The following is a 59,793-nucleotide window of genomic DNA, read 5'->3' on the forward strand; positions in this document are numbered from 1 at the left end:
CTATGTGGATGTAGAAATGTTCTTTTTAATATTATTATTGTTTTAGGATTTAAAAAAATTGAATTATTTATTATATTTTGTGTGAAAATTTAAAAAAATTATAATGATTAGATGATATGAGATAAGTTGAGATGAACTCTTAATCCAAATGGAAATTTTTTGAATCGTTCATTGAACCGCTTCAATCAATCAATTCTAACCGATTTGAACAAATTCCAACCGATTCAAAACTGTATTTATTTTTATATTATCTAACAAGTGCTTTTTGTTTTAATTTCTTATACAAAAATATAATAGAACTGAATATATATTAAGTTTCTCACCATTATATTTAATAAGAATCACAAAAAAATTTAAAAGATAAAGCATGCATATCTTTATTTTCTTTAACTTAAACAAAAAGATTAAGAGACGGATGAGTGTTTTGTATTAAATTTGTGGTTGTGGATAAAATACTGTATTTTTCATGTGCTTATATTAATTTAATTGTCTGTCTTCTTCGTATATGAGACAAAAATATAACAACAATTGAAGTTAAATAAATAAATTACATATTTATTAAAACTATTTCGATTGATATCATATTTTTATACATAATATTAAATGTTTAAATTACATTATATATGATTTTTTATATTTTTTATTAATATTAAAATAACCGATTCAAAATTATCATGAACTATCCGATTTAATTTATTAGAGTAATTCTACTCATCTGCCGTCTACTTCACATACACCACACACCCTGTTGACGTGGCTTTTATTCATTTATTTATCTTGTAAAACGCACGCGTTTTTTATTACACTATGTTCGCCATCAGTTGAACGCGGGTGAAGGTGATTAAGTCACCCTATTCATTAAATCGGTCCCTACCCAATTCCCAACTAGATTCTGATTTTTCAAGCTTTGTGGCAAGGTAATGATAAAGGTACAAATTTATTTAGTGATATCCAACAAATTCATTAATACTTGGTGCACGGAACTCGATCATAAATATTTGTAAAAAGATTTATAAATTTTATAAAAATATTTTCGAATATAAAATCATTATAATATCTTATTTTTACTATAAATCTTACATTTTTTTAAGAGATTTGAACAAAATTTATGCATTATAAGAATACAATAATGTTACATACAGTCATAAAATTTGTAAATATAATATAATTATTTTAAAAAATAATAAAATTAATTATTAAAAAGTTATTATTTTATATAGATCTTATATATAATTATTTTTTTTTTTCACTACTGTAAAAATTTTACATAATATATATAAGAAGTGTATTGCATTAATGACAATAATGTAACTTTGATCTATATTCTGTGAATTACTCGGAACAGAATCCGAAATAAAAGGAGAGGCAGGTAGAAGGGGACACGGCATGGAGTTTCCGACAGAGCTTAAAATCAGGAAAAATATATTAAGGATTATCCAATACAAGTAGAGGGATGAGTCATCGTGGGTTGCCGCATCGTCACAATCACTAGGAAACGTGGCCACCAGCTACCCTCCCTCTCTCACTCGCCCACGTGTCGCCCTCCCCAAACCCTTAATTCTGATTCTTCTACTTCCAATAGGACACCGCCACACAAAGCAAAAACATCAACGACAACCGCGTACACAATCCTCCACTGCCGCACCAACTCCAACAGCAGCTGCTTCAGTTGTAGCACAGAGACAGTAGACAACATCATCCTGAAAATCAAAAGCAGGAGCCTTTCTAGGCCCTGCGTACGAACTTAAGTACTGGTTCTCTGGCCCGAAACTTCTCAGCCGTTATTCTCTCGAACATTTTGTGCTTCAAAAAAGGAAAGTATTTACAATAAAGAAGGGGACTGTGTGTGTGTATATCCCGGTTGGAAATCCACTTCACCCTTCTCCAACCGCCATTAACTCAGGTCTCTCTCTCTCTCTCTCTCGCTGCCAACGTATTGCTGCCTACCAATATTTCTGCCTATTTTTCCTCCTTTTTTTTTTTTTAATTTGATTTAATTTCTTAGAATTAAGCTCTGGATCTCCAATTTCTTACATGTGGTTTCGACTGCGGATCCCCATTTTTCTGTTGCTAATGATGCCAATTTATGCTCCTCTAATCTGGTTTTATTTGAATATTCAGCTTGGCAACAACTTGAAATAGTAACGGAAGAAGTTTCCTCAATTCTATGATACTATTTTTGGAATTAGTTACTGTGCTTAGGTTGTGTATCTGTGAATAAACTTTAGGCTTATAAGTTATAATTGCGAGAGAAAAAAAAGATTAGACGTGCATAGATTTCTAGATTTATACATGTTAATCTTAATGCTTGATGATCGAAAAAGAGGGAGTGAATACATATTCTTTGGAGGAGCCTATAGGAAGAAGAGTAACCCGATATGTAGTTGCGTTTTGGATTAGTTGGCTTTAGTACAAGGGGGTTACTTCAAATTGATAATATCTCATTCAGTGGTCGGAAGCTTGCATGTTTATGGAAGAGAAGCACTTACAAGTGCATGTAATTATGGGACGAATTAATTTCCTTATACAACATGGTAAAAGATGGGAGACTAGTTTGGAACGACCTTCATTCATTTTGTCATTTTGCTTACGTAAAAGTGTTTTTGGTTCATTTCAATCTCGGGATGAGCTGAATCAAGGACTTCATATAGTGTGTGGTGTCATTGCTGAGTATATAACCAGGCTAGTACCTGTAATCTCTGCTCATAATAACTAGATGTTAACTAGTTCTATGCATGGGCCCCTGAGAGTGTCACATAATGCTAACTGCCCCGAGGACAGGGATACCATGGTCCATATGACTGGTATTGCTTCATTCGGGGTGCCTATCAAGACTTTGAGAACCCAAGCCCCCCAACACCCCCAAACCATACCACACCCCCCCCCCCCCCCCCTTCCCCTTCCCAAAAAAAAAAAAAAAAAGGAATGGACTCCCTTGGAGAATGAAGTTTGTGGGTAAAGTGATGTCTCTCACACGACTTCCAGAGATGGCAGCCTAGGGGTTCCCCGAGAATAGTCAAAACAAGGATGAATAATCCAATGCATTCTGAGTAACAAACAGGGGAGTTTAACATTACTGAGGAAATGAGGATCATCTGACGAACATTCTGGTCCTGTCTTTTGAAACTGTCATGCCAGGGAGCTATTGTATGATTAGCCTTTACCAAATTCATCCAATCCACATGCTCTTATGGTGTTGGTAAGGAGTCAGAGCCTTGAACATGAACCAAGCTCCTAGTATATCAAGCCTAGGCGTTTACATCAGATATAAACATATGTTGTAATCATTTATGGTAACACTGTGTTTTGTGGTCTGAAATGAGTGCAGAACTGAATAAGAGATACGGTACAAGTTAAAGGCACTTAGATGTTAATGCTTAATGGCAATAAGCAGTGAGTCTGTAGGCAAATATCCAGATGACAGTCTATGACTTGAAAGAGGACATGGGATTAATTTAGGTAACCGTGGCTAGCTGGAACTTAAGGCTTTTGTGTTTCAATTATTTGAAGGTTAAACCATTATGAAGTTCTTTAGGTTCTTATAATAGCCATCTTCCATGAATCAGACTTCCAGTCATATAACATTTTGATAAATGTAAAACGGCATCAGATGTATGTGTTATATCAAAAGTGGCGTATGTAGAAACTCTGATCGTTTTTAGCTTTGAGATAAAAGAGATATTTATTTTTCATTTACTTTCTTATCAGAAGGAAAGGGTGGAAAAGAAAATAGAGAGAAGACATGCATTCTAACAGAAAAAGGAAAATATACATAGCCAATTTATTAAACTGGAATTTGTTGTGTGCTTGCTGAACGCTTGCTCTGTTACAACTTATTTGAGATGCAATCACCACCTTTCCACTTGAACAGAATACCTTCAGTCTCTTGTTTATTGTGGATGTGAGATAACTTCATTAATAAGTACTTTTACTACAACTCATTTTCCTGTGAATCTAGAGAAATTGCTTTTGTTTATTTGAAAAAAGTATCAATGTCAAGTATATTAATCACCTCTGAAAATTCTTCCACTCACATATATGGCTATCATATGGTGTTTTTCAGGTGCTTCATAGATATCACTTAGGATACAAGTGATCTGGTCATAAACTAAAGCACTTGAAGGTGACTTTCTGAAATAACCTCGATGGGGACAGGGGAAGAGGGCACACCCACTAAGCCTTCCAAAACAGCTTCTTCAACTCAGGTCCCCCATCCTCCTCTCTCTCTCTCTCTCTCTCTCTCTCTCTCTCTCTGTGTGCGTGTGTTAAAGCATTAAATGTATTTGTAGGAAATACCAACAACACATTATTATCCTGATTGGTCGAGCTCAATGCAGGTTCATTATGAAAATATGTTTAATATTTTCGATTGATTTTTGCAGCTTTGTTACATGATTTTTTTTCATTGTTTATCAAGATTACTTTGAAGTATGATGATCAGTGTTATTAGCTTATAAATGAGCTTCTTGTTTAGGCTTATTATGGTCCTGGAGCCACTCCACCTCCCTTTTTTGCCTCAACTGTTGCTTCCCCAACACCCCATCCCTATATGTGGGGAAGCCAGGTGAATATCTCCCTTTTTTGGATAATGTAGAAGTGTACATTCTACTAGATTGGAGATTCTTATTTTTCTTTTGTGTCGGCATTTCAGCACCCTCTGATCCCACCCTATGGAACCCCAGTTCCATACCCAGCTCTATATCCTCCAGGGGGAGTTTATGCTCATCCTAATATGACCATGGTAATCCTAGTGTTTTTTCACTTTCATTCTAAATTAGGTTTCTATATTCTTTTTCCTTTTTTAACAAATAATTCATGTGCCTACATGTGTGATGCACGCACACATACTAAGAATTATTTTTTTTGATAAGTAAACAGATGAAAATGGCAAAACACACATACTAAGAATTATTTAAATTGGTCATTTTAATTTCTTCTTACCATTTCTTGTGTAGACCCCAAACTCTGTACAGACGAATGCAGAGCTGGAAGGGAAGGGCCCTGATGGGAAGGACAAAGCTTCAGCTAAAAAATCCAAAGTAACTTCTGGAAATTCAAGCAAGGCTGGAGAGAGTGCAAAGGCAGCTTCAGGTTCAGGAAATGATGGCGCTTCACAAAGGTGCAGTAACCTAAAGTGTAACTTTGTATCTTCTTCTGACTTGCTTCGGAGAACTTTTTCCTTAGCATTGAATTTCCATCAAAATTTGCGCTATAACTAGTATATGCTGATCAGAATATGCTCCCCCCCCCCCCCCCCCTTCCTTCTCTCTTCTGGTTAACAGTGCTGAAAGTTGTACTGAGGGTTCATCAGATGGAAGCGATGAGAATAATGACCAACAGGTACAATATATTAAAACCAATAGGCTTGCCCTTTTCTTATCCATGTCGGTTGGTTTGGCATACCTCTGTCATTTTTCAGATATTTATGGTGGAGTTTTATATATCCTTATTAATCTGGCCTGTGGATATAGTGGATTCTTTTTCTTCCAATTAACAAGTGCAATTCTGTAGGATTTTGCTGCAGGTAAGAAGGGAAGCTTTCATCAGATGCTGGCAGATGGTATATTTTTCGTCTTCAACCTAAATGCTTCCTGCCTGTTCCTTTAGCTGTGAAAATTTTGTACTCACTATAACTCCCTCAGGAGCCAATGCACAAAATACCACTGTTGGGGGCATTGTCCAAGGTTCAGTTCCTGGGAAGCCTGTGGCCTCAATGCCTGCAACTAACTTGAATATTGGAATGGACTTATGGAATGCATCCCCTGGTGGGGCCGGAGCTGCAAAAGTGAGACCAAATCCATCTGGCACCTCATCAACACTTGAAGGCGTAATGCCTGAGCAGTGGGGACAGGTATAAGCCTTGAAGGGCTCTTCATTTTTCTTATTTTTATGCCCGTATTCCATTCCATTTTTTATGTAAAAATTACCTTAGAATGAAAATTCTTGTTGAATTGCTGCTTTTGAGTCATTGCCCACAAACATGGCTGCACTTGTGCACACATGCTCTCGCAGCTATGACACTGTTGCAGTTCCAAATATGCTATTTTCTGTTTTTGTATGCCAGTGTTATCTTTAGTTTATCACTTGATACGCTTCTCATGGGGAGGCTGTTAGTTTTGAACTCATTGTGACTGACTTGCCTTTGAACTAGTTCCGTAACAAGATTTGGTTCATTACCATAGTTTACCATTTACCTTTATATTTTAACAATTAAGCTTTCTATTAATTCCTTCGTACTGAGTTTTAGCTCTTGATTTCGACAGGATGAACGTGAACTTAAAAGACAGAAGAGGAAGCAATCTAATAGGGAGTCGGCTCGGAGGTCAAGATTACGAAAACAGGTAAAGATGTACTTGTTTACTGGGAGCAACTTTTTTTCTGTTTCACTTAGGTCCCACTGCTCAGCCATGTTCTCGAACCCCCAGATTTGTGCCTTCAAATTTTTAACCATCTTAAGTTATGAAAAAAATGTTTTGATATCTTTCATCAAGTAACTTTGTGTTTCTCCTCTCTTTATGATGTTGAAGAATGATGTGAAGCTGAGGGAACATCATTTCTTTGATTGAATCTTACGGCCCTTGATGTTATTATAATCAAAGGAAGAAATAGGTTGGATTTTCATTGATTTCTGGGTAGTCTTTATATGTGCAGCTGTGCTTGAAGTCTGGTAGGGACCATTAATTATCTTGTGCATATTTTTAAATCAATCTTGCATTTCTTGTTCCAACCAGCAAGAGTGTGAAGAACTACAGGCAAGGGTGGAAAACTTGAACAATGAGAATCGCACTCTCAGAGATGAGCTGCAGAGACTTTCCAAGGAGTGTGAAAAGCTTACATCCGAAAATGGTTCTATCATGGTTTAATTTTAAACCCTTGTCTTTTAGTATAACTCTTTCTGTTGTTTTTTTCTTTGGTGATCACTGCAGTAAAGATTTTCCTTCTGATTGTCAATTGATTACCCAAAATGTCAAAAGCATTCCAATCAATTCTCTCCCGAGGATTTCAACAGTTTGATGGGAAAGTTTTGCCCCTTTTTTGCTTCTATAACAGGAAGAATTGACGAGTATATGCGGACCAGATGCAATTGCTAAACTCGAACAGAACATCCCCACATCAGTTCTTCAGTCTCATGGTGGTGATGGCAACAGTTAGAAACCCGGCAACAACAAGAAGACTCTAGTCTGAGAAACATAAATTAATTCAACTCCCGGAAGTAATGACATTTGCACTCATCGAGCCTAGAACATCTATTTTTGTTACTAATCTATAGCTTAACCTCTTATAACTGTAACTTTTATGAACCTTAACCGAGTGGGTACGTTGATAAATCCATCTGTATTGTATTGGACGATTAGGGGAAAAAATATTGCATATAAGAGAGTGCTACACAATACTAATACGGCAACAACATTTATGTGTGTATGCATATTGTCGTCAATACCACATTTTCTCTGTTAAGGCAACATTTTCTCGCTGCGGACTCATGACCTGGCCATTGCCCATGCAATCATAAAGAGAGATGCCAATCCTGTCCCCATTTATGAAGACGTAGGCGGCAGGCTTGCGTTTTTCAAGCATTAAAACCATGCAGAGTCGTGAACCAATTCGGTGATGGGGGCATTAATTAATATATGAATATCACTTACTCATTATTAGACAGGAAGGAGATGAATGACGAACTTTAACTTTAGTTCCTTCACTCTAGTATTCAAAGACGAAAATCACAACATAATATTCTTGAGCGTTGGCCCGTTTCTTCTTGCCACGTTTCCGGACCCACTGTTATGATGGGGCAAGTATCCATGGCTGAGACCTCTAGTTCATTATTATGCCTTTAACAAGGGAAAGCTTACACACCTTCAAAAAGATGTTCGTGCAGTGTTTTCAATTTTCATTTGGTCTGACTGCTACATCAAAAGTGACTGAGCAGTGATCTGCCGGAGGAGGGGGCCATCCTGGATTGATGTTTTGAAGTTCCCAGTTTCATGCATTACAATGGTCTTTATAGTTTCTAAGGATCTTTGAGATAAATTGATCAATGGTAGGATTGGAGGATTCATGAATCATCTCATTTCGAGAGAACCAAAGGTCGTCCATAGCAAGAATGGCAAACAATTAGAATTGATGGGTTTCTTCATTTTAGATATTTAGGGTAGCAACAAGATTTAGGTCACATTTGGATATATGTTTTATGAGATTTTGAAAAATGAGAGAAAAAAAGTTGAATAAAAACAAGTTAAAATATTATTATAATATAATTGTTTAATATAATTTTTTATTTTGGATATGAAAAAGTTAAATTGTTTTTTGTATTTTGTTTGGAAGTTTGGAAAAGTTGTAATGATTAGGAAATAATTAGATGAAAAAGTTAAATATTTAAAATTGAAAAGCGTTTGTATTTGTAGTATTTAGATATTGAGATGAGATAAGATGAAATGAGAGTAATTAGGAGGATTTTGCTATTTAAACTAGGAATTAAAACCAGGTATATCCAACTAATGATATCTTGATATGCTAAGAATGAGATGTTTAAAGGTCAGGATGATTGTCTTCTCAGGATTCGGGTGAAATGGAAATTCAAGAAAAGATGTGTTGTGGTCTCTTCCTCCACATGACAGACTGGGCAAAGGGCCTGCCTGGTCATCATTAATGGAAATGCAGTTTTATAGGTGAGACCTCGTTGGCAGGATGTTACTAAAAACTTTCCAAATGAAGAATTTCAAACGATCTTGCATTTTTAAAGCCCAAAGCTTTTTCCAAGTTGGAGGATGATGAGAAGGACCATGCGTACTGGAGTGTAAGGAGATTGTTGCATAAGCATATTTGACTGAGAGATTTTCTGAAGTATGATAAGACCATTTGGGGATATCCCTGATATAATGGAAATGGTACTGGGCTAGAGGAATTCTTAAAATTTCATTGACTATGTCCTATGAGAAGATGGTATGAAGGATTTGTTCTTCTAGAGTCAATTCCAAGACTTTCAAATGGAGGTCTTGATATGTATAGGAAGATTGAGGAGTTGATTTAAATGAAGCCAAGGTGGGAATCCAGGGGCCAAACCAAACTTTTGCATTGGTGCCATTATTGATATGGTAGCAAAAGCTAGATGCTCTGAATTATGCTTTTGATCATAACTGTCTAATTCAGCTCTAGGTGAGTTTAAGTTGAATAAAGCTGATTAGCCTTGTTTTTGCATGTATAAATAGCTTGTTATGTCTAGTTTACTTTTCTACTAGTTAAGAGATAATTGTACATGTTTTTGCTTTTTTGTTTCTTGCACTATGATTGTAACTAGTATTTTTTGCTCTTTATTGGTTACTTCCTTTTTTAAGCTTGGGATTTAGAATTTTGTATTCTAAAGGCTACTCTTTTTCATATAACATTCCTCGACCATAAATAATGGTTATTTTATAAAATGTAAAGTCCTGTCCTCTTTTTATTTCTGTGAAATGGATATTGTAAGTATTTTTGTAAGTTAAAAACCTGATGCCCAGAAGAGTAGAAAAATTAAAGAAACTCCCTAAAGCAGCCTTTATCTTTTCTATGAGCTCCTGCGATCTGAACCAATCAAAATCAAGACACCTCTACCCACCCTGGTTCAAGGACAGAGTAAAAGTTACATCAGTTCTACATTGGGCAGATTTCAGCCCAAAGTAAACCACTAATCCAAACAGGGTTCGATCCTATCTCAGACTTCAGTTCCCGTTGAGAAATTACAAGATAAGCCATACAAACAAACCTTCTCTCAAAAACTCCTTTTAACAGTTCTAGAAGAGGAGCAAGGGAAGAAAGGTAGTGGTGAAGGGAGTAGAAGAGCTCGGAGGTGTGGAGAATTCAAAGCCTAGCAATCGGTTTGGGCGATGTTCTAGGAATCTAATAAGCATGCATATCCAACTCTTATGGAGTAACTTAAGTCTTCATGTTGTGATGTTGTTTGGTATGATAAGCTTTCGCAACGTTAGATGAGCTCTGTTTCACAAGGTGTCATGAGACTTCCGATAATTGCGTACGAAAATTGAGGATGAATTTTAAGATGGCTAGAGGCAAATTTTCTTTTCTTTTTTCAACTTTTGCAGTGCTCTCAAACCTTGAATTGGTTCAGATGCAAAACAAGCAGAAGAACGCTATATATAAACCACAAGGGAGGAAACATTGAACATAAATCCTTAAATTTCTACAGAGTGCATCTTCCTGCTAGATATTGGAAATGATATATGCATACTGTCATGTTCTCTGATACTTGGCTGTCTCACGCCACTTATTTGAATGTCTCAAGGCCAGAAAATTGAAGTAAAGAAATTGGAATGTTTTCACGGCCAACAATTGTTAACAGGGCTTATTAGTTGACATAACTGAATATACGAAACCGTACAAGCAGATTAGTGTAGCTATACTGGGGATGAGAAACTCAAACACCAGCAGAACTAGTAATGTATGACACCACAACTGTAATGTCATCGAGCTTGCCTCCATAATAGCAGAACCCAGCCTCTTGAGCAGCCATAGAAAAAGGTGTAGGCCAATTTCTATCCTGTGCTCGCTGGCATGCCAGAGCTGCTATCTTTTGAGCAGTTATTTTGAGGTTCCAATCCAGCCCTAACCGCGTGAACGACAACAGCTGTAACCTCGTTATTATAGAGGTTGTCAAATAATCCATCCGTTCTAGCAATAATAACATCCCCAGCGGTGACAGGAATTGTGATAGCATGAATACATTGATCCCAAGAAGATGCTCAAGTATGCACTATGATTCTCTTGATTAAGCTACTGATTTAATAGATAAATATACTACCGGGTGGGAAATATTCAAGACACTCCTTTCTAATCTACTTCTAGAAAACAATATTTTCTCATCATATCCTAAGCTGATTTAGTTAACAGTATCTTAGCTCTCAAGGGTCCAAAACTATGGAAGCCTGAAACAGATCTTCAATACTCATGACCAATTCACTTCCATAAATTTGATAGGTTTGGATGGTGAGATGAGAATATTTAGTTTTAGATTAAAGTTGAAAGTTGAATAGAATATTATTTTTTAATATTATTATTGTTTTGGGATTTGAAAAAGTTTAATTAGAATTTGAAAAAGTTGAATTGTTTATTATATTTTATGTGGGAATTTGAAAAAGTTATAATAATGAGACATCAGTAACATGTCAGCTATCTGTGTAACCCTAATGCACACATGCACAACACACCCGCACACACACACTTGTGCACATATATATAACTGTCACTGTGTGGTTAATTTATGAATTCATTACAACATACCACAAGTTTCTATTCCATCAAATAAAACACAGAAGTAAGCCAAAACTCTTTCCATTTCCAAAGACCAATATATGATTCAGATATATCCTGATGACATCTCACAAAGAATATATGATTCGAGGTATTAAAGTGTTAACTGGCCTGACCAGAGCTAGGTAGATCACCCCCACTACCACTCTCCAGCTGATATGTAAAATTGAAGCCATGTTGTTGCACTGGGGATCGGAAGACAGTACATTCTGTTGTGCCTCCGGCCTGTCCAAAAAATCACACAAAACAATTTTAAAGTGGTTCAGCAAATTGCTTACGTCCACTGGAGCCTCTTTTATAGAATTTGTACGAGATTTACAAAATATTCTACAAAATTCTATTTCTCTCTCTCACGTCCCTCTTTCTCCCTTCACCCACTGCTCTTCATTTCATCTGAGCTCTCTCCTATTTATAGAAGAGAGCAGCCCACCTGTTGCAGCTTCTTCTGACTTGGGAGAGGGTAAGTGGCCTAACAATGGTAGGTGGTGGTGGGTGGTCATGGGGTTGGTGCCTGCAAACCCAAACCCATTTCATACTTGGGGGGTTTATTCAACAATCACCCCCTCCACCCAAGTGTGTCATACCGAGATGCTTACAAATTGATTCATTCTTCAAATGAATGTACCCCATTCTTTGACATGAGAGACTTCCGTTGTTGAATGCGCTCCAATGCACCCGAGGGTGCTCAGCAGTGTTCAATACTGATCAAGTCCAAACAGTGTTGGAACTTGATCCCTGTGACGACCTTCGTCAACATATCTGCTGGATTATCATCAGTGCCAATCTTCTGAAGTTTGATGTCATCTTCTTCTAATATTTCACGTACAAAGTGAAATCTGACATCTATATGTTTTGTTCGAGAGTGATATACTTGATTCTTGGCCAAATGAATTGCACTCTGACTGTCACAGTAAATGGTAACCTCTTGCTGTTTAAAGCCCAAATCTGTTACCAATCCTTGTAACCAAATAGCTTCTTTCACGGCTTCTGTTACAGCCATGTATTCAGCCTCAGTTGATGATAGTGCAATTATTGACTGCAAAGTTGATCACCAACTAACTGGTCCTCCAGCCATAGTGAACACATAACCAGTTGTCGATCGGCGTTTGTCAAGATCACCTGCATAGTCTGAGTCAACATATCCAGTTACTAGACTATCTTCACTCTTCTCGAACCTCAAACCAACATCTACGGTCCCCGCAATATACCGTAGAATCCACTTAGCCGCATGCCAATGAACCTTTCCAGGATTATGCATATAGCGACTCACTAAGCTAACGGCCTGGGAGATATCAGGTCGTGTACACACCATGGCATACATTAAGCTTCCAACAACACTTGCATATGGGACATTCTTCATGTAGTCCCGCTCTTCATCGGTTTTAGGAGACTGCAATGCACTGAGCTTGAAATATGGGGCCATAGGAGTACTCACCGACTTCGTCTTCGAGTCGATGTTGAATCGTTGCAGTATTCTCTTCAGATACTGTTTCTGAGTAAGGTGAACTGTACCTTTCACCCTATCTCTGCTGATCTCCATCCCCAGTATTCTTCGTGCTTCTCCTAGATCTTTCATTTCAAACTCATTACTTAATTGAGTTTTTAAGTGATCTATCTCCCCCTTGCTTTTACATGCAATTAACATATCATCTACATATAAAAGCAAATAAATAAAAGATCCATTTGCAAGTTTTCTGAAATATACACAATGATCGTATTGGCAACGAGTGTATTTCAGATCCAACATAAAGCGGTCGAAACGCTTGTACCATTGCCGAGGTGACTGCTTCAAGCCATAGAGAGACTTCTTCAGACTGCATACCCAATTCTCTTTGCCAGCTTCTTTGAATCCTTCTGGTTGAGATAGATAAATCTCCTCTTCCAGATTACCATGTAAGAAAGTTGTCTTTACATCAAGCTGTGCTAACTCAAAATCATATTGTGCAACCAAAGCTAACAATATCCGAATGGATAAATGCTTCACAACAGGAGAGAATACTTCATTGTAGTCAATTCCCTCTGTCTGAGCGTAGCCCTTGGCTACCAACCTAGCTTTGTATCGCACTCCATTTTTAGCAGCTTGATCATCTTTCTGATTGAATACTCACTTACAACCAATTGTCTTCTTTCCTTTTGGAAGCGGCACAAGCTCCCAAGTCTGGTTCTAGTGAAAAGACTGCATCTCTTCATTCATCGCCTTTGTCCATTCAACTTGTTCACTGGACTGTACGGCTTCTCTGTAAGTGGTTGGGATCTCACCCCCTTCAGCTGGTAATGCATATGTCACATAGTCTGCATAACGTGTCGGTACACGTTTCTCTCGTCTCGGTCTGTTGGTTGCTATTGACTCAGGTTGACTTGGAGGTACTGTGACTGGATTATCAACCTCATCTTGTCCATGCTTTCCCAACTTCTTTGAAATAAACTTCACACTCTGTGAATCATCTGATGTTTCGCCATCACTGCTGCCTTCACTGGAATCTTTATGCTTATGTGACTTAAGCATCTCAGATTCGTTGAATGTAACATCTCTACTGATGATTACCTTTTTAGACTCTATACACCAGAGTCTATACCCTTTTACACCAGTACTAAAGCCCAAGAATTTTGCTTTCTTGGCTCTAGGATCAAGCTTACTTTCTTTAGCATGATAGTAAGCAGGACATCCGAAAATGTGTAAAAAGTCATAATCAGTAGCATGTTTACCTCTCCACATTTCAATAGGTGTCTTCCCATTATTGGCAGCTGCTGGTAGTCGGTTGATGAGGTGGCAGGCATAGGTCACAGCTTCAGCCCAAAATTGTTTACTAAATCCAGCATTCAGCAACATACATCGCACTTTCTCTAATAAAGTACGATTCATTCGTTCTGCCACACCGTTCTGCTGCGGTGTACCTCGTACCGTGAAGTGTCTGACAATTCTCTCTCTCTGGCATACTTCCATGAAGGGGTCTGAAGTGTACTCACCTCCATTATCAGATCTGAGCCGCTTGATCTTCCTGCCGGTCTGAGTCTCAACCATTTTCTTCCAATCAAGGAAGATTTTCAGCACTTCATCTTTATTCTTCATCGTATATACCCACACACGACGAGAATAATCATCAACAAAAGTTACAAACCAATGTTTACCTCCCAAAGATGCATTTTGGGTAGGTCCCCAAACATCGAAATGCACATAGTCAAGAATTCCCTGTGTATTGTGTACTGCGGTTCCAAACTTGATCCGCTTCTGCTTCCCCAATACACAGTGCTCACAGAAAGACAGTTTACCTGTCTTGGCACCTTTAAGTAAGCCTTACTTCACCAGTGTTTGCAAAGCTTTTTCTCCTGCGTGTCTCATACGCATATGCCAAAGACTGGTGGTGTCGGCATCAGTCTCATCTAACTTCTCACAGCCTGTGGAAGCTCTTCCATCAACAGTACTTCCTTGCAAGAAGTACAAGTTTCCTCGCCTCAAGCCCTTCATTGCCACCTGAACTCCCATTAGTACTTTGAGAGTTCCGTCTTCAATGGAGATTCTGAATCCCTTTGAATCTAGAGATCCCAGTGAGATGAGATTCTTCCGCAAGTCCGGAACGTACCGAACTTCTGTCAGAGTCTTGACGCTGTCATCATGCAGCTTTAACCGGATGCTACCTTTTCCCTGAGTCTTACAGGCACTATCATTGCCCATAAGTACTGCTCCACCATCAATTTTTGTGAAGTCAGTAAACCAGTCCCGATTGGGACACATATGATAGGTACATCCGGAATCCATAATCCATTCATCGGAACGACAAATGGATAATGAACTTGCCAAGGCAAAATCTGACTCGTCATCTCTGTCCACGACATTGGCTGTGTTGGGTTGATTCTGCTGTTGTCCCTTCCGGTTGGGACAATTCTTCCTCCAGTGTCCTTTGTTGTGACAAAAGGAACACTCGTCTCTGGCGAGTTTTCTGCCGACTGATGAACTACGTGATGTGGCCCGGGTTTTCGAATGAAAACCTTTCCTCCTTCCGGGATACCTTGACTGTGGTCTCCCTCTTGCTGTTAGCGCTTCACTTGATGTATCTTGGTGTACCTGTTTATCTTTTCTCCGGTACTCATTGCTAATTAAGGAGCTAGATACATCTTCAAAACTAATCTTTTCCTTCCCATACAATAGAGTAGTAATTAAATGCTCATATGTATCACGCAAGGAATTTAATAGTAGTAAAGCCTTATCTTCATCTTCGATTTTAACATCCAAGTTTAACAAATCAGCAAGAATTTAATTATAATTATTCAGATGTTCAGACATTGAAATACCTTCACGAAATTGGAATCTGAAGAACTTCTTCTTCAAGTGCAAACGGCTCTCAATGCTCTTCTTCATGAATTTATCTTCCAATTTCTGCCAAAGTACCCTAGCATCTATCTCTCTCATGACAAAATACTTTTGTTCTTTGGTAAGGCATAATCGGATTGTACTACAAGCTTGAGTATTAAGTTTCTCCCAATCCTGATCAGTCATATCATCTGACTTTCCTCCCAACGCAATATCTAACTCTTGTTGGATCAACACGTTCATGACTTCACACTGCCACATGCCGAAGTTGCTTGTTCCATCGAACTTCTCAACTTCAAACTTGGCATTTGACACAGTGGACCGACGTCCTGAGCTACTGGCATGTTCAGAGCTCCTGTCTCTTCCAGATCCTTCCATTTAAATTTTAAAAATTTAGACTCAAAATTTCAAAATTCTAACCGTACGGATGAGTCCGAAACGATCCAAATAGTAGGAAAGCACTATTTGATTGCTGAAATCGGACTCTGAATGGCTTAGATCAAGCCGAAAATGGATCTGAAAAATGGACGATTCTGATATGTCTGGCGTGTGGGACGCACGCGCTGCACAGTGCGAGTGGGCGCGAGTTGCACATGGATTACACGCACTTCAGCACTGTGTGCGCGTGGGGGAGAGTGAGGCACGTGTACTACACGCGCTGAACCTCTGTAGGGCGCGTGGGGGCGCGTGGATGACAGCAGATGCACGCGCTGACCTTCTAGGGGCACGTGTGGGCTACTCCGACCTCCGTTTTCGATTTCGTTTACGGCAACGGATTCGTCTCGATGCGAGGAACACTCTGGAGTTGTCAAAAATTGATTTTGAGCAACTTGAATTTTTGGACAGCTCGAACCAGAGCTCTGATACCAATTGTTGTGCCTCCGGCCTGTCCAAAAAATCACACAAAATAATTTTAAAGTGGTTCAGCAAATTGCTTACGTCCACTGGAGCCTCTTTTATAGAATTTGTACGAGATTTACAAAACACTCCACAAAATTCTATTTCTATCTCTCACGTCCCTCTTTCTCCCTTCACCCACTGCTCTTCATTTCATCTTAGCTCTCTCCTATTTATAGAAGAGAGCAGCCCACCTGTTGCAACTTCTTCTGACTTGGGAGAGGGTGGGTGGCCTAACAATGGTAGGTGGTGGTGGGTGGTCATGGAGTTGGTGCCTGCAAACCCAAACCCATTTCATACTTGGGGGGTTTATTCAACACATTCATCTCTAACCACTACAAATCCACTGTCTCCTAGATTAATAGCATGTAGTCCCTGCTAAAAGAAGAAAATGTATGAAACCATATAACACGATATGACAAAGTTTGTTGTCTTTTTAATATCTAGTAAGTAAATTATTCAAAAGGGACATAAAAATAATCAAACATGAAGGACAAGAATGTGCTAAAAGTTTCTGTGACCAGAAACCTTCATTTATTCCATTGAGGTTTCAATTGCGTCAACTACCCATGCCTGTAGTCTTGAACCCAAGTGCGATTCTCCAATACACCAAACACATTAACAGTGATTTCATACTACTAAAAGTTGCAACTTAGAAAACCTTTTGCCTTAAGAGGCTTGCAATTTTTAGAAAGACAACAAAGAGCGATTGGGAGTTTCCAATAATCCCAATTGTAGAAAGTAAGAAGGTGACCACCGTAAACAAAGATAAACTTCTAATACATCTAAGAGAAAGGGCTGTCACTTTTTGGAAATTCCACTTTGTTGAAGGCCTAGAATAGAAACAACACTCCAGTAAATCAAAGGCATAAAATCTGCTAATCTAGAAAGAGAAGCAATATGAGAGCCTTTATTCAGCCAACACTCCAAGCCTTCATTTATGTTCATAAAATTGTACTTGTACATATCAAAATATTGCTAGTACTTAGGTTGAGATAAAAATTACGTGTTGAATGTTTACATGCAGAAAGCTAAAGATACATTTTTTATGACGTGGAACCTCATCAAATCAAGCCCCTTTGGACCCACCTCCATGGAGTAAACTCTGGATACACGACCCCATCCACATTAACTGTGTATCAAGTGATCTAGGGAAACTTCTAGTGAGGAATTGAACCCATGATGCCCAAGCCTACAGCCCATCCCAAGCTTGCTCTTTGACCACTAGACTGCATCCTCACGGGTCAGAATCCAAATGCACATATTCCCAATGCTAGTAAAAGTCTAGAGAAAGTTATATCTTCCATCAACTAGAGCATGTATCCTAACAACAATGTTTAGCATAAAACATTCCAAGTTCCATGGCTACCAAAATATACAAAAAGCAACAGGCATGAGGGATTTGTGAATATAAGGGGCAAAAAAGAAAGAGAAACCTTGTCTGTGAGAGCAATGATGCATGCTGCCGAGGAACCCTTGGCCTTTGTGCTTGAGTGGGCCTTCTCTAAAACCCTGGCTGGCTCTATAGAATCCTTAGGCTCCTGTTGGATTGCAGTCACCGAATAGGACATAAGTTCACGGGCAAATTGCCCTCCATTAACACCAACATCTGCCCAGCCACCTACACCACCCGCAACAACCAATTGCGTGTTCATCTATGCAAATAAAATGAGCATCCTCTCCACCTATCTCTTCCTTGTCAAGATGTAGCAGGTAACATGATCCTGAAATTAGCTTCAGGGTTCTGTCACCCAAAAACGTTTTGAACACCAAACAAGATATACAAGAATAAAGAGTGAGAAACAATGAAAAGCAAAATTCTTTTTAGAGCTACAGAAACCCTCCTCTCTCAGGCTACTAAGCCCATTTGATAAATTGCAGACACGAGCAATGTTTCTTTACCCTCTTGGTGTAGGGAGGGGAGATCGAGGTGAGGGATACACACACAAGCACCATAAAGAGTCCAAACTCATGGGCATAGTGGAAGGGGAAAATTGGGACTCAGATCGTGGGCCAAGAGTCCCTGGGAGGCCCAGAGCTGGGGGACAACCGGCCCATCTTTCTAGCCGGCAAGGAAGGCCCACATAACGGGAGAGAAAGGGATCATTATTTTGAATACCGTATCGGATATCGTACCGGTCAAACTACTGGAATGAAATATTTCGGTACCGGTACCGTTTCAGAATAGTCGATATATATATATAATAGTCTATATATGAATAAATTATACATAAATACATATGTATATATAAATTATAAATAATCTAGTCTAAATTTGGGTCAAAAAATAAGATTACAATTTGAAAAAATAAAAAAAATAAAAAATAAAAAAGCTAAAGACCGAAATATCAACCGGTATAGGCTGGTACCCGCCGGTATTTCAGCCGGTACGAAACAGATACCATATTTGTACCGGACCAGTGACCTGTACGGAATATACCGGTCAGTACGGTACGGTACCAAAAATAATGAAAGGGATCCCTCACCCCTTTCTCCCACTAGTAGGTACCAAGCAACGGTTGCAAAAGGCAGCTACAAAACACGCCTTAACACATGGTTTGCTCTAGACCAACCATACTTATTTCTAATTGGAAATAGCAAGTACATACCATAGAGGACAACGTGAAATTGCAGCATCAACAAGTCAACTACACTACCCAAGAAGTACTAAGCACATGGTAGGCACTAAGGTTAACCGATTAAGATAACAAATAAAAATATAGAGTGAAGAATATGAGACCACATACTGGCAGGACAAAATGCTGGAATCCACAAGCTGTTCATGACGAGAATTGTTGTCAAAAGAAACATCATGAGCAGCCCCAGTAGAATGGCATTCATAAGATCAAGCATGGATTTTCTTCAACCATGGTTCAACTCCGGTATGAAGGGTCATGTGGGCCGAAGCCCCAGTATCCAAGTACCAATCACTTGGTTCAGGCCCATTAAGCCCACAAGAGGCATTGAAGGCCTCGGCAAGGTGAGCTGCAGTCTCACCCCGTGCAGTGTCATCCCGAGCATAACGTTGATGGCACCGATCGGCATAGTGGCCCTCCTGCCGGCAGATTTGACACCGTGGTGGACGGCGTGGCTGATCGGAGCGATGGCGTTGATTCGGCTGCCCGTTACCACGATGGGAGGAAAAATTTCCAGATCCAGTCCGAGTGCTCTGTTGCGGACGGGATGAGGAATTTCTTTGGTTTGGCCGATTGTGGCCACCATGGATGGTGGTGGCGAAGGCAGCAGAGGAAGGAGGAGCCGATTGTTCAAGGGACTTTTGGAAGAGTTCAAAACTCTCAGCTTTGGAGACAAGATCGGCAAAACAGGGCAGGGGTGTTTGGGCCATTTGAGCGGTGGAAAAGCTAGTGAAATCGGACCCAAGACCCCGGAGAAACCAGTGGGATTTATCAGTGCCATCAACAGGCCGTCCGATGGCATGCAGCTGATCACAAAGGGATTTGAAGGTCCGGGCATACTCAGAAACCGTACGGGTGCCGCGTTTCATCAACTGTAAATCATCTTTGAGACGAAGTTCTCTTGCTTTGGAGCGATGGCTGAAGGAATTTTCCAGTGCAAGCCAAGCGGCACGTGAGGTAGAAAGTCCCACAACCTCAGCCATAGCTTCTTCGGTGAGGGAGGAGAGCAGGAGGCTCAAGAGGCGTTGGTCAGTTTGTTTCCACGCCAGGTGTTTGAGGTTGGGTGTCTGAGAAGTTGGGGGATCAAACGGTGGAGGAGGGTCGAGAGTGCCATCCACATGGCCTAACAAATCTTGACTTTCAAGGAGAGGGAGTAATTGGCTCTTCCACAGGAGGTAATTTGAGGAAGAAAGCTTGATAGTAACCATGTGAATCATGGTGTTGAAGGGAAGAAGGGTGGGGTTGGATTCGGCAGCCATGGGAAAAATCAGAGGATGAGAATCCGAGAGGCTTGTGATACCATATGAAGGTTTGATCAAAAACCAACACACCTCAATCGTGGTGAGTATACTTCTATATATATTCAATATGTGCATAACGGTTAATTACAAAATAGGAAACTAGAATCAATTATCAATTTGTACAATATAATTCCTAGAATTAAGCTAGAAGATATGAAGCCTTGAATCAAGGCATAGTTTCCTTAACATCCGGAAACCGTCAAAAATAAAATTTCCACGGATAGGATGACCATTGGACTGGTCGTGCCTTCTGAAACTCAAGCTAGCTTTGTGGTATCTGCTACAACTTCCATCATTGTGAAAAACACCGGTAGGTGTCGTGAAGTCCAAGGCATTTCCACAACTTGCGAAGAAGTCGTCATTGTCAACATAATAATCTCCCAAAAAATTTTGGAAGTAGAGGCAACCATAGATTTTCTTGTGATCTCACAGACGAGGAAACCGAAAAGTGTCAGAGATCAAAGGAGTTGAATACGGCAAGGTATGCAATGGCACTAAATTTCCAAACAAATTCCCTGGTCCAAGTAGCAAATGTATTGAACCTAGCCACCCACGTCGTTACTGAGCTGTTGCCCTGTAGATAGAATGCCCAAAAATTAATTGCTCTCTTGGGGAAAGCCAGCCTTGGATATCATATAGAACATAAAATTTTGTTATCACCCCACCCTTCCTCCCTTAGAAATGAGTCGTGCCAAGCCTTCTCAAGTGTAACGGATGACTTCGGAACCTACGTAAGAGAGATAAATGAGATAGAGTTTTTCTACGGTCACCTAAAATTCACCCGAAATGTATCTCGAACTGTACATTTCAAATTTTTTTCTTCTTTTTTATGCATTTTTTTAATCATTATAAATATTTTTTAAAAAAAGGAAAAAATCACAACATTATTGAAAAATATTTTCTTAATTAAAAATAAATAAATAAATAAACAAAAATAAAGGAGGAATCGGGACGAAGATTCAGGACAGATATTCGGTGGAATTAGTATTACTGAATGAGATATGTTACTAGGCGTGAAGAGCTAGATAGATGCAGAAACACACGCAAAGGCAGGGATAACTTGAAATTTTTCGACAGCTTCAAGGACTTACATGAATATAAATATAAATATATATATATATATATATATTTATATATAAAGCAATAGAAAAGAAAAGATGAACAAATCAAACTCGGGAGAAGAAAAACTTTACAACTTCACTTAACAAAAATGAATTTACTTTGAAATATATATCCTACAAAAAACATAACCACTTTGTGCAACTCTCTTTAGAAATCAAGCGAAAACAATTCAGATTTTTAGTAGCAGAACAGAAGACCATTTTCTAAAAATGGCGAAAAGTTACCCCAAACACAGGCAGGCCCATAATCTTTGCAATTCCATTCGTAAGAGAATAATATCTACGACTCAGACTGATAAGACACGTGATGAGATTATCAGAATCAGCTGGACCAAGCACCAAACTTTTGCAAATGGTTGAGAAATATGAAGAAATCTCCCCCCTTTCTAAACGAATACGACGTTCGGGCCCTGCCCCCGAAGATTGCTTATTAACACCAAAGAAAGCCTGAAATCTGCCTAAAGAAGCTGCGAATCAAATCTTCGGAGCTTCCGTCGCTTCCTCTTCCTGCGTAAGGAGCACGTTTATATAAAAATAAAATAAAACTAGTACGTGACGGCGAAGGATCTTCCGTACGGTACTTGGTACTGTACTACTTTTCAATTAGACATAAAAGCCCCTATGAGTGCTGCCAGAACCGGGCATTTCTCTTTTTTTCCCCGAAACAGTGCCGCGATTTTCAGCTAAGTTCTTCTATAAGAGAAGGAAAATGTTATGATGCCCTCTCCCCGTGCCCCCTCAAAGTGACCGCTGGTCACAAATTTTTTTTTATAATTTTTTTATTTAATAATTAAAGAAGTGATTTTAAGTATATTAGTATTTTTTATATATTTTTTAAAAATATTTAAATATATTAAAAAAATCTGAAAAAAAAATAAAAAAAAAATGACCATGCAGTCAAAAGGAGCAGTGCACTCTGGGCGGCAGAGTAGCACCGTCCTTAAAGAAAATCCCTCAATCCAAGTAATTTTTTTTAAAAAATTTATAAATAAATATGATTGGATAGGTATAATATATTATATTAATAATATTATAAATCAATTTATTTTATTATAAAATTTATTTTACTGTAAAATAAATGTGATGTATATAGTCACATTATTTTATAAATTCCTTCTTTTTCGATAATTTTATGACGGTACTTCTTTCAAACTATTTTAAAGCTATAATAAATTATTAATTAAGGATCTAACATAAATAATTGAAAATTTTAATAAAATCACTGAGGGAAAAATATGAAAGAAGAAACAAAAATAAATAATTAAGCTAAAAATAGTTAAACAAAAAATAAATAAAAATAATATTTACTAAAAAATATTTAAAATTTATATCTTTTACCTAAATAATTCTTATAAAATTCAAAGAAAAATGACATCTCAAAAATTATTCAAAAGTTCTCAGAAATAAAGAAAAAAAACACATCTCAAAGATCATTCAAAATTCTTAGAAATTGACAAAAAAGAAAAAAAAAAATCGCTTATTTCTCTAATTTATTTTCATGTTGCAGCTCATGAATTAAAGTTGAACCAAGTGGCTTAAAATCCAAGGTCATGTTTGGTACCTAAAAGGTCGAAAATGTTTAAGTATTTGGTTTTAGATTGGATTTTGGAAAATAAGATAAAATTCTGATTTTTTGTTTTTTAAAAAATAAATATTGCATTGTAATCCCATAAAAGTGGATAAGTAGAATTAAAAAAAAAAAAAAATTGAAAGAACATCATCTTTAATATCTTATTTGTGAGAGGTCCACTGTAATCTAGATCCTTGCAAGGAGATTACTTTTGTATGCCTCTCAATTTCAACCAATCCACATGCTTCTTAATTGAGTAATGTTACTATAATGCCTCTACATCATACTGTAGGTTATAGAACGATTCATAATGCAAAATAAATAATTAAAATGAATCGTAAAATTGAAATATACAATTAAAGCATACATCCAACCACTTATGTTATTCTCTGTTTCTTATTGTTTTCTTTCTTATTTTGGCACTTCCAGACTTTACTAAACTTACTTTAGATGATGTAAAATTGAAATAAATTAAGCTAAGTGAGTTTGGAAAACAAACGATGGTATTTATAGTCAAAGCTTTCATCAAGTTTCGGCAATACGTGTATCACGTTCTCAGATTATCATGGAGGTAGTTCCAACGTTCTGAAACATGGAGTGGACCACTTCAAAGCTCTTGAGATGAATGAGAGTTGGAGACCCGTTCTTTTAACCACTTCTGAGAAAAACGATCAACATATACATCATCCACATGGCACCTTACCATTTAAATGATATAGATATCATGTGGATAATGTGTAGAGGAGAGGCCTTAGAATATCATCACTCTTCTTAATTACAACAAGCTTTTCAAACTGCCACAAACATGGTAGAATATAGGAAAAAAAGACAGTCCAACTGCCTCTCCTACACAAAAGTTATATCTCTGATTATTTTTGTACGTGACACAAAAGGTAAACATGAGTTATATAAGGGTATTTGGGCTTTGGGATTGCTTTTTATGAATCAGAGAAGTTCAAGCCCACACACCTCAAAGCCGCGCTGCGGGTTGTAGTTATGGGAATAATACATCAAAGTTGTGCATAGGGGTAAGTAAGCAGAGAAATGCTAGATACAGTTATATATTGTATAAGTATTGCATATTTTTTTTTTTAAAAAAGAGTAAGATTTATTATTAAAAAATTAATTTTTCTTGTGAATCATATATTTATTTATTTATTTTAATAAAAATACACAACACTTGCACATTTTATAACTGTAAATATTATTTCTCATATTTCATAAACCTATATTTTAGGTTTATTTTTTTAGGTTTAAGCCCTCATATTTGAAAAGCTTGAGCGGATATATTCCAACTTTCAGCATCTTGTCAAGACTCACAGCCCATTTTTCTAAACGATTCGTTCTAAGATCACAAAGCCACGCCTAGATATTTACCTATAAAAAACTCATCATAGAGTTAACATGTCTATTTTTTTGTGCAAGTTGGTTTGGCAGGTAAAGAGGTCGTTCTAAGATCACGAAAGGTTGCTCAAATGGATAGCTAAGCTAACCCTTACTTCCTTCAATGAAAGAAAGTTTATCTTATGTGGAAGAGTATAAATCAAAGGGATTATGCTTATTATAAAAATAGATATGTTTGCAACCGACAGATTTAATGACATGAAAACACATCCCCAATGGATTGGAATCAAATTAATTAATGTGATCATATTGTAAGTGCCAAATTACAAAGAACATTAATGTCTTATTATAAACCATGTCACTAGAGTCCACGTTTACTTGCATGAAATATTTTTATACGAGTGGCTCTACGACTGCATATGGGAGATCCCGATCCCGACAGGGCAAAATATATGTATATATATATTTTTTAATGTTTTAAAAGAAATTTCCATAACATCATTAAAAAAACACTTCTTTAATTAATAAATAAATAAATAATCAAAAATCAAAGTCGGGACTCAACGTTTGTGACTTTAGCATTTATGTTTTTATATATGGTCCTAATTATATATTTGACCTTTTTTATAATTACTCCAACTAATATCTTTCAAAGAATACATAAATATAGACGTGAAAGATCTACCCATGTGATGCTGATTTTTTTTTTTTCGCTTCTATTGCTCCTTGTTATAGATTTTTTAAAAAATATATTATTTTATTATGTATTATTGCTTTTTTATAATACCAAGCACTTGTTCGGGACAATGAGAAGCCAAAATCTTTGAAAGTCAAGTACTGGTTGCTAGTCTTGTGTAATATTTTATCAAAACTTGTTCATCTTTTTAGATTTTTAAATGTCATTTTTTTAGATAACATATATTTGTTTTGGAAATACTCAACAAATAAATTAGAATTTCTTTGAATTAGATAAAATTGACCCTTTTTTCTTTCATATATATAGGTGCGAGTATTCAAAATTAGGGAGTTTATTTATTTATTATTTAGTTTTCATTGTTTGCATGGATAGAAACAAAGTTTGACAATTTTTGAAGCTCATGCTATTTAAATAGTTCATAAAAAATAATAGTGGAGTACACAACTTTAATGGAATGGTAAAAAATAATTCAAAAACTTGATGGCTGATGGCATATGATCCGATTATCCAAATAAAAAATCTGGATTTGAAACTTTCCGCTCTCTCTTATTTAAAAGAGAAAAGAGGGCAACCCACAAGCCAAAAAGGCTGAAGAGAAAAGTAAATTAAAGAAATAAAAAACACATTTATGTATGATTACAGAGCAATAGATTGTCTTTTTTAACCAAAGTGAAGAAGGCCTCTCTGAAAGAAATCACATTCCATCAGCATTCAGGAAAAAAAAAAAAAAAAAAGGAAAAGCTTTTTAACATTGTGGAATGTGGATGCTAATTAAAAGTGGGTGCTAATTTAAAAAAGAAAAGCTTTTAAAAAGAAAAAGAAATCACATTTTTTTAAAATTGGGTGCTAATTAACCTTGTGATGGGGGAATTCTACACTTTCATTTCACCAATCAATTGGCTTTTAGAAATGGAAAAGAAATAATCTTTTTTTTTTTAAATTCTAAAAGCTTTTAAAATTTTAATTGGCTTATTGAGAAGGAAATCTCAAAAGAAAAAGTAAGGTATTAAAATGTCCTAAAATTAGAACGAAAGATATGAAAGCAAATTCACAACTAGTACATGATTGATGATACATCAAAATAAAAGCACCAATTCTAATGAAAATGTCTATGGTCACACAACAGAGTTCATATAAAGATAGGTTTTTAAATCAATTTGTGGACAAATAAATTCATACTAAGATTCCACTACAAAAGTATATAGTAGCACATAAGGCTTTAATCGGTCCGGTTCAATCAGTTTTTACGTCTTTTTTAAACCAAATTAATAATGTTTGTTCGATGATTTTACGATAGCACAAGTCCCATTTCAGTATAATGGGACATTAAGCCTTTTTTTAAATAATTAAATTATTATATATTATGTATATATAATAAAGTATATAATTTCTATCTATTCATAAAATAAAAAATCGAATATCTTACATTCAAAACTCATGAAGCTAATCTGTCAAAACAAAAGTTGTATCGCAACCCTGAGAAACAGTTGGTTGGAATTGGTGGATTTGGTCTTATTGAATATTTTTGCGGTCTTAAGTCTCAACCAACACGAGATAAGGATATGGCACATTCAGCTGCCCTAACCAATTGAACATCCTGACATTTGGATAAGTTGGAATTAATATAGAGATAGACATGATATGATATCAATACCAAAGCAAAGCACCATACCTCCAACGTTCAAATTGTGAACATTCATAAATGTCAAAGTTATATTTATAATGATAAAATACCTAAGTGATACGTATTTATTTTTAAGAGTAAATAAATATAAGATTAACATAAAAAAAAAATTAAAAGCGATGTTACTAAAGTTGGAGCAGTGTAATTTTTATTTTCTTTAAATATTTAAAAAATAATTTATAAATTTATTAAGAAATATTTTCTTAACCAGCCGCCTAAAAAAAAAAAACAAAAAAACAAAAAACAAAACAAAAAGAGAGAGATAGAACACACTTTGCAGTGCACGACAAAATAAAAAAGCCTTGAGACAGCAGCCTTAGAATAGCAGCTTTCAAGGGTGGCTGCTGTCAACCAAACATCAACCCCACGAACAATTATTGGGATTGAAGTCACAACAACTATCATATAAATTCATTTAATTGCGACTATCTAATTAAAAATAAAATTTCCACAAAGCAATATTTATTCATTTTAATAATATGGTAGTATAAGGGAGATTTTTTTCCATACCTAGAGCCCATGAAAACTGGTCCAAATCATGCATAAGGAGGGTCTCCCATATTTCAGTAGGCTCGAAAAGTCAAATCCAGGCCGTAGAACTCCTAAGTGACTCGACAAAAACCAGGAATCCACGTAAGCCGAACATATAGATCCAAGTCGAAGTGGGACGATATACAAGGAGTGCAAAAGGCTAAACAAGCCAAAGAAGGAGAGAAGCACGCCAAAGAAGGAGAGAAGCACGCCAAAGGGAGGAAAGTGGACTCTAAAGTAATATTAGGGAATCACGTTACATTAAATGAACTCATCAGAAAATTACACTGTATTAATTATTTCACCCAGAGGATCACGTCGCATTAAAAGAGACATAGCGAAGGGAATTCTGAGGGGACAACTCTCCACTCAAGCCATAGGATATGGTCATATGACCCCTGAGGTTAGATATAAAATCATCCCCAGCTATCAAGTAAAGGGATCAAATTTTCAACCAAGAGTTTACTTGTTGTATTCTCGCTTTCTAGTATCATCTCAGGATATCGCTGATTGAGGCATCGGAAGTTTCTTTGGCCACCCTCTGCTAATCCTCTTCTCTATGATTGTAGGCCCACGAGAACGAACACCCAAACCACTAAGAGCCTGACCCTTAAGCATACGAAACACGTCATCAATACGTAGAATCCTAACATGCAAGAATTGAACCATTATTACATTTTTTAAACATAGGGTTAAGATATTATTTCATTTTAAAATTTCACATCCTTAATTAAACAAGTTGATGTGATATAATTTATGTGATTTCTTATGTTAACCATTTGAACTATATCACAATTTTTATGCGATTGGGATGCCTGAATCTATGATGAGGAATACCACTTTCTTAAAAATAACGAATGCTAGACAAATTATAATAAAAATTACATAGGGTCGAAACAATTGGCTCAAATCCGCTAAACATCTTGACAAGTATTGACCTATCTAAATAGGACATCTATAATTAGATTGAGAAACGAGAAGGCTTAACCATAACAACGATCAACAATGGTCGTAATTTATATAAACAATGAGAGATATAGACACGGGTGGACTCTATAATATTTAAAGTTAAGGTCTATACCGTTTGTTGCAGATAATATCAAGTTATGACTGTTGATTTGATATTATCTTGATAAGAAATTCTATTTATAGTATTTAAGTCGAGACTGCATGTGTAAACCCTTTATAAAATTAAAAAAAAAAACATTATTTTAAAATGAATATTTTAGTAATTTTAAAAATTTTAAAAATAAAATTAACTAGACTTATATTAATATCCTCAAATGGAAACTATATATAATATTACTTATTTTACTTATTTTTTTTACCACTATCTATGTACAACATTAGATGTACATAGGTGATTTGGAATCTTATCAAACTCCTCTCTCTCCTGATAAAAAAAACGTGGCCAGAAAATTGCAAGAAATTCTTCATGCTACAGAAGTTGACATAAAGATTCTATAAATTTTAAAAATAAAAAGCAATTAAGCATTGCGAATGAAGTGTTAAAATTTCATATGAATTATCAAAAATAAAAATAGATTAACCTTAAATATAATTAGAAAAAACTATTTACAAAGATTTTTTTTTACACACCCAACACACTAAGCTACTTTTGGTGACCGACCACTCGTGGTGGCTAATTGTGGATTTCCATGGAAGACCCACGACGCATGTTGACCTTCACAACCTATGTGGACATACAATCAGATCATGAATCATCGATCTAACTATCCCATGGGTGGCTCAAGGGCAACCGCTAATTCAAGGAGTTGACGTGAGTATCTTCAAGATATTTTTTCGAGTCCGAATAATTTGAAAGAATGCTAAATGTATTTAAAATAACTTAATAATATCTTATTTTTCTACATATTAATTATTGATATACTAAAAATTAAAAATTTAAACTTTTAAAAAAATTAATAAAATAAATAATGTAAATAAAATTATAAATATTAAATACATGTAATACTAATCAGTAACTTGTTTAGTTTTTTTAGATTTTTCCCTCCGGCCAAATTGGGTATTAATCTGTTTATTTTTATTTCACGTGGACTATCCACAATTCCAAATCAGATTAGTGACGGATGCGGTAGCTTTAACGTTTTGCAACAAAATAATACAAGCACGATCCAATACATCTATAATTTATAAAACCCCAGGTATTGCCCAAAAGCAGAATCATCCTCAAAAGACAAAAGCACAATTTAAAAATTTGATTTAAATATAATTACAAGAGGTTGAAGGTTGACCAAGCCGTCGAGCCCAAACCAAAAGCCACGTGTCATGTACAAAGACCAACCCAAAGCCGTCCATACAAGGCATACCGGCAGCCCAAATCAGTTCGTCCTCTGCGCTGGCATTTCAAAGCTCTAGGCTTTTGATTAAAAAAACAAAAACTAGCAGATTTAAATAATTGGTGGACCGTTTGTTTTAGCTTTGGGTGTCCTTTTGCAAATACAATGTATCGATACAAGTATATTGCGAATGAACACGATCCCATTTGCAGCATTTGTAGAAAGAAAAAGGGTCCCCATGCTTTTATGGCTAATTGGCTAACTTAAAAGAGTCTAATACCACACGACAAGGAACTGATCACCCTGGTCATCGAAGGCAGCAAAACAGTGAAAAAGACCCAACTGCCTTTGGCCTAGTTCTTACCTTCAAAAGGGCAATATTTTTTTATGAGAAAATTGTCGGTTTATTATCGTTCGTCCGGCAACTCCAGTTGACCAAAAGACCGTACCATGGATCCTTTCTCCATATCAAACAGTGAAATACTTGGAACTGTTTCCTTCAAACGTGTCATGAGTTCCTTCCAATGTCTTTGCCAGAGAATTCTCCTCCTCCTCCATAGGATGCTGCTGCTGCTGCAGCGGCTACATCAAGACCACCACCTATAGATGTAATTAGTGCTGACAGGCCACTGCTGGGGCTGCCACCAGCAGCCATTCCCAATCCAAGAAAATCAAGAGTGGTTTGCTTAGGACCAAAGACAGAAGGTGTTCCCATCATTAATTCCTTCAATCCTGAGCCTCCATCACAATGGGCAAGTCCAAGCCCGGAAGGAACCGAGGAATTCTCGGGCTCTACTTGTCTCTGACTCCAGTGTAAACCATCCTGTTGCCCAGATGAAGATGATGATGACACTATACCAAACCCGCGCAGCAATGATGCATTTGTTGCGGCTGCCCCCATTTGAGCAGCCTTCTGTAGTAGTGCAGTGGCAGACATTGCTGGTTGTGGTGGTGCCGCATATTGCCGACGGTCTTGCCCTGAAGTCCCAAATAATGATGACCCGTGATTAGTGGAGAGGCAGAGAGAAATGGGTTCTGTAGCCGTAGGCCGTGCAAGTTCTGTTGGGGGATCAGGACGCGCCATAGCACGGATTAAGTCAGTAAATGCAGGAGTCTGAGGAGTTTGCAAGCTTGCTGATGCAGTAGAGGAAGCAAATAAGCTTGCGAATACGCTACAGTTTGTATTGCCATTGCTGCTTGAGCTGGTGGTGCTGCTACAGCTCCCATTTAAGCCTGTTGCAGAAGCAGGTGCTTCTTCTACTATTGGCTGGGGATTTTCCGGTAACACTATAACAAAGGCCAAAAGAGAAGAGAACACAAAAAGGGATTAAATTAAAACCGAGACAGACCAGGAAAGTGAAGATTTTCCTTTATGAAGAACTTTAGAAGAAAAGGCAGAATGAATAATAGTTTCCTTTATCTAAACCACTTCCAACAATCCCCACCCTTCTTTTAACTTTTGAATGACTCGGGTTGCTTTATCAAAGATTGCACATATTGAATTTCATTAGTTCGGAGGAAATCCCACAGCTTATTGTTTTTATATGGTATTTTATCAGCTTGCCAAATCTCAGATCGATTAATCAACTTTGATACAGATAAAGATGACAACGATCAGTAACAGACAAAATTACTAAACTCCAAGATTGAAACAGAGAGAGAAAGAGAGAACATAAAGCTGTTATTGATTAAGACAAAAATACACATCCGACAAAACCCAACAGAAATGATTTGAAAAATTTCCAAATTATAGTCATATTTACCCGGACTCTTAGTCGGCAGAACTGAGGATATTTGACCAGTACTTGGTCGTGGTGCTGCTGGTGGAGCTGGGGCGGGGGCTGGGGCTGGCGCTGTGGCTGGAGGCAGGGGCGGGGCCGTGGCCGAGGAATCAACTGCCTGTGCATTCGAGTTTGGCTCCGAAGTTGGATTCGCCGACGGCTGAGTCTGAGCTCTGGCGCTCTCCTCTGCCAACGCATCGCAGAACGCCCGGTGGGTGATAAAGCTATCCCTCCTTCAACGAATCAAAAACCAATAACGATTTTAACAAAACCAATAAAGCTGAAAAATTGCACTAAAAAACTGTGATTCGAACAAAAAGAAATCGAATAATTCCAAACCGAAAAAGAAAAGAGTGAAAACCTCGAAAACAAAGTCCCACAGTCGCATTTGTACTCCCTAGTGCCACAAATCTTTGAATGAGCTTTCCAATCGGACTGCACCGCGTACTTCTTCGAGCACTTATCGCATTTCCACTTCTTCTCACCGTGTTTCCTACAGAAATGCTTCTTTATCCCCGTAAGATCGCCCAGGGCTCGCGACGGATCGTGATGCACGCACGACGGCTCAGGACAAACATAGACCCTCTTCTTAACTTCCTTGCTCGACCTCTGCCTGAGCTTCCAAGGTAGATTGTGACCTCGACGATGGAGCTGAAGGTTCTGATCCCTCTGAAACCCTTTGTTGCAAATCTCGCACACGAATCGGTTCGTGGCCATGAGGGTCTTCGGAGACAGAGAAATCACCTCCGCATCTGGATCTGTAAAAACCCCACAAATCCGAAAAAAAAAAATAGTCAAATAACCACTAAACAGAATATCATAAAAGAAAAGAAGAAATCCTAGAACATGAGAAAGCTCATATCGTTGTGATTCTTATAGGTACCGGGCATTCCAGGGAGGTTGCGCTTTTTCTTAGCTGTGGGCTTGGGGGGTTGACTCTGATTCCCAGAGGAAGAGACGCTAGCTTCCCCGGAAGCCGTAGAGGAATTATCCAAGTCGACCGGCATAGATACTGGGAAATTTTTTGCTAGGGTTTTCTTGGGAACAATTTACTAAACAAGCACAAAATTGAAAGACAAACAAAAAATCTCAGGGCATTTTTCTAGATTTCCGAAGAAGCTTTTGGAGACAATGTTTTAGGGTTTCCATCTCCTCTCTCTCTCTCTCTTTCTCTCTCTCTCTCTCTCTCTCTCTCGCTCGCTCTCTTATCTACCAGTCAATCAGCCTTTTTTCCCTAATCCTTACCCACCTACCGGCTCTGACGGATGTCTTACCAAAATTCACAATACCCCAAGGAACCTCAATGATTAAACGCTAAGACTGAAAACAAAAGCTCTTCTCTCGGCCGATAGAAGTTCAATGAAGCACAGAACCTACAACCAACACCGGGAAATTGATCTCCGGCAACTGAACTACTACCTGTTCCTAGGTATACCGTCAAACAATGAATAAAATAATTCTACTCTCTGGTCTAGACAAACAAAGTGAAGGCATTTCGGCGAATATTTTTCATGGATTTCAACTTTTCGGATCAGTCCATAAACAATCCGATATTGCAGCGAAAACTGAGCCAGGAGCAGACAGGGTCCGTGTTTTATAAGGCGGCTAAGGAAGAAGAGAGAGAAAGAACTAGAAAAGATGAGAGATCTTGTCCAACTGAGGGGGAGAGAGAATGCTAAAGTCTTCGGTCTGTGCTCTGCTTTCCAGCTTTTCAGACAAGAGAGAAATGATTAATTAAAGTAGTAGTTTTTAAACCATGTTAAGCTGTTGAGTATATGCTTAACTCGCCTTTATTAATCAGAGAGAGATTAACGAAGGTTTGGCAGTGACTTCTTGACCAAGTTTCTAATCTACGACCGAGGATTTAACAGCACAGTTGTCTAGGCCACGGTCGTTAGGCACGTTGTCGGAGCTCAGCCAACTGGCTATACTGTTCGCTACTTGTCGTTTAGTGAAATCTTATGACCGATTGGATTTACGTTCTGAAAATTCTATCCCAACTTTAGGCCTGGCTCGGGCGTCATATATTGTATTTTCCACTATTTTTATTTTAATTGTGTTATAAATTATTTTTATTTAAACCCATAAAAGTCAAATGACTTTTCTCTCTTGATTCAAACCTTTTAGGCCTTTCCGGGCCATACCCTTGCCTGCCGAGGGCCACCATCTTTGATTGGGACTTTTTTTTTTTTTTTTTTTTTTTTTTTTGCTTTTTGTGCATCTGGATGGATGGAGGGATAATACTGTAATTTCATAAGAGTCCTTCTACATCCATTGCATACATCTATTCCTTGTATGGTCGGATATATTGATGTGTCAATGCGTTATTTATTAATTATTTTTTTAATCTTTAAATAAATATGTTCGATATTTCTTAATAATTATGCTTGATATTTTTTTAACAATTTATGAATTTACGAGTCTGAACTCTCTCGACGTGATATTGAGAAGAAACTCTACTTATCATTTTTTACGCTACATATTAATAATATTAATATATTATTTATTATTTTTATTTAAATATTAATAATATTAAGTATAAATTTCAAATAAATAAATATCATAAATTTTTTTTGTAAAAAAATAGATCTCATTAGTAAAGAATAATTTTTTTTATACATTTTTAAATGAAGTTCACCTTTTACAAGAGTTTATATGAGATTTATCTATTTAAGATTTGTATAATTTTTTTAAACACATATATTTATAAAATTACATATTAATATATAGTGTGAACCTAAAGGATAATTCTGAAAAATGACGGTGTATAAGTCACTTTTATAACAAGTTGCAAGAGCATCTTCATTAGTTTGACTAAATACATCTTTAAAATTAAACCAATATCACAATTTTATGCATTTACTTATTTCATTTAAATTCAATCCTCACGTTAGATTATTCATTATCTCTTTATATAATAATAAAATATTATTAATTTAAGAATTTTTTTATTTAATTTATTTTTATCACATTTTGTAGTTTTACAAATTAAATGTTAATAATAATTATATTCTAATTAATTTATATTAAAAAATATTATTTTCAAATGTCATTTAATGTTAATAATAAAAAATATTTGATTAAACTCATCTAAAATTCTATCTAAATTTCTTAATTACTAACCAAATAGTATTTTTGTTTGGAATGAGATTTTAATATTTTAATGCTTGCCTGGACTGAGAAATTAATAATTTAATATTGGATAAGCTAAGAATGATCTTTTATTTTTGACTAAGTGAAATTCTTAACAGCAGTCCATATCTTTTCACGTTATTTAAAAATGTAATTTTATTCTTTTACTCTTTTTTATTTTACATTTAAAAAATTTTAATGCGTTAGATATAAGATTATTGTGTAGCGTGCCTCTTAAAATACTATAGCTTAAATCTAATTATTTTATATATGTCTAATTTAATATAGGGTCTTTAGGACTAAAATTATCCAAATTTTGACATTTTTTCATTTGGCTACGTCAATAAGATGCTCTAAAGGTAGCATTTTTCATTTCAAAATTGTTCGTGGGTTACACGTAGGATTAATTTGAAGACAGGTGGCATTAGCAGCCTTTGCTTCTGAGGGGTAAGTTTTTCAACCCTGCACCTCATTACTCCATAGCGCCCCCACCTGTTTATAGTGTTTTCACTCGTGTGTTGAGATCGACCCTTCGAGTCTCGTTCGGCCGGAGATGGTAAAGCTTTAGCTGCGTTTCTCATTTTAAATATAAAAATTTTATTTTATTATTATAATTTTATCAAATTTTTATATAAAATATAATAAATAATTTAACTTTTTCTTAATTATTTTAAATCTTAAAATAATAATAATATTAAAATATAATATTTTAATATTTAATCTTAAAATTCAAAATTTTTATATGAAAAATTTCAGTGACCAAATATAACCTTATTATAAAAATAAAAATAAAAAAATCATTTTTTTATGGTTATGATTTCAATATTTTTAATCTAATATTAAAGGTATTCAAATAAAATTATTCCACTTTTAATTATTCTTCATCTTTTAGGAGTTTCAATTTAAAATAATTTTTTTATGTTAAATATTCTATTTTTTTATTATATTTATCATATTTGTTGATAAGTCCAATTTTTTTTTATCTTTAATTAAAAAATAATAAAATTTAAGATAAAAAAAAATATTATTCTTTTCCAAATAAACATGTGAGGTCTATCCCTACAAAACTTCTCTTCTATTCGAGTAAAGAAAAAGATGCTAATTCTAATAATCTAAACATCAATATGTATTTTGAGATTCATCATTAAGATACCTTTCACCAACCATCAGAGTTGTGAAGTTGGAATTTTATAGCAGTTAATGACCTGTTCATATTAATATTAAAACATTAATTACTCAACGGCACTGACAATATAATTCATGCCCTTTGGGGAAGGGATTTTCCCAAAAGTTCTTCTTAAGCAGGATCGTATTCGGGCGTCATTTCCCCATACAAGAAACAGCATGCCCCATCTCCCCATACAAGATCTCAATACAACCACCTTTCTTTCCAAAAGTTCTTTTGTTAGTTTGTATAAATTTATATTTCTAATGTACTTTGTGGGGGAGAGTCCTTTGAGAGTTGCTACCATATCATATGCTGTTATCAGATTATTAAAGGGTTGGAAAATCCGCATGGATAGTAATATTTTTCTTAAGAAAAAATTTATACAAGTCTTAAATAGACAAGTTCTCTTATGATCATATTCCTTCATTTTTTAGGCGTATTGAGTAAGTGAGGAGTTATCATCTTGCCTTCTTGTAGGGAATGCACTGATAAATTTATTTGATCTTATGTTTGTATAGTGAGCTTTTCCCCTAGATTGCTTTGTCAACCCTATTTAGCGGGTTAATTCTAAATCATGCCAAACAGTTACTATTAGGGCTGGTTTTGATAGTGAGATGAGATAATTTGTGAATAATAGTGAAATAATTTTTTAATAATAGTGAAATGATTTGAGTTAACATATTTTATAAGATTTTAAGAAATGAGAGAAAAAATGTTGAATAAAAATATTACAAAGTCAAAATATTGTTTGAAATTTTTTTAATATAATTTTTATTTGGGTATTTGGAAAAGTTAAATTATTTTTTGTATTTTGTTTGAAAGTTTAGAAAAGTTATAATGATTATATGAAAAAGTTAAATCTAAAATTAAAAAATATTTACGTTTGTAGTATTTGAATATTGAAATAATATGAAATGAGATTGAAGGCATTCAACATTCAAACTAGGCCTTAGTATTACCAACCTCGAACTCCATACATTAATTAATTTGCAATGTTTAGCTTGCTTAACTACTTTTGATTTAATTTGTTCGCATGTTTATCTCATAAAAGCCATTAATGGCAAGCATTCAAATACATAGGCTATTTATTTGCGTTACTTAATTTGAGTAAAGGATATGTGGTTATTTATCACAAATCCTACTATACTATTTGTTTATTCGAATTTAATAACAATGTATGTGGATTTTCAACATCAAACCAACTCACAAATCTGATGGTCGGATATCATATGATCAACTTCTTAAAATAAAAAATCTGGATTCGAAATCTTCTACCCCCTTTATATAAAATAAAACCAACTAAATGGTAGCAATTATTGGAAGGCAACGATATTGGAGCAATGAAATATATATGTAGGTTGGCAACTCACATCCCGCACGCATATATAGTTATCAATATGTTTTCAGGTTGAGTAATGATATATATAGAATATATTTTCATAATATATTTTACAATAATGTTGTAAGATAAGGATATTTTTATAAAATGATGTTATTTTTATAAGATATTTTACAAAAATACCCTTAATTTAAAACATAGTTATGTAAATTGTTGTGAAAAATATTGTGTGTAAATGATTTTCCTTGTACGATTGTGTCCGGTCTATGAAATATATCATTCTATCTTCCTTTTTTATAATTCAATTTGTATTGAAACTAAAATCAAATGTAAAAAGGAGAGAGATCCCAAATAAAAGCCCCATCAAAGGTTCGGACTCAAGGTCTTTGGTTTTGCCAAGGAAGGGGCTACCTAAAAAAGTCGGTTGTTGTCCAATATGCTATTTTGACGCATTCGATCGTTTGATACTTTCACTTAAATATATATTTGTTTAGAGAACATTTGAACATAAAATGATAGGTAAGCTTGGGTTGTTCTGATCTTTGGTGACATTCAAAAAATACGCGCATCTATATTGATGCGTGGGCTCCATGCGCCATCGATATGCGAATAGAGTGGGTCAGTCTTGAAGATTTGAGGTTGAGGAAGTCGCCAATGTCACGCGTATAAACAATAAAGTTATAATTTTGAAATGATGCATGAAACCTGTGTTAGTTCAGTGGCATGCTTGTAGTCGCTTCTTGAAGATTGGCAGGTGGGATTGCGCTGTGGCATGGCATGTTTGGATTGTGGGTAATAGGAGGCAGTAATGGATCAACACTTTTGCATTTTAGATTAAAAAAAAAGGCAAAATAAAGGTGGGAAGGGAAAGCCATGCATATAGACGAAGGGAAAATGGGAAGTGATGAAGGGGGTAAAGGTAGAGGCCCACCCTTCAAGAGAGATGCTGTGTTTTCTTAGAGAGGTGGATAAATCATGAATGTATGTTCGTAGAAAGAGAGTTTACATGGACCAAATATATCAATTTAATATGCGGAGAACTTGTCATTTTCAAGTAAAGGGATGACTCAGCAAGCTCTAGATACATCATACAATTCAGAAATTGTAATAGAATGAAATCATTACATCTGTTTAATTTTTCTAATTTATTTTATTTAATTATTAAATTTTTTAAATTTTTATATAAAATAAAATAAACAATTTATCATTTTCAAAATTTCAAATAATAATAATATTAAAAAATAATATTATAATAATATTTTATTCAACTTTCATATTAATTTATCTTATCTCAACTCGCTATTTAAACAATACCTTAATCTTTCATATTGATTGGGTGTGCAATATAATATCCCCTTAATTACTCCATTCTTAGGGCAATACAATATCTTTGACAATTTTGAAGCCATTGATCTCTTTGGCAACTTTAACAACTAGTTCTATTTTATGATATAAAGATAAAAATAAATAAAAAATAAAAAATGAAAAAGAAAGAAAGAAGTGTAATTAGATTGCAAATAAAATCATAACTCATCATGGAAGATTCATGATATGGAATAGTTTTCAAAGCAAAAGTGTAAAAAATATCAACTTACTAATAATTTATTAATTGACTAAAGTCTACATAATGGACCTCTTTACATGGATTTTTTTTACTACCTCATGACACTTATATAACATAATTACTTAGAATAATGCCCTTCAGAACCCCCATTTAGTAATAAAATGTAGGATATACCACCTACGTGTCACGTCGGCAAAACCCTTTTTTGTTTATTAATTTTTTAAAAAACGAATTTAAGTAACAACTACAAATCTTTCCGTATAAAGAAATAGCACTAGAGGTTAGAGAGTGAATAAAATACTATCTTGATTTGGAAGAACATTAAAATATGTCATGCATTGCTTAGATATTCTTATATGAATAATAATTAAATAGTCAGATATGAATACTCGATATTTTCATCTTATTATTATTAAAATTTTTATGTATAATCACTTTTGAGTATTCTTTACGTACTTCATTAATATAATTGGCTGTATTATTTTTTTTAATATAAAATAACTGTTTTGATCAATTACATCTTTTTTAATAATGAATTATGGTGGTATTTGATTGATTTTAGTTTATGTTACTCAGGATGAGATTTTGAATGCAAATTTGCGCACTTCAAACCATTTTGCATATACTTTCAAGTGCTATAATTATAAAAAGATCTCACAAGCCGATATAATTTCATATGATATATTCTATTTACTTTACAATAAAAATATATTTACAATCTAACGTATCACATCAAACCATATTTGCTTTTAAGTTTAATTTTGTAGATCTTATGTAACTAAAACATTTATTTTTTCCCTTAGAGTAGCTATGTTGCATTTATGCAAATAAAATAAAATAGTTATAATTTAATAAATATAATTACTTCAAGTGGAAAAAATCCTTTAAAAAATTACAATAAAATCTTCCCTATTGGGCAGCCCGGAAGAGTGTGACCAGTTTGGTCATATACATCTTGTATGACCAGTTCTCAAAACAATGATGTGGTTGTTGCACCCTCCAAAAACTTTCCAATCCCTAAATATATGTTGCAATTTCGCAATCGAACCACTTTTTATGGGACTTTGGAAAGCAATCTTTCATTGGAATTTGGCCTCTACATTGCAAATTAAGACCAGCCATGAGTTCTACATTACATCTCTTTATTTTATTATTTTTTTTATGTTTTTATTTTTGTCTCTCGACCATAAGATCAGCCATAAGACATACAAGGACAAGGCTATATGTAGTTTCTTTGCCTCTATTCTAAGGTACACAAAAATCTTAGAAATTAAATCCCTTTTTATTGAGTATCTACTTAATTATTCCTAATTTCTGTTCCTAAAAGTTTTGTGTTATTTATAAAATTATGAACAATATCTCATTAATAAAATAAGATAGAAGGGAGATGAGAAAGTAGTATATATATATATAGTATTTTCTTTTCTAATAAATTCTTAGCAAGACTGACCATAGCACATTTGAGCGCTTAATGGCCTGTTTGGAAAATAAGATAATCTCATCTCATATCAAAACTTATCGTAATTTTTTTCTCAAATATTACTTAAATACAAACACTTTTTAATTTAAAATTTTCAACTTTTTTATCTACTAATTACAAATTTTTAAATTTTTAAACAAAACACAAAAAATAATATAATTTTCTCAAATTTTAAAATAAAAATAATATTAAAATATTATATTATAACGAGATTGTTTAACTTTATAATATTTTTATTTAATTTTTTTTACTTTTATTTCAAAATTTAATAAAATATTTTAATTTAAATAATTTTATTACTATTTACAAACCACAATATTAATAAAATTCATCATCTCACTTTTTAAAAATGTCACACGTCTCACGTGTCCTTTTGCTTGAGCTGGTCTGAGATGCTGATACTGACGTAAGTAATAAAAATAGTAGAAAGTAATAAAGTATACTAGCTTGTTTAAAATGTGAGTAAAAGTCGATAAGATCTGAGTTAGAACTTCGTAAACAGAGCATGAATTTTTACAAGTTATTACACACAGAATTATGAAAAAGATGGTATGTATATTCAAAAAGCTCTGCCGTTTTTATTCTCCATATTCTCATCATCACTTGCATTGACTTGGGGGTTTCATTTTTTCCGTAGTTCAAACTCTCATTATTCAGGGTATGATATGGGGCCTTGAAAACTTCACTTTTGCCCTGATGGTTTAGAGACTGTAAGGACCAATCACGTTTCCCGGGTATCGATATTTTTATAGACTATTTAGGTATGAATCTACACAGGCTTTTACTTTAGTCACCTACATTTCACAAATTTAAACTCCTACCCTCATCAACATCTACCCAACACCTTTCATTTCTATTTTTGTGCACGTGTTGTCTCTTGTATTGGGCTCCTGATCAGCTGTTCATCATCTTCAACTCGTATTTTTCTCGCATTATTAAATAGAATATGAGGAAATAAATCTCGATTTCAAATATCAAATAGACAGACATGATATAAAGTGGGTTCCAACAATAAATTATTCTATACGATTTATTTTGCATTTCTATTTTTTTTTTCTTTTAAGACTTGTTTTGTTAGAAAATTTATATTAGAGTATATAGCGGAAGTGAAATTAGCTCAAGTGGTAAATCTTTTCATCATTACGATCGGCTCAAACTCATCTTTAATAATGGTGGAGTGTGCTATGTGGTAAATACTAGAACAACACTCACATATTCTAAAGCATAAATATCGGACAAAAGAGAACCAACACACTTTGATAGGAGAGATTTCTATTAGTGCCAAAAATTCATGTGTTAATGGCTTGGGATCTCGATCGAGTTTAAAGTTGTGTTCAAGTATTGAGGTAATTTTAAATATTCTTTGAATAGTATTGAATAATAGTATAAAATAGTAAAAAAAAAAATATATATATATATATAGTACCCAAACCCGCCCTAAATGCATGCTATAGACGCGGCCTTTATTACATGTTTGAACTCGAGGGGACTAATGTTCAGGCAAATCTCTATCAGTTATAAAACAACGTTTACATTACTATTCCTTTCCACGTGAACTGTAGCACAATTGTTGGAGTACAGCTTTGAGACTTGCGAGCAACCCATATTCAGTTGGCCAACTGGTCATGAATCTTGCATTTTGCGTACAAAGAACAAACAAAATGTTGCCTCAAATCACACACAAAATAACAGATAAAGTTTAATTAAGAAACTTAAGGACCGTACCATTGTCAGCAAAAAGATGGTGGTGTCCATTATAATTACTTCATGCTAAAAAGAAAAGCATTATGCTTAAGTATGCACTTGAGTGAATTGTCCACAAACACAATCAAATCTTTTAGCTTTTGCTTTGCATGCAGAAGTCTACCATCTGCAGTTTTCTTTTTCCTCTCTTTCAGCTGCTCAAGTATTTTAAACATAATACATTGTACGACAGGGTTCTGAGCTACAATAATCAACTCGTGGTCCTTGTCTCTCTTCCCTCAATTCCATATATCCAGATTATTAAGAGAAATACTACTTATCATCACCACATCACACACTAACATATGATTTATCATCTTTATATTTTTATTTAAATACACATATATACATATCAATACATCTTGGCATTTTCCCTCAAGAATACCACAACCCCAGCGAAATTAATGCCACTGTAAGTTTTTTATTCTTGCATGTTACATATCTGCACTGCAAAAGGCCAGGAAAGAGTTAAGCAAAAGTGGTAAGCAATTTCACTAATTCAACTTTAGCCAAATTTTATCGTTATACTCTCACTTATAAAGGAGAAATACCATTTATAATATAAGAAATAACAAAAATTACAAAATTCAAAGACTGAAGACTTGCGAAGAACCTATTAACAAGTAAATGACAACGATGAGCCATTAAATAAAAACTATGAAAACAAGTACGGAATCTGTTTCAACAATTACATTATACAAATCTCACTAATGGCAAAGTAGCAAACCAGGTTTTAGAGAAGAGAATTTGGCATAGACATCTGAACATATAAGAAAGCACAACGGAAAGTACCTTAAACTCTGTTTATAAAATTGCTTAATAAGTTTTTCCAGATCGACAAATGTCAAACGTTTCCTCTTAGTAGTGAAGTGTTCTACGTAGTATAAAACTAGAGTAATACTTAACGAATCCACAGTTTAAATACTATTTCAAGAGAGAACCAAAAAAAGAGAGATTTCGCTATTTAGACGGTCACCAAGAACCAAATAATCGAGGCTATATATAGCCCATCCTACGTGGCTAGCCTTAAAGGCCAGCCTTTACTTTGTAGGTAACGGATAGCTTTAAGCCATGTGTTAGATGTTACAAGCCATGTAACACATCGCCTTAAAGCCATGCATTACATGGGCTTGTAACGTACATGAGGGGAGGGGTGTTAGACCCTCTAGAAAAGTTGGCCAAGGACAAGCCTCGACACACTCACTGACATGCCTAGTCGGCCCCCAGGGTGAGCCATCAGCATGCCATGGCAAGCCCACGGACCAACCAGCGCCCATGGCCCATGCCATGGGCCATTTTTAGCATCGGCCAGCACCAGTCAGGCTGTGGATCCCACATGGGCCCCACGGCCAAAATTTTATTATTTTTATAAAATCATCTATTATTTATATATTTCATTATTTCTTTGTTTTAGTACAACTAGGAATTAATTCCTTAGGCTAGTGTTATTAGGAATTAATTCATTTTTAGGATTTATTTCCTTGTTCAAGCACCATTAGAACTCTCCCCTTGTAAGCCTATATAAAGGCCACCCCAATCCTATTTTTCATTATCTTTTGACAAATTTCCTTTGTGGTTGGTTTATTTGTTCTTGAGATCTCCTTCGGTGCTTGGCACTTGGGCTATTTGACTGCAATCCGTATGAATCCCAAATAGAGATTCAACACCTTGACGTTTGTGGACGGGTGTTGCTTCATCTATCAATCTATGAACAAGTTTGTTTCTCTTTTCCATTATTGAGTTTCAATCTTGTTATTTACTTGTTATTTGCATTACTCTTTTTGCACTTAACATCATATCACACGCCCTATATCATCCCAACACACTAGATCTACTTTGCCAAGTAGATTTAGCCTTGTTGGATTATTCCCTTCATATTTCCTTCACTTCCATATCATTTCATCACCATATTATCATCCATATACCTTCCATAATACTAGATCTAAACCCCTTTCATCATAAAGCCCTAGATCTACACTAGATCTAGTGCCTCCATATTCCCTACCATAAACCCTAGCCTCCATAAGGATTTCCTATATTTTAGGAAACCTTAAACCTTAACCTCACTTTCATATTTACCATAATACCACCCAAGGGACGCCTACCATAGCCTAATCACATCATTCAGTCATCATCATACCATACCATACCATCATCATCCCATGCACCATACCATCCCACCAAGATCCAATTCACAAACCACAAACACCCATCATCCATATTCACCAAATCTCATCACTTAAGTCTAGACTCAAGTAAGAAGGCAAGCAAGAAGGATAGGCTCATCGGTCATAGTTGGGTGAAGCGGATCTAGAGAACCATAGTGTTTAGGGGCTAGACCGAGGTCCCTAACAAGGGGACTGCCCACATGGGTGCCCCTCCGTCCAACATCTCCCACTCACATATAGTGGGCATGACCCCAGGTCTACATCTCTCTAATGTTCTCAATTTTGTTCATATAAGTAAATAAGCCGTGCAACCACTAAGCACATCTGTAGAAAGGTGGGAGTACATACACCAAATTTCTCCCAGAGAAGACTAGCATAGTAACATCCCTAAAGTGTCTGGTCATGTCCTAAACTCATTCGATCGCATCAAGATCAAGCATTTTTGAACCCTCTTGAGTTTTTAGAGAAACTCAAAACAATGCTTGACTATCTCCAAATCATTTCAATGTGTTCACTACCTTAGTTGTTACCAACGTGTAGCGTCATAGTTTGACGCCGGCAAACACTATCGAAGATACAATATCGAATAGTCTTCCATTTGCTCTCATGTAATTCAACTTTGGTTGAACCACTTTCCCAGCAATGCCTCTTTAGACCATATCAATCATGGTCATAGATAACATACCAAAGTAGCAGACATCACAACCTCCATTTCATGACATAGTCAAAGGTAAATAAAGGATATTTAAAATATGAGACTCACATAGTGAGAAAGTAGGGAACTATTTACTCATTTACTCATAAGGTTGAATAAGCACATGTAGTATGAAATACATGCTACGGTGTATTTCTCTTTCTCAAAGAGCATATGTCTATATCAACACCATACGGATCTTAGTTTAGCCGCTCCTTAAGTGTCTAACCCGAGTTCCTCTATTTGCTTATCTCCAAAGTGTCAAAGAGGATCTCGCATCTGTCTAACCACAGGCTACATAGATTATGGGGGTAACCCATGCATAGTCCTCTCAATGGACCTCATCTTAGCTCCTACTAAGGCAATATATCTTTGTGTCAACCAACTTATCCCTTTGGACAAGTACCTAAGGACACAATGTCTCATCTCTACTCGCTACTCAAGCGCTAGAGGCGATCGCTTGTGTGAGTGAGCCGATCTACACTTGTTGACATATCTTGTATGTGTGTATTAGAAAAAAACAATACGATAAAGATAAGAACTAAATTATATTGTATTAATATCCCAAAGGAAAGGTTACATCTCAATGATATTTGAAACACAAATTACATTTACAATCTACGCAGTCCTAGATTCCTAACATGAGCCTCAAAGACATTTCTTGCTATAGGTTTCGTTAAGGGATCAGCAACCATGCGACTCGTAGAAAGGTATTTCAGAACCACTTCCTTTTGCACTACCATGTCTGATGTAATGATATCTGATATCTATGTGTTTGGTTCTTCCATGGTACTTAGAGTCCTTAGCATATGCGAGAGCAACCATACCATCGTAGAATATTGTCACCGGATCTAAAGTATCCGTGCCAATGTCTAATGCTCGAGGAACCTCTATAACCAAATAGCTTCTTGAACTGCTGTAGAACAAGTTATGTATTCTGCCTCCATGGTGGATAAAGTTATACAAGGTTGTTTCTTGCTACTCCATGTAATGGCGCCATTGTTGAGCATAAAGACATACCAAATGGTTGATTTGAGCTCATCTAGGTCACTGCCTCAATCAGCATCACTGTAACCTTTTAGGTGCAAATCTGAATCCTAATAGCGCAACACATAGTCTGCAGTTCCCTTGAGATATCGCATAATCCTCTTGACTACTTTCCAGTAAGCCAGTTCGATGTTAGATTGGAATCTACTCACTAGGCCAACTGCATAGCATATGTCAGGCCGAGTACACATCATTGCGTACATCAGATTACCCACAACATTAGCATAAGGGACATAGGTCATCTTTTCCTTTTCTCTTTGAGTCTTAGGATACAACTCTTTAGATAAGTTCTCGCTTTTTGCAATAGGGGTGTCAATGGGTTTACATTGACTCATTAGGAAGTGCTCGAGAACTTTCTTTATGTAAGCATGTTGGGACAAATACAAAAGTCTCTTTGAGAGATCTCTGTAGATCTTAACTCCCAGAATGTATTCTGCCTCACCCATATCCTTCATCTCAAAATTGAAGGATAACCACTCTTTTGTTGCGACTATCAACCCTTTATCATTTCCAGCTAGTAGTATGTCATAAACATATAATAACAACATAATGAAACTCTTCTTAGACCTTTTGACATAGATATAATGATCCTCTGTGATCATCCTAAACCCATTCGAAAGAACAAATCAATGGAATCTGAGGTACCATTGCCTAGATGATTGCTTTAGGCCATATATAGATCGCTTGAGCTTGCACACTTTGCACTCTTGACCTTTGACCACAAAACCCGTTGGTTGATCCATATAGATCTCCTTATCTAGTTTTTCATTGAGAAATTTTATCTTAACAACCATCTGGTAGAGTTCCAAATCCATGTTTGCTACTATAGCTAGAATTAGGCAAATTGAAGCAAATCTCACCACTGGTGAAAATGTTTCCTCATAGTCTATACCCTCCTGTTGGGTATATCCTTTTGCCACTAAGCGAGTTTTGTACCTATCTATCGATCCATCCGACTTGCGTTTGACTTTAAGAACCCATTTGTTCCCAATAGTCTTACGCCCTGTCGATAGATCAACCAGATCCCAAACCTGGTTAGTCTTCATAAACTCAATCTCATCATTAAGAGCTTTCATCCACTTATCTTTAGTAGAAGACGAGAGAGCCTCATGAATTGTCCTAGGCTTATCATCATCATGAAGAGCTACCATAAAAGCCTCCCCTTCAATCTCAAAATGACGATGGGTAATATTTTCACGTGTGCTTCTACGTGGCTAAGGTTGTTGTGATTGATTGAAAAATGGTGTGCTCCCACTCGGATTCAAGTCATTTTTATAATTTGTAGGAGTTTGAAGAATTTCTTCCACATTCTCAACTAAATTCCTTGGAGCACTTTCCTCTTGTTCCACAATCTCATGAAGTTTTAAACTTCTATCAACCTTACCTCTACTTGAAAATTCATCTTTAATGAAATCCACATCTCGTGACTCAATCTTAGTCACACTTTCATCCATTTGTTCACCTATTAACACATACTCTTTAGAGTGTTCTAAATACTTTATAAAGATACACTTCTTCCCTCTAGGGCCTAACTTTCTATACTTATGAGAAAGATCATTAACAAAACCCGTTGAACCCCATGGCCGCAAGTTACTCGAACTAGGTTTCTCTCCGATCCATAGTTTATATAGGGTGAAAGTTACTGATTTGGAGGGCACTCAGTTAAGAATGTAGGTAGCAGTCAAAAGTGCATCCCCCCAAAAAGAAATTGGTAGGTTTGCTTGCGCCATCATTGACCTAACCATCTCAAGCAGTGTTCGATTTTTCCTTTCCACCACGCCATTTTGTTGCGGCGTACTCGGCATCATTAACTGTCTTTTGATTCATTTTTTATCACAGAGCCTTTTAAATTACTCAAAGAGATATTCTCGTCCTTGGTCAGTTCTTAGAGTTTTTAAATTCTTGTCTAACTTATTCTCAACCATTTTTAGATATCGCCTAAAACACTCAAATACTTTAGATTTATGGAAGATTAAGTAGACATGATTGTAATGTGAAAAATCATCTATAAAGGTGATGAAGTAGACACCTCCATGTCTTGCCCTCACACTCATTGGACCACAGATGTCTGAGTGGACTAATTGTAATAGAAAAGATCCCCTAGTGGCTTTTCCAAACGGTTTTCTCTTAATTTTTTCCATTAGAAAATATTCACATGTGGGCAAGATGACCGTAGCGAGATTGCCTATCAAGCCTTCTCTAACTAACTGAGTCATTCTATCTTACCCTATATGGCCAAGCCTAGCATGCCATGTATATGAATCCAATTTATCAGCAGATGAAGAAAGAAAAGCAATAGATTCATTCATATTAGAATAATCCAAATCCAATATCATAAAACCGTCTTGCAGAAAAACATTGCTATAAAACAAATGACCCAAATAAAAGGAAACATAATTATTTTAAAAAACAATCCAAAAACCAAGTTTTAATAGAGTAACAACTGAAAGTAAGTTTCATCGAATCTCAAGAGCATATAGCACATTGTGGAGGAAAAGAGTGTGGCCACCCCGCAAGTCCAGCTTGTAGGTACCAAGTCTCAGTATCTCCACGCTAGCTCCATTCTCCACCTTGATATCACGAGTCCCAGCTAGAATCCGACGATACTCCATAAATTTGACTATGTCTAGCGTTTTGTGCTTGGTCGCTCATGAATCAACAGTCCACACAGGATAGGAGTGAGAAACCATCACAGGATTAGTTACAAAAACAATGTGAGAAAAGTCAGAGTGTACCTTCTTCTGCTCAGTGCAGTCACGAGCGAAGTGGCCAATCTTTCTACAGTTAAAGTACTCTAATTTTGACTTGTTCTTCCCACGCTTGCCCCTCTTGGTGCACTGAGAAGTTCTTGACACATTTTTAATTTGTCCAGCAGCTACCCCATTTTTGGACTTCTTGCACTTAGGCCTTGATGCATTGAGCGAACCAAAATTAGCCACATAGCCCGTATGAGAAGGTCTTTGACGCGAGACATCATCAAAATCTTTGATATTCTCGTTATGCGTCAAGTTTTGGCTCATATTCTCCCAAGAATTCGGTAGTGATCTTATCACTGCCTGGACTTGTTGTTCATCTATCAGGTTGTTTCTTGCCGACTTAAGTTCGCAAATCATAGTTGACATAGCCCTAAGATGCTGCTTCATCGTGTGGTCAGAGCGCATCTTCAGGAGTCGAACCTCATGGTTAGTCCATACAATCTAGTGGCTGAAGTTCCACCAAACTTTAATTTCAAAGCATCCCACATGCTTTGGGAAGTGTCATAGACATCAAACTCACACATTAAATCATTGTCCATGCTGCTTAACATTGTTATACACGCGCACTGATTTTTCTTAACCCATTGAGTATAGGCTAGTTGATCTATCTTGTGTTGTTTCGAGTTCCCTTCCTCGGGCATAGTAAGGGTGTGAGATAAGGCCTCTAAAACCTCTTGCTCGTTTAAAACATATTGGATCTTGCGATGCCATATGTCATTGTTTTCTTCATCTAATTTCTCTCATTTGTTTAAGTCGGCAACAATACTCTTGGATGCCATTTCATTACAATACAAAAAGAAGGGACATTACACATATACCTAAGAAATTTGTCGCGTCTTTTCAAGCTAGAAAATGAATAATTTAGATATGTTTTAAGATAAAAAAATCGCTAGGCTTTAGAATCATCTATTACACTACAATACGCAATTATTAAATTTCTAACCTAATTCCTGCGTAAATTTAAAACAAATATGAGAGAATTTATCATCATAAATCTCAATTATACTCCCACTATCTTAAGTAGTCTCCTAGTTCTAGTCATGCGTAAAAATAGATCCTACTAAAATCGCAGTAACCTGTTGGGCCAGTCTACAAGGACAGCTACCCAAACCATTGCAACTTGCTAGGCTAATCTACAAAGACAACCAGACTATAGCAACTTGTTGGGCCAGTCTATAAAGATGGACCAGACTACAGTAACCTGTTGGGCCAGTCTACAAAGATGGTTCATATAAAACCATTATAGTCAATTTTCTTGTTCCATCAGTGCATTAACAGTTCTTACTGGGGCCACTGTAGTCTTTTGGCTATACAATGCATTTACAGTTCTTACTGGGATCACTACAATTCTTTCAGCCTATAATTCACACTTACAATTCTAACTAAGACTACTTACTGGGATTTTCTATTTTATTACTAAAAGAAATAAAGACTAATATCTAAACATTCGAGTCTAACATTCATAGATGATAAAATAATCACATATCCACATGTTCAATACACACATACATGTAATCATATTTAATCTAAAAATTAAATAAAAGATCACATGTAATATAACATTATTGAATAAAAAAAAATAGCATGAATATAACCAAATATTCACGTGTAATCACATTTAATCTAAAACATTAAATAAAAGATCACATGTAATATAACAATATATCTAAACATATATTAAATCATAGAAAAAATTTTTTAAACAAAAAAAATGTATTATAAATACATTTAAAACCCCCACCTAAACCAAGGGAAACTCGCAACCCAGTGGTGCGCCCCTCTCCTTGGTTTAGTAGGTGGTCTTGGGTTCAAAACCCTAGTTTGCTATTTTATTGTCTCTTTTTATTGTGTGTTTGAAAAAAAAAAGATTTTTTGCTTCATTGCTACTAGGCCACAAAAATAGCCTAGCTAATGTTTTTTTTTTTTTAAAAACAAAAACATAGTGGACCGAATGACCCAAGCCTAGTTTTTTAAGCAAAAAACATAATGGGCTGAAGGGCCCAAGCCCAGCCCAGCCCAGCTTATCCTAGATGACTATTTAGTCATCTTCAAGCTTCTGCAGGGTACTGTTCACGTGAACAGTACCTCACACAGTGTTAGAGAGCCCATTGCCATCGTAGTTTGCCGAAAAAAACTTCCAAAGGAAGCTGGGTGTTGCTGCAACACCTCTTTGGTGCGCGCAGCACCCCTCTGGTGCCACCATAGTGCACGGAGCACCGTGGGCTGCCTATGGTGCTCGCAACACCTCTCTGGTGTGCGCAGCACCGTCCATGGTGCGTGGTGCACCACCCCAAGTGAACATACATTTTTTTTAAACAAAAAAAAAATATAGAACTGGTATGGTGTTTTCAAAAAAGATTGTAGCACCACTTGTGTGCGAATAATGCTAAAAAATAAATAAAATGACATGTTTACAATTTACATGCATATGCAAATAAAAATAAACTAAAAGCAACTACAAAAGGTCTGATACTAATGTAGGAAAGTACAGCGGAAAGTACCTCAAACTCAGCTTATAATAATAAAATTGCTCCACAAGTTTCTCCAGATCGACAAATCTAATGCGTTTCCTCTTAGTGGTAAAGTGTACTACGTAGTATAAAACTAGAGTAACACTTAACAAATCCACAGCCTAAATACTATTTCAAGAGAGAACAAAAAAGAGAGAGATTTCACTATTCAGATGGTCACCAAGAACCAAATGAGGGGGATTATATATAATCCATCCTACAAGGCTAGCCTTTACTCTGAAGGTAACACATGGCCTTAAAGTTATGCATTACATGGGCTTGTAACATACAGGAGGGGAGGGGACTACCCACATGAGCGCCTCTCAGTCGAACAGAACCAAAGCCCAATGGGACAACAAGATCACATAGGAATTGTTGCTTGTTCAAGTCGACTTGTCTGATGGTTTTGTTTTTTCACAATTCTAACTATCTCGGCCTCGTTTCAATTCTTACTTTATATGTTATATCCTATATTAGCGTTTTGTTCCGTCCTAACTTACTTTATGTCTAATTAAGACTTGTAGATGGCAGATCCCATCTCTCTCTGTTCTTTCTTTCTCTCTTACAAGTTACACCCTTGCATAATGGATTTTTTAAATAACACGGCCTTTGATGGGCTTACAACCTTCACACTCTTATCACACTTTCAATGTTTACAAAATAGACTAACTTACTCCTATATAAGAGCATTAGTAGTGAATTAGACATAGTCAAAATTTAGCCAAGGTTTGGCTAACTTGCTTAAAATGCATCCACATCAAGCTCAACACACTCACACACACATATACACATATATATAGTAACTTCAATTCCAACGTTTTTGGTTGGCTACAATTGCCAAGCGTAACCAGCCAAATCATTTTTTCACAATAATATGTTCTTCCTGCTCAAACCATTATCGAACATAACTCCTCAGCTTTTTCTTCACAAACACAGCTCCTCAACACATCTCCACAAACACAACCCTGCGAAAATGAAGCAACACATCTCATTGATCTCTCTTTTGCCACTATTTACCCCTACGAACACCTTCTGGAAAGCCCACATCGTCGATAACTGTGGATTCTCAAAATCAAAATATCATTCTCATTTTTTTCTTTTGTTTTGGTTCTTTTTTTTTTTTTCAGAGCTATGTTTTGATTTTGGGTGTTGATTTGATTGTTTATTCCAATTGGCTATGGCTAATTGAGAAGATAGAGAAGTGATTTGAGTTTTTCTTTTGGTTTGTTGATTTTTCTAGCTCCTCAACACATACCATTAAAAAAACATTTAGGCCATGTGTATATGTTTATGATCTTAAAGAGAAAGCTTTCAACTGGTAAGAGGTTAAGAGAGAATCTTGCCTTTTTGTACTTACGATTTGTCGATTTCGTTGGAGTAAATATGCCCTTTTTTTGTTCAAAAATTTTATAATTGAAGGATATAAAATCAAGATTTTAATAAAATAGTAAAAAATTTAATGAATTTTTTATTTGATATTGCTAAAAGGTAGCCAACTAAATTAATTTCCTAGTTAAATTTTGGCTAAAGAATGGCTAGGCCACTACTAATACTAAAAAATAATGTTTACGATCAAAATTAGGTATCTTTTATGGACAATGCTACATCCACAGATGGTTTACACATATAATCCCTACCAATCAAGCTTATTTTTTTTTCTTGTTTTTACTCTTTTTTTTTTCCCAACATATTTTTAAAGTATTTAAACATTTTTTAAAAATAATAAAAAAATCATAAATTCATTTTAAGAACAATTCCTTCATCATTAAGTAAAAAAATAAAATTAAAAAAACTAAAATACATTTCGGTAAAAACTTTCGGTAAAAAGTTTCTGTGGAAATAAGATTTCCCATCTTTTCTCTTGTTCATAAGATAATTAATTAGAAAAATGATATTCCCACAAAAACACTATACCGAGTGATGTGGCGGTAGCCACGTGGAATAAAAAAACCTCTTTCTGTCAATAACTCATCTCTCATTTCAATTGATTTCCACATTTGAAACCCTAAGCGTTCCCGCTCATCCCTCATCTCTCATATCCTATGGCCGAATATGTCCCACTCGCCATCCATCAACACAATCTACTGCCTCGAATCAGTCCCACTTGTCGTCCCTCTACTTGCCAACTTTTACCTAAATTTGATGATGGTTGGACTTGTACAAGTTTGATTTCTTAAAGGGTGTTCATTAGCTGGAGACAAAAGGTAGAGGTTATTGGCAAATGTATCTTAGCTTTTGTTATTATCATGCTGTACTCATATGGCATTCTTCGTCATTAGGAGAGGTCTTAATTTAAAGGGAAAGAACTTGAAGAGGAAGTCCAGAAAGCTTTACTAATAATCGTGGTTTTTTCTTAGCAATTTTTTTGTATTTCTCTGTTGGGTGTATCGTGGCGTGTTCTTATTATCATTAACTGTTGTGCTTTTAGTATGTTGATTTTTCGTGGAGTATTTCAAATCAAAAGCACTTTTGATTTTCTTAGAATTTCTAATCTTTATGCACAATTAATACATGTTCCTTATAAGCCATTTATTAATGCATGTTATAGGTGTTTATTGTAGTTTAAATTGCACAATTGATAATTTTTTTTCTTGTTTTTGGTTTAGTACTAGAGTTTCAAATGAATTAAGAGTAAGGAACCCATAAGTTAATCGTGCTGCTCTTTTTTACTCTGTTGTTTCTTGCAATTATAGAGACCAGTATAATAAGCACAACCATTGTTGCCGGCCAACATGTTTTTAGTTACACTTTCAGCAATGTGAAAGAAATTATAGACTATGTAACAACCATGGCTCCTTTAATTTCTCTGTCAATTGTACTGGACAACATACAGTGGGTACTCTCAGGTTAAAAGCCTCTATTTTCTGGACGACATTCAGGGGGTACTCTCAAGTTAAAAACCTCTATTTTCGATGTTGTCAAGAAAAAAGAAATGACATGGTATAACTAAGGCCTTCTTAAGAAAAAAAATTTATCATTCTTAAGAAAAATAATTTTCTTTTCTTGGTAATTCTAAGGAAATTTCAATTATCTAGTTTATGTCTTATGCCTATGAATGAAACTTTTGGTGGATTCTACTTGTGTCCCAAATCTCCACACGAAGGCAGTGTAATATGTTATGTAAGACATTAGGTTTGGTGCCATAGGGTCTTGGTATTGTTTTGTGTCTTTTTGTTTTTTCACCCCTTCTAATCCCATGTATTGGAAGTTAGAGTAACCACTATCCTCCAAACTTGATCTTGAATCTTGTTAGCATACTATATTTGTGATAGCTAATAATTGGAAATAAATGGGAGAACCATCTTGCTAGGAAAACAACTTTCTTTTCTTGGTAATTCTAAGGAAAAGCAGATGCTTTAACCATGTTATTTTTGTGTTTTTCATGGGCCCCAGTGATTCATATGGGAGTGAATGATTGAAGCACTCACATTACAAGACTTGCTTGGTTTCTGTTTGACCTTAAAAGATCGGGTCCTCAAGGGATATCATCCTTATTTATAACTATATATAATTATATACATATAGAGATACATTAATGCATATATAATATTGCACAAAAGTGAGGCCAACATTTAGAGTGTCATGGTGAGGCCAACGTTTAACTCATTTTTATGCACCCTGTTTAGTTTGATTTGGGGTGCCATAAATTATATATCATTAATTTTCTCATTATCTAGGTCGGGATGCTCTAGCAACATATTATCCAAGAACCAATTACCTAATGTCTAAGTCATATAATAGCACTGGCAACATCTCATGCTCAAAAAACTCTCATCAAAATAAGTACCCAATATGTTATTGTGGTATTAAGCATGTTAAAGAACTGCTCATGCGGGGAATAATGCGCTAATGTTTCGGTTGCCAAAACTATAAGGTATGTCATTTGTTGGATTATATATCTGTATGTTTTACTAGTCTTGTTTGCTTATATGTACTGATCGATTTTGCAGGCTGGGCATTCTTGTAGTTTTTTTTTTCTTGGTACGACCCGGAAATACCAACATATGGCCAAAAGACAATCAACTGATTACAACAATCAATTGGTAGATAAAAATCAAATTTCAAAACATACAAGTACAATGGATATCTAAATCACTCGACATCAACTAAAATTGGAGGCTAAGAGAAAACTGGAGAAAACCAATTTCATTGTAGCAATTTTATTGTCGTGGTTATTATTATTATTTTTTATGTGGGAAGTTATGAACAAACAATGAGCACATCGTAATTAATCATTCTTATACATTTGGAAATTATTGTCTTGACTATTTGTTGTGTATATAATGAGCATTCTTGCTGTAATTAATCATCCTTTTGCACGATTGCTTTCAACTTTGAACACATTGTTCTATTTTATATTGATGACAAGAATTTGTTTTGTTTTTATATTAAGATATGCTTGAAATAATATTAGACATCTCAATTTATTTAGAGAGGAGAATATCCCATTTCTCTAAACAAATTCATCAAGATATATACAAAAAACTTAACATTACAAAATCTAATTCCAAAACATATCAGTAGTACGTACAACATATAACTCCAACTTAATTAGATAATATGCCCCTCCCAATAACCTAACTTCAACAAAAACCAAATATTCATTACATAATATGCTACTTACAGTATCCTAACTTCAACAAAAATGTAGTATTGTCTGCAACTTCAATCCCTTCCCAAGAATTACATCAATCATGACTCCAATCCCACCATTTATAAATTTCTTTGTCATAATTCTGGTACAAGAGATGCCTTGGATGAGTAGTCGATCCAAGGCCCAAATAATCTATAATGTAAACTTGACTGTGTTTAAACTGTAGGCATAAAAAATGTAATAAGAACAAAAAAATAATTGTTATACAAAAATGTAGTTTCAATTACCTACCAATAAGGAGTAGTCAAAGGAGTAGCAAAACAATCGGGCACATGTGTTCAAACTTGACTTTGTTGACTCTGTAGACATTTAATACTAGAGAATGCAAGATTGATTTGATTTAGTAAGGACCAAAATTTAAACCAGCAAAAAAAAAAAAAAAAAAAAAAAAAAAAAAAAAAAAAAAAAAAACATCACACACTACCTAAATTTGAGGAGTCTAATGTTGTGTAACGCTCACGTTTCTTTCAACTGGTAAGTGACTACTTCGCTGTGTAGGGTAAGAAATATCATAAAGTGAAGGTATCGTTAAATCATCAGGAGAACTATTTTTTTAGTCAAGTGAATTTTTTTAAAAGAAAATTATAAAAAACTGAATCCCAACTTCGCCGCTATGCAATTTCCTCCTCGTACTAGGTTTTTTCTGAGGCTTCTTTATGAGGTGCATTTTTCCCCTAAACAGTAGTCTGCATTTACTCTGAACTACTAACGGTCTAAGAACTCTACTTGTCATGCCCTCCTTGGATGTAGCTGGATCAACGGTGTTGCTACCACACTGTGAACCTATGCCAGGGTATTCTAGCTTCAACTTCTATAGTTAGCTGTTCAATTTCACACAATTGCTCTTGTTCTCTGAAGCATTCAAACACAGTTAATAGAAGCAATTTTGGATCCTATCATAAATTTGTCCATCTGGTTTGCTACTCGCCAGATAACTACTTTTGACAAAAGTGTATTTTCGCTTGATATCCTTCCTCTATCGATCCAAGATGTATTTTGATGGTACTTACTCTTGCCTAGTTGAGCCAAGATACGAAGAGCATGTCTGCATAATATATCCCTAAACTCAAATAGCTTGCAACTGTATTTAACATCCATGAGACCTTCAACTAGTTTGAAAATATAATTTGCATGATTTATTAATTTATCACTCACTTGGATCTTATCAACAACTACGTATGTATATGTTCCACCCTCACATTCTACAAATGAGTTATTTAAATATAAGAATCCATGCAACTCTTTAAATTTGGCAATGGTGTATACTTTTTGAAACTACCTCTCAATAGGATGGTGACTGATGTGAGAAATCTCGATGTTAAATGAATTGAAGTCAACAATGGCTTCATTCTCTATCTTCCTCTTGAGGGCTGAATCGTTTTGATCAATAAATTATTTCAGAATGGTCTTAGAGTTAACATAGTCATTGAAAAATGCATTCATGCTTTTACTTTGTTGTGTCGTTGACATTCCAGCTCAAAATGTGTCTCTAACATAGGCCGGCACTCACAAACGCTAGTCACTATGTAATAATCTCAACCATACATTCTCATGCAGATCATACACACTGAGCATATCATACCAACATTCTTCAAATTCATACTTAATTAAAGAGTCATACACACACTTATGTAGTGTATACTTGATCTCCTCATATTGAGAATATGATCCAAACTTCTTATAAAGATTTTTCATTATGTGCCACAAGTAGAAAGTGATGTCTAGACATTGGAAACACTTTCGAAATTGCAATTTGCATTGGCTTATCTTGGTCTGTAATAATTACATTTGTTGGTTTATCGTTCATGAACTTCAACCACAACCCAAAGAACCACTCAAAGGTATGTGCATCCTCATTAGATATCAATTCGAACTTGAATATGATTGATTGACCATGATGGTTTATACCCATAAACAGTGCAAAAGGAATTTTATTTGTATTAGTCAAGTATGTTATGTCAAATGCAATGACATTCCAAAATAATTCATATGTCGCTCTACTTTGGGCGTATGCCCAAACATATTCTTTAACCTCAACTCATGGTCCATGTCTATCATATAAAAAAATCCGAATTCTTTTTTTTTTTTGCTTTTCTTAGAAGTAGTTACATAGAGCTTCAGCACCTCAACCCCAATGTGAAGTTGTCATGCTTTATCGATGTAGTTTCGACACTCCTCCCCGAATGACACATTCTTGTAATCCCTCGTTTTAACAACTATGGCCTTGAAATTTTTTTTCATTTGTATTCCTGCTTCATCATTTATTTCAAGTCTCTTAACCACATGAGCATGCATCTAAAATGGCTTACCTTTCAAGGACTATAAATGTGTGAGTACTTTGAATTTACTTTAGACAGGGTATATACGCCTTCATCATTCATCCTCACAATTAATCCTAGCCATACACTTTGTCTGCTCTGTTTGTCTTGGCTTGGGAACATTGACAACCTATTCTTTGATGTACCTTCTTGCGCACGTACAAAAGTAAATCATTTAACATTCTCATCATTATCCTGTTTAGAATTTCTTCTACACACCCCAACTCATTTTGCTTATATAACACCTTGCTACCTACGGTTGAAAAAGACATCATTTTTAGAAAGTCACAGGAGCTGGATTGCTACTATGAACCTTGACTTAAGGATTCATTATTCTTAACAGTTCCTCTTTGGGCAGGACAGTCTGATAGGTAGTGTTAAATGGACACCAATAAATGACTGCCACATTAGCATCTCACACAAATCTACTCTACACCTGCATACACTATAACACAAATCCTTCTTAGACTCATTCACCTCCCCCCATCTCAAAGACCTATTTGCCTCCCTCCCTTCCAGAAGAAACCCACCTCCCTCCCTTTGACGGAAAACAAGCCCAATAGCCACACGCTATATGCCAGTGGAGAAGCAAATTCTCATAGAAAAATTTTACAACTCCCTCCCTTTGATGAAAAGTGAAATCTCAGAGAAAAAAACTCCTGAAAATGAGCAACTCTTCCTGGGAACCCAGATCACTGTAGTCGCACCCACAGTTCGCAGCAACTGTCCTCCAGACCATGGAAACCATCGCACCATACCCATTCCTCCTTGTTTCAGTTTTGCATATCAGGTATAACAATACCTTTACATGTGTTTTGTAGGTGATTATATATGGAGATAATATGCAAATAAAATTTGCTTTTCAAAACTCAAATATCCCATTTCCTAGCTCCGCGAAAAAAAGGAAAAAAATGTCAATGCATCATTCTGAACGATTTTTCAGCCCCACAAAAACAGAGCCAAAAAAAAAAAAGTTTGCTGTTGTACCGGTATTGTTGTGATGATTTTTCTGTTAGGACCATGATTGTTGGGTGGGATGAAACGGTTACAACAAATTCATGGATACTTTTCATGTTTTTACATTTTCTTTCAATCATGTTGTTGTAATATGTACTTTTACTAGTGTTAGGGACCTGGGCTATATTATGTCGACAGTGAAGAAGGAAGGCTTGAAGGAACAAGCATATTTGTCCTTACAATTATTTTATCTACATGCAAACTATATTTGCTTGATAGGAGAAGTAGCACCCAGGAAAATTGCTCCTATGCTAGGGCACTAGCTCTTTGACACTTTGTAAAGATAAATTATGGGACTAATAGGAACTTGTCCAATAGATTATGTCCTATTATTACTTAATTTCCTTTATTTTTTGTCATTGATTTGATAATATTGTGGTAGTGTTTTAATTTGATAATATTATTTTTTATTGATTGCATTGTTTTATTTTGATATGAAGGATTTATGTGGAGTTCAGATAGTGATAAAGTTGAGATACTAACGAGTAGAAATCGTCTACAAGTTGAAAATGAAAGCATTGCGGCTGAAATCGTGCAAGAGCAATGTGATATGAATGTGGGAGATGGCATGGATATGGTTGATTGTGTAGATCAAGTGAATTTGGAAGATAGAGTGAATGTGGGAGATGGAGATGGTGATGGAGATAGAGTGAATGTGGAAGATGGAGATAGAGTCAATGTGTTTTCCACTTCCAGTAGTGAAATTTTTGAGCCGTTCGTTGGAAAGG

At 35.6% G+C, this 59,793-nt stretch overlaps 2 protein-coding genes and 1 pseudogene across 4 annotated transcripts; 1 reads left to right on the forward strand and 2 right to left on the reverse strand.

Annotated features, from left to right (window-relative positions):
* The first annotated feature begins 1,489 nt into the window (after positions 1 to 1,489).
* On the forward strand, positions 1,490 to 7,465 carry LOC122296878 (G-box-binding factor 1-like). Of its 3 annotated transcripts, none has more exons than XM_043106681.1 (12): positions 1,490 to 1,903; positions 4,064 to 4,205; positions 4,290 to 4,337; positions 4,475 to 4,564; positions 4,652 to 4,741; positions 4,956 to 5,119; positions 5,283 to 5,340; positions 5,512 to 5,560; positions 5,643 to 5,851; positions 6,264 to 6,341; positions 6,528 to 6,609; positions 6,732 to 6,857. In XM_043106681.1, the coding sequence occupies exons 2-11, from the start codon at positions 4,146 to 4,148 to the stop codon at positions 6,564 to 6,566; spliced, it is 885 nt and encodes a 294-aa protein (XP_042962615.1). In that variant the 5' UTR covers positions 1,490 to 1,903; positions 4,064 to 4,145; the 3' UTR covers positions 6,567 to 6,609; positions 6,732 to 6,857. The 3 variants fall into 3 exon arrangements, with proteins under 3 accessions (XP_042962615.1, XP_042962608.1, XP_042962612.1); XM_043106674.1 differs by lacking the exon at positions 6,528 to 6,609 and adding an exon at positions 7,051 to 7,465 and having other exon boundaries at positions 1,500 to 1,903; XM_043106678.1 differs by lacking the exons at positions 4,290 to 4,337; positions 6,528 to 6,609 and adding an exon at positions 7,051 to 7,465 and having other exon boundaries at positions 1,505 to 1,903.
* Positions 7,466 to 9,866: 2,401 nt separating this feature from the next.
* On the reverse strand, positions 9,867 to 22,179 carry LOC122301961 (annotated as a pseudogene).
* A 7,402-nt stretch (positions 22,180 to 29,581) lies between these two features.
* Positions 29,582 to 33,200, reverse strand: LOC122296889 (zinc finger protein GAI-ASSOCIATED FACTOR 1-like). The gene is made up of 4 exons (XM_043106685.1): positions 32,359 to 33,200; positions 31,837 to 32,233; positions 31,458 to 31,708; positions 29,582 to 30,981 (listed from the first exon to the last, which is right to left on the reverse strand). Exons 1-4 carry the CDS (start codon positions 32,480 to 32,482, stop codon positions 30,203 to 30,205), a joined length of 1,551 nt encoding a protein of 516 aa, XP_042962619.1. The 5' UTR covers positions 32,483 to 33,200; the 3' UTR covers positions 29,582 to 30,202.
* Between the last annotated feature and the right edge of the window lie 26,593 nt (positions 33,201 to 59,793).

Source organism: Carya illinoinensis, chromosome 2 (genome assembly GCF_018687715.1).
Source record: "Carya illinoinensis cultivar Pawnee chromosome 2, C.illinoinensisPawnee_v1, whole genome shotgun sequence".
Lineage (NCBI taxonomy): Eukaryota > Viridiplantae > Streptophyta > Magnoliopsida > Fagales > Juglandaceae > Carya > Carya illinoinensis.

Bases quoted from the DNA above. Each gene is read 5' to 3' on its own strand.
- LOC122296878 (XM_043106674.1), top strand. From the start codon at position 4,146: ATGGGGACAGGGGAAGAGGGCACACCCACTAAGCCTTCCAAAACAGCT. The intron at 5,120-5,282 runs GTGCAGTAACCT...TCTGGTTAACAG, and splicing joins AATGATGGCGCTTCACAAAG to TGCTGAAAGTTGTACTGAGG. The intron at 5,341-5,511 runs GTACAATATATT...GCAATTCTGTAG, and splicing joins ATGAGAATAATGACCAACAG to GATTTTGCTGCAGGTAAGAA.
- LOC122296889 (XM_043106685.1), bottom strand. From the start codon at position 32,482: ATGCCGGTCGACTTGGATAATTCCTCTACGGCTTCCGGGGAAGCTAGC. The intron at 31,709-31,836 runs GTTTTCACTCTT...GATTCGTTGAAG, and splicing joins TGTGGGACTTTGTTTTCGAG to GAGGGATAGCTTTATCACCC. The intron at 30,982-31,457 runs GTAAATATGACT...CCTTTGTTATAG, and splicing joins TCTGCCGACTAAGAGTCCGG to TGTTACCGGAAAATCCCCAG.